The following is a 72089-nucleotide window of genomic DNA, read 5'->3' as shown; positions in this document are numbered from 1 at the left end:
TACACATGATATAACCGCTCTGATACCACTTGTAAACATAAACCTTGTACTTTGGAGCATTTACCATGTGTATTATCAAGAAAAGACCACAGTTTCCATGATTCGAAATTACTTCTCGAGCAATGACAGGAACCTGTGATTGGTCAAAAGTAGTAGTAACAAGTGGTATCAGAGCGGTTATATCATGTGTATTATCAGAATATATATGCTTTTATTCATCCTATTTAGTTTCTTGGAATCAAATTCTGTTTTTGTATTTCTGTTTTTCCCTCTACTGCAAATTCTGTTTTGTTTTCTGGAAATGGAACATAATTCGGATGGGCGGTTCATTTTTCAAATGGTGAACATCATGTATTTATATATATATATATATATATATATATATATGTATATAATTGGGATTGCTGCAGATTATATAACATATACGGGGTAACAAATTTAGAAATCTTTAAATTTAAAGTAATTTCATACAACGTCTACGGAAATTTAATTTTCTAATGTTCTAAATATAAGTCAATTCAAACAAGATGTCACAAAAGTGATCTCTCTTGTCTAGATTGTATTATATGGAATGTTTTGAAATTCATGTCTGTGTATCTCATGCGGGTATTTATCGGTCCAAAGACATGATTAAGACTTGGCAGAATTACACACACATTTTGTGGTGATAAACATGTGCCAATTGTCAAGGAAACCTAATGTGAATAATAAATCCATCAAAAGATAGATTTGTTATTTGACATAACTTATTGTCAATGTTTGATCATTACAACAAGAATACCACTTACAGTTAATATCACTACCCAAAGGCTTGGTATTAATGTTGTGCTAGGTATCTTGAGATGTTGTCATTAAATTAATTTATTTAGAGATTATCTGTTTGGTAACTTAATGTGAGTATAATTGTTTATTCCTTTTATTTTCTTTTCGATTCAGCTTTAATGTCGACAAATTCAATCTCTGCCAACATGAACAATGTTCCAATGTTAAATGGAACAAACTTTAAGGACTGGAAAGAGAACATATTGATTGTTCTCGGCTGCATGGACATAGACTTGGCATTAAGGATGCCAAAACCGAATGCTCTCACTACACAAAGTACTCCTGAGGAAACTGTGTACTTTGAAAAGTGGGATCGTTCTAACAGGCTAAGTCTTATGATCATGAAGCGTGGGATTCCAGAAGTTTTTCGGGGTGCAATAACAGAGGATGTTACCGTTGCCGGTGAATTTCTTTTAGAAATTCAAAAGCGTTTTGCTATACGGACATTTGTGGCCCATTCCCTATGGCGTCTTGGAATGGTCAACAATATTTTATCACATTCATAGACGATTATTCCAGATATGGGTATCTATTTCTTATCCATAAGAAATCACAGTCTTTGGACGTCTTCAAAAGATTTAAGGCCGAAGTTGAGTTACAACTCAACAAACGGATTAAAAGTGTCAGGTCTGACCGTGGTGGTGAATACTATGGCAGATATGATGGATCAAGTGAACAACGTCCAGGACCGTTTGCAAAATACCTGGAGGAATGTGGAATCGTCCCACAATACACCATGCCAGGATCACCTAGCATGAATGGTGTATCTGAGAGACGAAACCGGACTCTTAAGGATATGGTAAGAAGTATGATCAGTCATTCTACTTTACCAGAGTCCCTCTGGGGTGAGGCTCTAAAGACAGCAACTTATATCTTAAATCGGGTGCCAACTAAAGCAGCTGCAAAAACACCTTATGAGCTTTGGGTTGGGCGAAAGCCTAGTCTAAAACATTTGCATGTGTGGGGGTGTCCTGCTGAGGCGAGGCCTTATAAACCTCATGAACGAAAATTGGACTCTAAAACCATTAGCAGCTACTTTATTGGCTATGCCGAACGATCACGGGGTTACAAGTTTTATGATCTCACAAATAGGTCAATATTTGAGACGGGAAATGCAACATTTTTTGAGGATGTTGAGTTTGGGGGGAGAAATCCAGTTAGAGACATTGTCTTTGAGGAAGAAGCAGGAGTAATCCCACTTCCTACTACTACTTTTGACCAATCACAGGTTCCTATACCTGTCATTGCTCGAGAAGTAATTTCGAATCCTCAACCAGACAATGTTGTTCAAGATAATATAGTTCAAACCCCCATTCAAGATGAGGTAATTGTTCCTGAGGAACAAACTCTACAACCTCAACCTCAAGAATTTGTGCCATTAAGGCGATCCACCAGAGAAAGGAGATTTGCATTTTCAGATGATTATATTGTATATCTCCAGGAACATGAGGTAGAAAATGGAATGTCAAAAGATGATCCAATCAACTTTCGTCAAGCCATGGAAAGTTCCAACTCTCATAAGTGGATAGAAGCCATGAATGACGAATATAAGTCTATGCAAGACAATAAAGTTTGGAAACTTGTCTCATTACCAGTTGGTGCGAAGCCCGTAGGTTGTAAATGGATATTTAAAACCAAAAGGGATTCAAATGGTAATGTGGAGAGGTATAAGGCATGTCTTGTAGCCAAAGGCTTTACTCAAAAAGAAGGAATTGACTTTAAAGAAACTTTCTCTCCAGTTTCTTCGAAAGATTCTTTTAGGACAATTATGGCGCTTGTTGCATATTTTGATCTTGAGTTGCATCAGATGGATGTTAAAACAGCTTTTCTTAATGGTGACATTAAAGAAACAATTTATATGGTGCAACCAGAAAACTTTGTGTCAGGAGACCCAAAGAATATGGTTTGCAAATTGACTAAATCCATCTATGGACTCAAACAAGCTTTTCGTCAGTGGTACTTCAAATTTCATCAAGTTCTCACTTCGTATGGTTTTGAAAGTAACGTTGTTGATGAATGTGTGTATCACAAGTTCAGTGGGAGTAAACACATATTTTTGGTTTTATATGTTGACGACATATTGCTTGCCACAAACGATATAAACTTATTGCATGACACCAAGAGATTTCTATCTAAGAATTTTGAAATGAAAGATCTTGGTGATGTTTCCTTTGTATTAGGAATCGAAATACTCCGAGATCGTTCTCGGGGTATTCTGGGATTATCACAAAGGAGCTATATCGAAAAAATACTCATTAGATTTGGCATGCAAAATTGTAAATCAGGTGAAACCCCGGTTGCAAAGGGAGACAAATTTAGTCCCAGCCAATGCCCGAAGAACAGTCTTGAAATTCAAGAAATGCAGAAGATTCCTTATGCCTCAGCTGTAGGGAGTCTAATGTATGCTCAAGTATGTACGCGTCCGGATATTGCGTTTATAGTTGGCATGTTAGGCAGATATTTAAGTAATCCTAGCATGGATCATTGGAAAGCAGTCAAGCGTGTTATGCGATATTTACAGAGAACAAAGGAATATATGCTCACATATAGGAGATCGGATAAGTTAGAGGTCATTGGATATTCCGACTCCGATTTTTCTGGATGCCAAGACAGTAGGAAATCCACATCAGGCTATATTTATCTGTTAGCTGGCGGAGCAATTTCTTGGAGGTCTGCAAAGCAGACGCTCATAGCTTCATCCACCATGGCTGCAGAGTTTGTAGCATGTTATGAGGCATCAAACCAAGGGATATGGCTGCGGAATTTTGTCACTAGGTTGCGTATTTTGGAAGGCACTGAAAGACCATTTAAGATATATTGTGACAATAAGTCTGCTGTTTTATATTCCAATAACAATAGGAGCTCGACAAAATCAAAGCATATTGATATCAAGTTCCTAGTTGTAAAAGAAAGAGTGCAGAGTGGACAGATTTCCATAGAGCACATTGGGACAAACTCCATGATAGCAGATCCACTTACGAAGAAACTACCACCCAAGGTCTTTCATGAGCACACTACTCATATGGGTGTTGTTCTATTTGAGAACATTCTGGTTTAGTGGGAGTTTGTATTTATATTACTGCTTTATGTCAGCCTTGAGTTTTATCTATGTAATTAGATTAATTTCTGCAGAAATGAAGTATTCAGTTTATTACGCTCTGTTACGTATTGTGAAGTATTGATCTCAATAAAGTTAAGTATGACCAGTTGGACATAGACATGTATGGATCACATCACATGTAATTTCCGTGCTACGCATCCATGATTGATCTATGTCATTTAGCTATATTTGTATACGTGACCATTGGTGGGTCGAGCTACGATTGATGTAACAAAGACCGCTTTGATCCTATATTAATATAGTTAATGGACAAGATTGTTTGGATACCCTCAAGTTATGATAACAAATTTCTGAGCTCACTAAAGTTAAGCACATTTTTCAAGATACATATGTGATCCAGTGGGAGATTGTTAGATAATGTCTCAATGGGACCACATAATTAAATGTGGTGTTATCATTTATAAGAAGCCTACAATTTAAGTGATTCAATTTAGTTAATAGGCTTAAGGGTATATGTGTTGTGGACCTAATGTGTAGATACTAGTTGTATAATTTCTATTTCTATGAGGGGCAGAAATAGAAATTAAAACATATTGGTTAAAGTTGGTTTTCATTACCTTTCAGTTTTAAAACCAATAATGGTTAATTTATTAATGGTTAATTTACTGATTTTCATTACCTTTTAGTTATGAAAACCAATTACAACCTTTAAAAGGTTATGGTCCCTATTCCTTCCTAAGGTGAAGAAAAAAAATAAGAACACTGTTTTGTTTTTCTAAATCCTCCCAAGGAGAAACATAAGGCACCAAATGAAATCCAATAAATTAACCATTATTGGTTTTAAAACTGAAAGGTAATGAAAACCAATAAATTAACCATTATTGGTTTTAAAACTGAAAGTTAATGAAAACCAACTTTAACCAATATGTTTTAATTTCTATTTCTGCCCCTCATAGTAATAGAAATTATACAACAAGTATCTACACATTAGGTCCTTAACACATATACCATTAAGCCTATTAACTAAATTGAATCACTTAAATTGTAGGCTTCTTATAAATGATAACACCACATTTTATTATGTGGTCCCATTGAGACATTATCTAACAATCTCCCACTAGACCACATATGTATCTTGAAAAATGTGCTTAACTTTAGTGAGCTCAGAAATTTGTTATCATAACTTGAGGGTATCCAAACAATCTTATCCATTAACTATATTAATATAGGATCAAAGCGGTCTTCGTTACATCAATCGTAACTCGACCCACCAATGGTCACGTATACAAATATAGCTAAATGACATAGATCAATCATGGATGCGTAGCATGGAAATTACATGTGATGTGATCCATACATGCCTATGTCCAACTGGTCCTACTTAACTTTATTGAGATCAATACTTCACAATACATAACAGAGCATAATAAACTGAATACTTCATTTCTGCAGAAATTAATCTAATTACATAGATAAAACTCAAGGCTGACATAAAGCAGTAATATAAATACAATCTCCCACTAAACCAGAATGTTCTCAAATAGAACAACACCCATATGAGCAGTGTGGTCATGAAAGACCTTGGGTGGTAGTTTGTTCGTAAGTGGATCCGCTATCATGGAGTTTGTCCCAATGTGCTCTATGGAAATCTGTCCACTCTGCACTTTTTCTTTTACAACTAGGAACTTGATATCAATATGCTTTGATTTTGTCGAGCTCCTGTTGTTATTGGAATATAAAACTGCAGACTTATTGTCACAATATATCTTAAGTAGTCTTTCAGTGCCTTCCAAAATACGCAACCCAGTGACAAAATTCCGCAGCCATATCCCTTGGTTTGATGCCTCATAACATGCTACAAACTCTGCAGCCATGGTGGATGAAGCTATGAGCGTCTGCTTTGCAGACCTCCAAGAAATTGCTCCGCCAGCTAACAGATAAATATAGCTTGATGTGGATTTCCTACTGTCTTGGCATCCAGCAAAATCGGAGTCGGAATATCCAATGGCCTCTAACTTATCCGATCTCCTATATGTGAGCATATATTCCTCTGTTCTCTGTAAATATCGCATAACACGCTTGACTGCTTTCCAATGATATATGCCAGGATTACTTAAATATCTGCCTAACATGCCAACTATAAACGCAATATCCGGACGCGTACATACTTGAGCATACATTAGACTCCCTACAGCTGAGGCATAAGGAATCTTCTGCATTTCTTGAATTTCAAGACTGTTCTTCGGGCATTGGCTGAGATTGAAGTAGTCGACATTAAAGCCGAATCGAAAAGAAAATAAAAGGAATAAACAATTATATTCACATTAAGTTACCAAACAGATAATCTCTAAATAAATTAATTTAATGACAACATCTCAAGATACCTAGCACAACATTAATACCAAGCCTTTGGGTAGTGATATTAACTGTAAGTGGTATTCTTGTTGTAATGATCAAACATTGACAATAAGTTATGTCAAATAACAAATCTATCTTTTGATGGATTTATTATTCACATTAGGTTTCCTTGACAATTGGCACATGTTTATCACCACAAAATGTGTGTGTAATTCTGCCAAGTCTTAATCATGTCTTTGGACCGATAAATACCCGCATGAGATACACAGACATGAATTTCAAAACATTCCATATAAAACAATCTAGACAAGAGAGATCACTTTTGTGACATCTTGTTTGAATTGACTTATATTTAGAACATTAGAAAATTAAATTTCCGTAGACGTTGTATGAAATTACATTAAATTTAAAGATTTCTAAATTTCAGAACATGAAACTTTATGTTTCGGATCATCTACCATGTATATCATCAAGAAATCAAGACAAAATGACATACCTGAATCCATCGATGAACGGTTAAACGGAAGCGTCTGATTGTCAATAAAACCTTGATATTGACTATGTTATTGCCTTCTAATCCTTTCCCCTTCGGTGCCTTATGTTTCTCCTTGAGAGGATTTAGAAAAACAAAACAGTGTTCTTATTTTTCACCTTAGGAAGGAATAGGGACCATAACCTTTTAAAGGTTGTAATTGGTTTTCATAACTGAAAGGTAATGAAAACCAATAAATTAACCATTATTGGTTTTAAAACTGAAAGGTAATGAAAACCAATAAATTAACCATTATTGGTTTTAAAACTGAAAGTTAATGAAAACAACTTTAACCAATATGTTTTAATTTCTATTTTTGCCCCTCATAGAAATAGAAATTATACAACTAGTATCTACACATTAGGTCCATAACACATATACCCTTAAGCCTATTAACTAAATTGAATCACTTATATTGTAGGCTTCTTATAAATGATAACACCACATTTAATTATGTGGTCCCATTGAGACATTATCTAACAATCTCCCACTGGACCACATATGTATCCTGAAAAATGTGCTTAACTTTAGTGAGCTCAGAAATTTGTTATCATAACTTGAGGGTATCCAAACAATCTTGTCCCTTAACTATATTAATATAGGATCAAAGCGGTCTTCGTTACATCAATCGTAACTCGACCCACCAATGGTCACGTATACAAATATAGCTAAATGACATAGATCAATCATGGATGCGTAGCATGGAAATTACATGTGATGTGATCCATACATGCCTATGTCCAACTGGTCCTACTTAACTTTATTGAGATCAATACTTCACAATACGTAACAGAGCGTAATAAACTGAATATTTCATTTCTACAGAAATTAATCTAATTACATAAATAAAACTCAAGGCTGACATAAAGCAGTAATATAAATACAAACTCCCACTAAACCAGAATGTTCTCAAATAGAACAACACCCATATGAGCAGTGTGCTCATGAAAGACCTTGGGTGGTAGTTTCTTCGTAAGTGGATCCGCTATCATGGAGTTTGTCCCAATGTGCTCTATGGAAATCTGTCCACTCTGCACTCTTTCTTTTACAACTAGGAACTTGATATCAATATGCTTTGATTTTGTCGAGCTCCTGTTGTTATTGGAATATAAAACTGCAGACTTACTGTCACAATATATCTTCAGTGGTCTTTCAGTGCGTTCCAAAATACGCAACCCAGTGACAAAATTCCGCAGCCATATCCCTTGGTTTGATGCCTCATAACATGCTACAAACTCTGCAGCCATGGTGGATGAAGCTATGAGCGTCTGCTTTGCAGACCTCCAAGAAATTGCTCCGCCAGCTAACAAATAAATATAGCCTGATGTGGATTTCCTACTGTCTTGGCATCCAGCAAAATCGGAGTCGGAATATCCCATGACCTCTAACTTATCCGATCTCCTATATGTGAGCATATATTCCTTTGTTCTCTGTAAATATCGCATAACACGCTTGACTGCTTTCCAATGATCCATGCCAGGATTACTTAAATATCTGCCTAACATGCCAACTATAAACGCAATATCCGGACGCGTACATACTTGAGCATACATTAGACTCCCTACAGCTAAGGCATAAGGAATCTTCTGCATTTCTTGAATTTCAAGACTGTTCTTCGGGCATTGGCTGAGACTAAACTTGTCTCCCTTAGCAACCGGGGTTTCACCTGATTTACAATTTTGCATGCCAAATCTAATGAGTATTTTTTCGATATAGCTCCTTTGTGATAATCCCAGAATACCCCGAGAACGATCTCGGAGTATTTCGATTCCTAATACAAAGGAAGCATCACCAAGATCTTTCATTTCAAAATTCTTAGATAGAAATCTCTTGGTGTCATGCAATAAGTTTATATCGTTTGTGGCAAGCAATATGTCGTCAACATATAAAACCAAAAATATGTGTTTACTCCCACTGAACTTGTGATACACACATTCATCAACAACATTAGTTTCAAAACCATACGAAGTGAGAATTTGATGAAATTTGAAGTACCACTGATGAGAAGCTTGTTTGAGTCCATAGATGGATTTAGTCAATTTGCAAACCATATTCTTTGGGTCTCCTGACACAAAGTTTTCTGGCTGCACCATATAAATTGTTTCTTTAATGTCACCATTAAGAAAAGCTGTTTTGACATCCATCTGATGCAACTCAAGATCAAAATATGCAACAAGCGCCATAATTGTCCTAAAAAAATCTTTCGAAGAAACTGGAGAGAAAGTTTCTTAATTTATTTAGAGATTATCTGTTTGGTAACTTAATGTGAGTATAATTGTTTATTCCTTTTATTTTCTTTTCGATTCAGCTTTAACGTCGACTATTTCAATCTCTGCCAACATGAACAATGTTCCAATGTTAAATGGAACAAACTTTAAGGACTAGAAAGAGAACATATTGATTGTTCTCGGCTGCATGGACATAGACTTGGCATTAAGGATGCCAAAACCGAATGCTCTCACTACACAAAGTACTCCTGAGGAAACTGTGTACTTTGAAAAGTGGGATCGTTCTAACAGGCTAAGTCTTATGATCATGAAGCGTGGGATTCTAGAAGTTTTTCGGGGTGCAATAACAGAGGATGTTACCGTTGCCGGTGAATTTCTTTTAGAAATTCAAAAGCGTTTTGCTAAAAACGATAAGGCTGAAATAAGCACGCTTTTAGCAAGCTTGATTTCAATAAAGTATAAAGGCAAGGGTAATGTTCGCGAGTACATCATGGAAATGTCTCATCTTGCTTCAAAACTTAAGGCACTAAAGCTCGAGCTATCTGATGATTTGCTCGTGCATTTAGTTCTCATCTCTCTTCCTGCACAATTTAACCAATTTAAGGTCAGTTATAACTGCCAGAAGGAGAAATGGACTCTCAATGAGCTCATTTCATTTTGTGTGCAAGAGGAAGAGAGATTGAAGCAAGAAAGGACTGAAAGTGCTCATCTAGCAAGCACCTCCAAGCATATGGCCAAAAGAACGCATAAGGGAAAGGAAGTTGCTATTCCTCAGGGTCCGGAACCAAAGAAACAGAAAACGCAGGATAGTTGTTTCTTTTGTGGCAAGCCTGGACACAGAAAGAAGGATTGTGCCAAATACGTCGTCTGGCGTATAAAGAAAGGTCCATTTCATGTTTTGGTCTGTTCTGAAATAAATTTAGCTTCAGTACCAAGAAACACTTGGTGGGTAGATTCTGGTGCTACTACTCACATATGTGTTTCTATGCAGGGTTGCCTGAACTACCGAAAGCCAACTGATGCTGAAAGATACATCTTTGTGGGTGATGGCAAGTCAATAGAAGTGCAGGCAATAGCGCACTTTAGATTATTACTGAAAACGGGTTATTATTTGGATTTATTAGACACTTTTGTTGTACCGTCCTTTAGACGGAATTTAATTTCTGTTTCTGTATTGGACAAATTGGGATATTATTGTTCTTTTGGAAATATGAAGTTTAGTATGTCTATTAATTCCAATGTTATTGGTACTGGTTTACTTAATGTGTTTGATAATCTATATTTGCTCGAAACTATTGCATCTTATAATGCAACCTTGCACGTGGAATCACGAGGTACAAAGCGTAAATTAACTAAGGAAAATTCAGTCTCATTATGGCACAAACGCCTAGGTCACATCTCTAAATCTAGAGTTGAGCGCCTTGTGTCTGATGGAATTTTGGACTCTCTTGATTTTTCAGATTTTGATGTCTGTGTTGAGTGTATCAAGGGAAAACAGACAAAAATAAAGAAATATGGTGCCCATAGGACTACAGATGTCTTAGAACTAATTCATACGGACATTTGTGGCCCATTCCCTATGGCGTCTTGGAATGGTCAACAATATTTTATCACATTCATAGACGATTATTCCAGATATGGGTATCTATTTCTTATCCATGAGAAATCACAGTCTTTGGACGTCTTCAAAAGATTTAAGGCCGAAGTTGAGTTACAACTCAACAAACGGATTAAAAGTGTCATGTCTGACCGTGGTGGTGAATACTATGGCAGATATGATGGATCAGGTGAACAACGTCCAGGACCGTTTGCAAAATACCTGGAGGAATGTGGAATCGTCCCACAATACACCATGCCAGGATCACCTAGCATGAATGGTGTATCTGAGAGACGAAATCGGACTCTTAAGGATATGGTAGGAAGTATGATCAGTCATTCTACTTTACCAGAGTCCCTCTGGGGTGAGGCTCTAAAGACAGCAACTTATATCTTAAATCGGGTGCCAACTAAAGCAGCTGCAAAAACACCTTATGAGCTTTGGGTTGGGTGAAAGCCTAGTCTAAAACATTTGCATGTGTGGGGGTGTCCTGCTGAGGCGAGGCCTTATAAACCTCATGAACGAAAATTGGACTGTAAAACCATTAGCAGCTACTTTATTGGCTATGCCGAACGATCACGGGGTTACAAGTTTTATGATCCCACAAATAGGTCAATATTTGAGACGGGAATTGCAACATTTTTTGAGGATGTTGAGTTTGGGGGGAGAAATCCAGTTAGAGGCATTGTCTTTGAGGAGGAAGCAGGAATAATCCCACTTCCTACTACTACTTTTGACCAATCACAGGTTCCTATACCTGTCATTGCTCGAGAAGTAATTTTGAATCCTCAACCAGACAATGTTGTTCAAGATAATATAATTCAAACCCCCATTCAAGATGAGGTAATTGTTCCTGAGGAACAAACTCTACAACCTCAACCTCAAGAATCTGTGCCATTAAGGCGATCCACCAGAGAAAGGAGATTTGCATTTTCAGATGATTATATTGTATATCTCCAGGAACATGAGGTAGAAAATGGAATGTCGAAAGATGATCCAATCAACTTTCGTCAAGCCATGGAAAGTTCCAACTCTCATAAGTGGATAGAAGCCATGAATGAAGAATATAAGTCTATGCAAGACAATAAAGTTTGGGAACTTGTCTCATTACCAGTTGGTGCGAAGCCCGTAGGTTGTAAATGGATATTTAAAACCAAAAGGGATTCAAATGGTAATATGGAGAGGTATAAGGCACGTCTTGTAGCCAAAGGCTTTACTCAAAAAGAAGGAATTGACTTTAAAGAAACTTTCTCTCCATTTTCTTCGAAAGATTCTTTTAGGACAATTATGGCGCTTGTTGCATATTTTGATCTTGAGTTGTATCAGATGGATGTCAAAACAGCTTTTCTTAATGGTGACATTAAAGAAACAATTTATATGGTGCAGCCAGAAAACTTTGTGTCAGGAGACCCAAAGAATATGGTTTGCAAATTGACTAAATCCATCGATATCATCAACATGAAACTTTATTACCATGTATATTTGAGACGGGAATTGCAACATTTTTTGAGGATGTTGAGTTTGGGGGGAGAAATCCAGTTAGAGACATTGTCTTTGAGGAGGAAGCAGGAGTAATCCCACTTCCTACTACTACTTTTGACCAATCACAGGTTCCTGTCATTGCTCGAGAAGTAATTTCGAATCCTCAACCAGACAATGTTGTTCAAGATAATATAGTTCAAACCCCCATTCAAGATGAGGTAATTGTTCCTGAGGAACAAACTCTACAACCTCAACCTCAAGAATCTGTGCCATTAAGGCGATCCACCAGAGAAAGGAGATTTGTATTTTCAGATGATTATATTGTATATCTCCAGGAACATGAGGTAGAAAATGGAATGTCGAAAGATGATTCAATCAACTTTCGTCAAGCCATGGAAAGTTCCAACTTTCATAAGTGGATAGAAGCCATGAATGAAGAATATAAGTCTATGCAAGACAATAAAGTTTGGGAACTTGTCTCATTACCAGTTGGTGCGAAGCCCGTAGGTTGTAAATGGATATTTAAAACCAAAAGGGATTCAAATGGTAATGTGGAGAGGTATAAGGCACGTCTTGTAGCCAAAGGCTTTACTCAAAAAGAAGGAATTGACTTTAAAGAAACTTTCTCTCCAGTTTCTTCGAAAGATTCTTTTAGGACAATTATGGCGCTTGTTGCATATTTTGATCTTGAGTTGCATCAGATGGATGTCAAAATAGCTTTTCTTAATGGTGACATTAAAGAAACAATTTATATGGTGCAGCCAGAAAACTTTGTGTCAGGAGACCCAAAGAATATGGTTTGCAAATTGACTAAATCCATCTATGGACTCAAACAAGCTTCTCGTCAGTGGTACTTCAAATTTCATCAAATTCTCACTTCGTATGGTTTTGAAACTAATGTTGTTGATGAATGTGTGTATCACAAGTTCAGTGGGAGTAAACACATATTTTTGATTTTATATGTTGACGACATATTACTTGCCACAAACGATATAAACTTATTGCATGACACCAAGAGATTTCTATCTAAGAATTTTGAAATGAAAGATCTTGGTGATGCTTCCTTTGTATTAGGAATCGAAATACTTCGAGATCGTTCTCGGGGTATTCTGGGATTATCACAAAGGAGCTATATCGAAAAAATACTCATTAGATTTGGCATGCAAAATTGTAAATCAGGTGAAACCCCGGTTGCTAAGGGAGACAAATTTAGTCTCAGCCAATGCCTGAAGAACAGTCTTGAAATTCAAGAAATGCAGAAGATTCCTTATGCCTCAGCTGTAGGGAGTCTAATGTATGCTCAAGTATGTACGCGTCCGGATATTGCGTTTATAGTTGGCATGTTAGGCAGATATTTAAGTAATCCTGGCATGGATCATTGGAAAGCAGTCAAGCGTGTTATGCGATATTTACAGAGAACAAAGGAATATATGCTCACATATAGGAGATCGGATAAGTTAGAGGTCATGGGATATTCCGACTCCGATTTTGCTAGATGCCAAGACAGTAGGAAATCCACATCAGGCTATATTTATCTGTTAGCTGGCGGAGCAATTTCTTGGAGGTCTGCAAAGCAGACGCTCATAGCTTCATCCACCATGGCTGCAGAGTTTGTAGCATGTTATGAGGCATCAAACCAAGGGATATGGCTGCGGAATTTTGTCACTGGGTTGCGTATTTTGGAAGGCACTGAAAGACCACTGAAGATATATTGTGACAATAAGTCTGCAGTTTTATATTCCAATAACAACAGGAGCTCGACAAAATCAAAGCATATTGATATCAAGTTCCTAGTTGTAAAAGAAAGAGTGCAGAGTGGACAGATTTCCATAGAGCACATTGGGACAAACTCCATGATAGCGGATCCACTTACGAAGAAACTACCACCCAAGGTCTTTCATGAGCACACTGCTCATATGGGTGTTGTTCTATTTGAGAACATTCTGGTTTAGTGGGAGATTGTATTTATATTACTGCTTTATGTCAGCCTTGAGTTTTATCTATGTAATTAGATTAATTTCTGCAGAAATGAAGTATTCAGTTTATTACGCTCTGTTACGTATTGTGAAGTATTGATCTCAATAAAGTTAAGTAGGACCAGTTGGACATAGGCATGTATGGATCACATCACATGTAATTTCCATGCTACGCATCCATGATTGATCTATGTCATTTAGCTATATTTGTATACGTGACCATTGGTGGGTCGAGTTACGATTGATGTAACGAAGACCGCTTTGATCCTATATTAATATAGTTAATGGACAAGATTGTTTGGATACCCTCAAGTTATGATAACAAATTTCTGAGCTCACTAAAGTTAAGCACATTTTTCAAGATACATATGTGGTCCAATGGGAGATTGTTAGATAATGTCTCAATGGGACCACATAATTAAATGTGGTGTTATCATTTATAAGAAGCCTACAATTTAAGTGATTCAATTTAGTTAATAGGCTTAAGGGTATATGTGTTATGGACCTAATGTGTAGATACTAGTTGTATAATTTCTATTTCTATGAGGGGCAGAAATAGAAATTAAAACATATTGGTTAAAGTTGGTTTTCATTACCTTTCAGTTTTAAACCAATAATGGTTAATTTATTGGTTTTCATTACCTTTCTGTTATGAAAACCAATTACAACCTTTAAAAGGTTATGGTCCCTATTCTTTCCTAAGGTGAAAAAAATAAGAACATTGTTTTATTTTTCTAAATCCTCTCAAGGAGAAACATAAGGCACCAAAGGGGAAAGGATTAGAAGGCAATAACATAGTCAATATCAAGGTTTTATTGACAATCAGACGCTTCCGTTTAACCGTTCATCGATGGATTCAAGTATGTCATTTTGTCTTGATTTTTTGATGATATACATGGTAGATGATCCGACACATGAAGTTTCATGTTCTGAAATTTATGTTAACAAGACGTCCTCCCAGATGGCTAGGTGAAAACTTGTCTTCCGCGGATGTCACCTTTCTCGACCGCGGCTGTCAGCCTTCTCACCGGACGTCCACCCAGACGACCGGCAGGACATCCGCCTGGACAACCGGCAAAGTGAATTTCGAGCCAACTTCCTTTTCGGGCTATCAAGCATTGCTCAACTCAAGTTTAAAAGGTCATAGACTGATTAAATCACTCTAAATTAAACCATTTCAATCGGTTTGGTTCGGTTCGATACGATTTGATAGAGGGAGTGGTGTATATCGATGTTTAAAATAATAAAATCAATATTATCAGTTTGATAAAAAAATTTATCTAAATATTTACCGTACCAAACCAATTATATTCTTATTTACGAGGTAGCTAGTATCACAGTACAGTTTCTACATATTGATTGGGTCTCCAATCTTGGTGTGTGCACTCAGCTACCAGCTAATCCAAGCAATCAATGCGTCAAGTTTAGAGTGCAGCTCGGTTGTCTAAACTCAATTTGAATTCTGTTGGGAGTTGTTTAGATCCTCTCAAACTCGAATTGCACTCCGAAATTATTTGTCTACTTTTAGCCTGAATTTTTATTCAAAAAGAAAAAGAAAAAGACTAACCTGAATTAGGTTCAAATTGTCCAAGTTAGCCAAATCAAATCACACATAAAGCCATGCCACTTCTTCATTTGCCTCGGAGAGGGAAAATTATTTGGTGGGGTTTTAACTTGGTAGTTATTTATTACAATAGAAGATTTTAGTAATTTTTTTATATTATTTTTTTAAAAGATAAATTCACTAGTGTCAAGTGGGGGTGGACAAACCTGCGAAGTTGAGTTCAGCTTGCATTATAGTCATCCCAAGTCTAGTTCTAAAAAAACTTCAATTCCAAACTCTTCATTTAACCAATAAATATAAAGAGAATTTTTTTTAAGTTCTTTAATATTAAGATTTTATAAAATAAATGATATACAATATTTTCATAATAATTAAGGTCCCTCAATATTTTTACAGAGAAAATTCAACACAAAAAAATTTTGCCCGACTCAGAGAAATTTCGCTCAACTCAGAGAAATTTTGCTTGACTAAGAGAAATTTCAAAATTTCTCTGAGCCGGATAAAAAATCTTTGAGTCGAATTTTCTCTGTAAAAATATTGAGGGACCTTAGCTAATAAAAAAATATTTTGGATCTCTCCTACTACACAAAGTTAGAGAGGGATGTTTCACTAATTTTTTCTAAATATAAACTAATTTTTTTTTAAATTTAAAACGTTAACAAAATTCAATGGTAAAATAAATATAATTTTTAACAAATATTTTAATTTAAACCTTAGAAATAATATATCCATAATTTTTTTTTTTATATTTTTCCTGCTTTATTTTATTACTAAAATAATATAAAATTTTAATTAATATTTTTTAAATTGGCACACTGGGTTGGGTAGAAATTTTTATCCCAAATCAACCTCCAATATTAAATAGACACAAAATCTTAACTTTAGTTTAGTCTTATAGGCAAAATAATTTTTCTAAATCTTAAAAGAATAATGCTTGGGACCCCCTTTTGGGGGTCACCCCCTCATCCCCTTTGCCACGTGGCGGATGGTAATTGGAGGAGCAGGAAAAAAAAGAAAAAGAAAAAGAAAATGTAACCAATGAGAGAGAGAGGGGGGGTCAAAGGGGGTGGGAGGAAAAGGGGGAATGAATCATTGTTGTAAGGATAGAATAATGCTTGGGACCCCCTTTTGGAGGTCACCCCCTCACCCCCCTTTTGCCACGTGGCGGATGGTGATTGGAGGAGCAGGAAAAAAAAGAAAAAGAAAAAGAAAATGTAACCAATGAGAGAGAGGGGGGGTCAAAGGGGGTGGGAGGAAAAGGGGGAATGAATCATTGTTGTTAAGGATAATATCTAGATAATTCATAAAAAATAATTGATTCAATAATCATTACAGAAATTTATTTGGTGCTCTTATATTATAACAACGAATAACTTCTCATTTTTTTGTTCAAAATAAAATAAAATAAGGGTAAATTACATTTTACTCTAGTATATTTAGTGTTTGATAAAGTTAAAAATCAAGATTGAAAATTAAGTATTAAAAACTAAATGTTAAATTTTTTAAGCTAAAAAATTGTTTGATAAAAATTTATGGCCATTGTAACAAAATAAATCTTGAATTTTTAATTTTAGAACACACCGTCCATAAATCTAAATTTAAATTTTCTTTGACCAAAGATCCACACTCTAAAATACTTTGTCAATAAGGACAACCTACTACAAAATAACCAAACTACTGTTGTGCTTTAAGGCTAACTGTCCTGAACTACCAAAAATCAAACACACAATAATGAACATAAGATTTACGTGGTTCGGCCTCAATGTCTACGTCCACGGAGAGAACCAGAAATTTTCACTAAAAAAAATAGAGATTACACAGAGGAGGAGATTCTCTCACTCAACTCACACACTCTTTATTGCGTTACACTCTCTGGTTTTCCTCTCTCACTCTCACAAAGATATACACTCACTTGTATATCACTTGTTCTTCCATTCCTTGTGTATTCTTCCTCTTGCAAGTTAACTCAAATATATAGAGGGAGTTGAAGACAAAAACTCATACCTCTCCCACGTGAAGGTATGGCTTGCCACCTCCCTATGACTGCTTGTTTCCCTAGCTCTTCTCTCACCATTGTCAATTATCAATGGCTTCTCTACATTTGTGCCAACCAATGTCAACAATGGTTGTTACTTCTATCCACATGGGTGAACTCAACAAATCACCCCCTTCACCTATGTAGGGTGATCCACAATAGCATCTCTTGCCTGAAGTGCCCTGTACCCCCTCACTGGAGTGCCATGCAAAGCTTACTTTTGCAACCCGTTGTGATTGCATCTCTTTCTTCCATGCATTCTTGGAGAGATTGCAATATGTCTCTAATTCAGGAGCAAAAGAAACTCTTTTCTTCCTTGGGACGAGCTCTGTCATCTTGGCCTTTCTGCTCTGAGTTTGCTTCAAGATTGGCCGCAAATGGCTTTATTCTGTGCACCTTCAGACTACCTCCATGCGTTCCTGTACACTTTGGTTGAGCCCTACGTTCTTTCTGCACGCATCTTGTACTTCTTGCCTGGTGAGTGATAGTAGCTCTATCTATCACAACCTCTTCTACAAGCCTGTACAGATTTCCCTCTAGTCGTCCATGCAGCATCACCGTATCTCCATGGATAACTTTGAGATTTCCTTTACTAAATGAGAAGCCGTAACTCTTCAAGGCTAGCATACTTAAGGAAATTAGATTCTTCTTCAGTCTCGGCACGTGTCGGACTCTATCCAACATGAAAATTTTTCTATCTTCTATTCGGAGCTGTATTGTTCCCATGCCAACAATCTTATTCACAGTGTTGTTAGCTGCCCGAACAATAACTCCGTCATTTGCTTTGTAGGTGGAAAAAAGTCTCATGTCCATACATATATGGTATGTACTTCCAAAATCTAAATCCAATCAGGTTTCGTCATACTCGACGAAACTATGAATGCATACTCATCCTTAGTATTCACTATAATAGCGACATTTGATGAGCTCGCATGTTCCTTGTTTGCCTTGTCCTCCATGAGCTTTGCACAGTCTTTGATGAGGTGATCCTCCTAATCACAATAATAGCACTTTCTTGTGTAGCTTGGCCTTGATTGCGAACGCCCTCTTGATTTGGATCTACCCTGTTTCTGATTGGACCTACCTTTGCCCCAATCATCTTTTGATACAACCATGGCATTTCCTTTTGGGTGTTTACCAGTTTCCTTTTTCTTTATCGCCTTATGTGAAATAAGTGTAACAACCACCTCATCCAGTCCAAGAGTATCTTTCCCGTACATTAGAGTAATCCTAAGATGCTCATATGATGGAGGTAAGGAGACCAGCAAGATAATAGCCTTATCTTCCTCATCGGTCTTCACCCTAATAGTATTCAACTCCATTGTGAGCATGTTGAACTCGTCCAAATGTTCTGTAAGGTTCGCTTCTTCTGGCATTTGAATTGTGTGCAACTGTTTCTTCAAAGATAACTGATGCCGCATTTCTAACTTTGCCCATAGCTCTGCCGGATCTTCTTCATTGATGACTTCTCGGAGTGTGTTGTTCCCAAGATATAATTGGATCGTGCTGTTTGCCAGTTCTCTTAACTCCTCCCTCTTGTCATCTTCCATGTCTACCGATTTATTGGACTTTTTGTTGAGAGCTTTCACCAAGCCCTCTTGCGTTAAAATATTTTTTACCTTTCGCTGCCACAAGGTAAAGTCATTATTACCATTGAAAGGTTTTATCATGAAACTTGCACATTTTCCTACCATTTTGATGTCTTCAAAAGAACCATTTAGAATTTGACTATTCTGACCTCACGATTGTGATCGGAACAGTGTGCTTGCCTAGGAACACACTTCCTTCCTCTTCAGGGGCCTAATTGAAAATAACCCCCAAAACTAGGGACTAAATTGCAAATTTCCCAAACAACAGGGCCAAACCGTAATTTCACAAACTATAGGGGCCAAAATAAAAATTTCCAAAAATTCAATGACCAAATTATAATTTTTGAAAACTTCAGGGATTAGATTACAATTTACCAAACTTTCAAAGGCCAATATGCAATTTTTGAAACTCCCTGCTGTAAACGTGTTCGAACGTCCCGGGGAAAATCCTGTTTTGTCCATTGGGCTCACTACAGTTCGGACTCAATGTCACGGTTCTGAATCTGATCTCACAAAGTGCAATGCAAGATCGATAAATCACCAAAGAGTCTAAATCTGGCAAATCGTTTTGAAAAACTGATTTTTAGAAAGAAGTGCCAAACATGGACTGCTTTTTCAGATACAGAGTCGCCACCTAAATATTTTATTTTGGGGAAATTTAGAAACCATGACTCGTGCCTAAGGCCACGTGTCCGTCATCACCCAAGTTGCCTCGGCTCTAGAACTTGGGTACGATTGGGGAAGGTCATGCAATGAGCACCCCCGCTCGCCCGATCAAAGATCGGCCACTACTAAACATGATATCTTGTTTTTGAAAACACATGCGTTCTTATTCCAGTTTATTAGCCTAGAATTACTATGTGATGCGCACAGCATACAAGTATAGTCTAGATCACCTAAGTTGGAACAAAACATCTCATGTTTGTTTTTTAAAGCGGTTTGCTACTCACAAGTAGGCTAAAATGCGGATTTTGCCAACCTCAAGTGAGCTTAGAAAATATGGTGATTTGCCACTCTCAAGTGGGCTTAAAACTCGCAATCAATGAATTGTTCCAATTCAAATAATCCAACCTTCACCCACAGGCATTCAGGCAGTTATATCACATAAGCAGTTAGCCTCATGGCAAGCATGCTATCCTAGCAGTCACTCACACACATGCAAGGATGCTAAAGCATAAACACTCACCGAGTACTCCAAGTCAAAACAGAAACTAGTTAGTAATCAATGCATGATCCTAGTTCATGTTAAGATGGCTAATGTAACACATACAAAATGCAACTAAGATAGGCTCGGCTATTCTAAACATGGCATATGAAATGCAACAGATAACATGTATTCAACTGGGAATTGAAATACAATGCGGTTAGTATGATACGTCGAGCCCAGTGCATGCAAGAAAGATGAATGGATGCAAACATACGAGCATAAGGATGCTAATTGAAATGTGCCCTAAAACTAACCATCGAAAGTAAGTAAGTAAAAGGGAGAAAGAGGTGAGGTTGGAAGACATACATCACACACACGCACATTTATTACAAAATTCGCTCTCTCGACGGAGGGTCCGAATAAATAATACAGAACCAACTAGCTAATCTAAGTTAATCTAATTAAACTAATTATTATACGACGAAATGAATAACAAATCATAGCTAATTATTACACAACACTTAACTAATTAACAAATCAACTAAATTAGCAATTAAATAAGCATGCAAACTATGTGAAATGGGCTGCCTCAGCTCTGCTTTGAATGATAAGGGATGCATGCATGCTTGAGTTGCCTCGTCGGGAAATCCATCGCGATGCCTCGATTTGCCTCTGTTTGCAACTGGTCCCAGAATACTGTACAAAGCTCCAGAAGGCTGAAACTCTACCATGGGAACCTGTAAGGATACTGCCGACCAGTTTTTGCTGCTGGTTTCTGGTTTGCTGTAACAGAGAGCAAGAAAGGGGTATGGCAAAGTATTTTCAACATATGTGTGCATGACCACTCTCCCCATCATTGCATAAGCTCTAGGGAGGGTAGTCCTCGATCCTCGTGCCACCAATAATGCATCTCGATGCATGATGGCCGAGGAGTCGAATTGCACGACTTGATATGAAATGAATGCACATATGAACACAATAAGGCCTAAACTCCATCATGGGTAGTCAAGAGTATCGGCGACTGGGAATTGAAGCACGTTTCGTCACTTTGAGTACGAAACGTCCCTCGTTTCCCGTGTTTGGACTAACTCTTATTCCAAACACGATGCAACACACAATGCACGCACCAATGCAACTCTAGCATGCAACCTAAACGCAATGTGACTAAATGATGCAAACATGCAAGGGATGACATGCAAGGGTGCGACTAGCATAGGCAATGCTATGAACTAAGAATGACATACTCAATGCACATGACGCTACATGGCATACGCAATGCACATATGAAGACTACTAATGAGATGATCAAGGCATACACAATGCAATTGTCAATCATGCAACAACATGGACTATATGGCATATGCAATACAAGATGGACTTAAATCAAGATGGATGGACCTCAGCCACATTCAAATCAGTGGCCATACATGATGAAAATGAAGCAACAACACACATGCAAACATGCACAAATGCAAGGGACCAAACCTAAGGCACAAAGTGCAACTCCACCAAAGCATGGTAAGCATGAAATATGGCATACAATCACATATTTTCCAGCTCTAAAATGACATGCAAGATGGTCCTGAATCATGCAAACACCTCACATAATGCATGCTAGATGGCCCAAATACTGAATCTAGTGAAGTAGATTACACTATAGGCATGCAAAACAATACTCAAATGGCCAAACCAGCCCCAAACAGTCCCTATGTAGGCCAAAATAGTAGCAAATATGGACTAAAATGATGGCTCGCAAAGCATGGAAATGAAACTCATGCAATGGTCCAAAAATGAGGTATTCATGCATAACTCTCAAACACATTTAAAGAGTGGAAAACATGGGAATATGACATACATATAAGCTCTGAAATATGATTCATAATGATGCCAAAACATGGAAACACCTCAAAATACGCATGCAATAGGCTTCAATACTCAAAGCTAGGCAAGGGTATTGAACTACAACCATGCATAGCAAACATCATTCGATCATGAGGCCCAAAAATAGAGCTAAGGCAGTCCAAAACATGCACAAAATCGGTTCAAGGCATGGCCAAAAAGTGCTAGAATCAAAGGTCAAAATAGCATGCAATGTAAGCTAATAAAGAGGATTTGCACTACAAGCATGTGAGGCAATCAAGAGGCCAATAAACCAGCAAAATTTAGAGGTATGACATGCCAAATAAAGCCCCAAAACCCACTGAAATATGGTTAATGCATGCAAGAATGAGATGCTCCTTTGATATGCTATGAAGATGGTTATTCTACACATGCAAGATGGACATCCAATATGGCAAAACAAGCTCTGGATAGAGCCTATGCAGGTCCTAAAACTCATCAAAAATGGCTTGAAACATGGCTTGGAAGCCTGCAACTAAGGGCTCCTTTGTAAGGCCAAAAATGCTAAAAAATAAAATAAGGAGAGAGAGGGTCACCCTTCTCTGATTTTGGCACTCAAAATAGCATGCTAGCCACTGAAAATCCACTGGATTTCAGTGGCTAAAAGGCCAAACAAAGGCCAACACAAATGCTCTAAGGCATGGCTCAAAACAAGGTAAAATAAAGCATGCAAGGGGGTAGATAACCCCCAACGGAAAAATGAACTTAAACAAACATGTTAAGGGCCTCAAAATAAGGCTTTTTTCAGTTTACACCAAAGCTCAAATATGCTTTCAAGTATGGATAAAAGATGGAGCAAAATAAAGCTTAAAAGAGTGAATAGTGTGTTACCCTTGTAGTTTCAGCAAAACCAGCAGCTTCTTGGACCAAAAACCATCTCTTTGAGACCTCTCAAGACCCTTCAAGAACCTTAGATCAATGGTGGAGATGTGTGGCTACGAGGTGTGGTGTTAAAGGCCAAGAACAAACACCCTTTCTAAGCCTAGAATGTACAGATATAGTGAGATATATGTGCTTTTCCTTAGACAAATTTTTTTTTCAACCTCTCTAAAGAAGAGGGAGGCCCTCTCTTATAGAGAAACAAGAGGGTTCAAGCTTCTTGGAGAAGCTAGAGCAAAGGTTCAAGAGGTTCAAACTTACTCAAGAAGCTAAAACAAGGGTTCAAAAGGTTTAAGCTTCCTCAAGAAGGTAAAACAAAGGTTCAAAAGGTTCAACTTTCCTCAATAAGCTACAATAAGGCTTCAAAAGGTTCAAGCTTCATCAAGAAGCTAAAACGAAGGTTCAAAAGGTTCAAGCTTTCTCAAAAAGCTAAAACAAGGGTTCAAAAGGTTCAAGCTTCCTCAAGAAGCTAAAACGAAAGTCCAAAATGTTCAAGCTCTCCAAAAACCGTGCCAAATAGAGAAAGTTTAGCGGTCCCGAACCGAGGCGTACGGCCAACGGCTCCGAAAACCGAAAACTGGTCTCCAAACGGGAACAGTGGCCTACAACCACGAAAAGTAGCCTACGGCCACTGAGAGATGGTCTACGAGACCTCTCCCTCCCTTCGAAAAGAGAAAACAGAACCTGATTCGCAAATCGAGACAAAGCACAAAAGAGTCCCGAGGTCCGGAGGCAAGGCTCTCAGCCGAGACTTTGTAACCTCAGAACGAGCACAACATGCGTCATCACCGAGCGCTCAATCGATGACGTCTGAGTCTTAAGGTCGGTCAAAAATGGGGTGTCTACACCTACTGATGTGGCAAGTTCGCTAACATGGCTGGGACACGTGGTGCTGACTGGTTGATGACCTAGTAGTGAATTGGCGCTGATGTCAACTATACCCAAAAAGAAATAAAATTCTTCAAATACTGTTTATGGGACTTGAACTCCAAACCAAAGACTTAAGACCACAAGCCTTAACCATTGAGCCACACTCACCCTCGTGATATCATTTCCCCCGATAAAGATTTAAAGTATTTGGATTGGCTACAAAATTGTCGTCTTCAACCTCTAGTCGCGAGTGGGACTCTGGTTCAGAGTTGACTTTACGTGCCAAACTTTGACCGGCGTGTGTAGGCCACCCCAACCTCCGTTTTGCCTGTTCTTTCTAGGTCTGGACTCCTCTCGTTGAGACCTTTTTCCCGGTATGCTCAAAAGTGAATTTCGAGAAACTTGATTTGTGTCTATTTTGAAAAACAGAGTATCTGAGCCTCTGTTTTGCCTCATTGCTCAAGCTGAGCTCTGATACCAATTGTTGTGCTTTAAGGCTAACTGTCTTGAACTACCAGAAATCAAACATACAATAATGAACACAAGATTTACGTGGTTCGGCCTCAATGCCTTCGTCCACAAAGAGAACCAAAAATTTCCACTAAAACAAATAGAGATTGCACAGAGGAGGAGACTTTCTCACTCAACTCACACACTCTTTTCTGCCTTACACTCTTTGGTTTTCCTCTCTCACTTTCACAGAGATATACACTCACTTGTATATCACTTGTTTTTCCCTTCCTTGTGTATTCTTCCTCTTGCAAGTAAACTCAAATATATAGAGGGAGTTGAAGACAACAGCCCATACCTTTCCCATGTAAAGGTATGGCTTGCCACCTTCCTTACACAGCTTGTCTCCTTAGATCCTCTCTCACCATTGTTAACAATCGGTGGTTTTCTACATTTGTGCCAACCAATATCAACAATGATGGCTACTTCTATCCACATGGGTGAACTCAACAACTACCCTATATATAAATATATATGTTATACGGTGAAAATCAACCCAACCAAATCAAACCCTCTTTCTTCTCTCTGTTCTCTCTCTTTCTCTCTCTTCATTCTGACGCCACTACCGTCCTTTTCCCAAAATCGTCGTCACGGTCATCTATTCTAAGAATGAGTCGGAGCTTCATTTGTAGCGGTTTCAGTCTATAGATACAGATCGACGTATCGCTGTTGAATCCGACCACAAATCACCGACCATCGCTCTTTAACAATTGAGCAGGACTCTGACGGCGGTGCTAGGTCTAGTTCCAAGAAGTCTAGCACTGCCATCGAACCCACCGCCAAGGCCACTAGCTAGCGTAGTTTCATTGAGAGAGAGAAAGAACACCAAACCAAAGCTTCATCCAGATCCGTCACCAATTTTTCAGATCTGCCGCTTTCTCTTTTTCTCCATTCTGTTCTCCCTCTATATGTATATATATATATCACTCATTCATACAGATTGCACTATATTAGTTAAGCAACTTCGAACGAGATTTGCAATAGAATGTTAGCTGAAGCATATAATCATGGATATATGTAACATATGTAAGCATTTTGATTGTGTGTGTATTTGTAAAGTGCCTTGGTCAATGGTTAAAGCTGCTCATGATGCAGTTAAGGTGGCTGCTTCTTCTTTTTCTATATAATCTTTGTAGACTTTCATATTCATTTCTTGAGATTTGTATCAGAAATGTGTCTAGTGTTAGACAGATTCTTGTAGATTTGTATTTTCAAATTTATGATTATCGTTTATTAATTTGTTCTTTTCGATTTTTTGTTTTGAATTTGCATATTTTGACGTGATTTCTCTTTCTCTCTCTCTCTCTCTCTCTCTCTCTGTGTGTGTGTGTTTTTTTTTAATCTATTTATTGGATTTGTGAAGTTTAACTTTTCTGCTAGTCATATAACATATTGAAGATCTAAATTTACAGTTTGCTAATATGGTTGTTGTCGATGCATATGATGATGATTTGTTATTGTTCGTTCTTCCATTAGAACAATTGAGGTTTAAAGTTTTGAAGTTCTAGATTTTTCTTCAAGAAAAACACAGATTAATGTCGTTACTTAAGTTTGATTATTAATAAATATAGAATTGAACTATCAAAGTAGGTTGGCTAGAGTGGAGAAGTGTTTTTTTTTTTTTTTTGAATAGATAGATATATAATTGAACAGTTAAATAGAATTTAGGGGAAAAAATGAACAATTAAATAGAATTTAGGAAAAAAATTGAACAGATAGATAGAATTTAGGAGAAAAATTGAACAGATAGTCAAAAAAATTGAATAGATAGACAAAAAATTAGAACATATAGATATAAATTTGAACAGATAGTCAACAAAAAGTTAAATAGATAAAAAAAAGTCACGAGCTAAAATTGAAAACAAAATGTCTTCTAGGATTTTTCACCAAATTATTTCACAAAGTGTGGACTTCTCACCAACAAAAAATATTCACTAGACCCAATGTCTTACACCCTTCTTAAATTGGATTTATCATTAATTTTCTCTTAATTTTGTTATTTTAAACCCTAATCTTTTGATTTATTTTTAATCTAAACCATTTGCTTATTTTCATTAAGTAAAATCGACAAAAAAAAAAAAAATTAGTATTTTAGTCATTAAACCAAATGCAAGTGTATATAAAATGTTTAAAATATCATTTTCATTAAGTTTAATGATTAAAACACACTTCTTCTTCTTCTTTTTTGTCAATTTTATTTAATAAAAATAGGCAAATGATTTAGATTGAAAACAAATCAAAATATTAGAATTTAAATAGATAAAATTAAAAGCTCGGGGTTTATTTTGTTACAATGGTCAAACCTTAAGATTTTGTTTTTGTTTTTGTTTTTGTGTTAATTACCTCAAATTTAAGTTCTTAGCTAAAAATAAATTATTTGATAGGTATAAAATCAAATTTGAAATTTATTATTTGCAAATGGTATATTTTAATTTTTATATTGTGATGGTGATAATGATATAGTATGATGGTGGTGGCGGTGGTAGCGGTAGTGGTAACGGTAATGGTAGCGGTAGTGATGGTGGTGGTAATAAAATGATAATAGTATGTATAACAACAACGACAATGATGATAAAGATAGTGGTAGTGGTAGAGGTAGCGGCGGTGGCAATGGCGGTGATAGTAGTAGTAAAATGATAGTGGTGCTTATGGCAACGATCACAATGATGATAAAGGTAGTGATTTGTAGTGATAGTGATAGTGATAGCATGGCAGTGGTGGTCAGTGGCAGAGCCAGGATTTGGTGATTAGGGAGGGGGGCAAAAGCAACGTATTGGGCAAGTTCAAGTGGTTAGGTTAAGAAAAATTTAAAAAGTTTTAATAATTATTAAAATGAATAAATTATTATTAAAAATAAATTAATAAATAATGAAAACACTCTGCAAATGTGTTCTAAGGATTTGAATTTCAATCACTCACCATTAAAATAAAATACAAATTGGCTTTAGTATCACATAATTCATCTAATATTTGAATGTTAATAAGTTACAGATTGCACTTTATACATGAAATTTTAATTTGCATGCCAAAGGTGCATACATTATATCTTTTCATAACTATACAATAATGATTTCTAACAAAATTACAATGGTTCATAACTTTTCTAACTTCATAACATTTTAATGTTCATGATATAATTACAATAATTTTATAACTAAGTCTTTCTTATGAAGCACCCCTTTATAACATAATCACAATAGTTTGCTACTAGTACTATAAAATATCATAACTTTTCTTATGACAAAGGCATGTACCATAATTTTCCTTCAAGTAAAAGAGAGAAATGAAAAAAAATAAAAATAAAAAATTAAGAGAAATTGAAATGATGGGGGGAACTACATATAGATGGGAGAATGGGGTGTAAATAAAAATTTGTGGAGGTGCAAATGTATATATTGGTAATTTTTTTTTTTCTTTTTTCCACCTGTATGTAATTCACCATTGAAATGAATGGAAGAAAAAAAGTGGCCATATGTATTTAAAAAATACATGAATAGAAATATATGACATTGGGGAGGCCAAGTATAATTAAACTAACTAAGTTTTATATACATAATACATATATTCATACAATTTTGTAGCAACTAGGAGGGGCTAGGCCACTGACCCCCCTTGCCTCCGTTCCTGGTGGTGGTGGCTATAGCGTTTAAACCCGACCCATTTGACTTTTGGATTCAGATTTCTTTTCCTTATGTAGTTGTTCTTGCCTTATTTTTCCACTACTTCTTCTTAAGTTTGGCTTTTGGGATGTGTTGATTGCGTATGAAACAGGTTGGTAGCTTATTTTTTTAAACTTTTGTTGTCCAGATTTTTGTTCCTTCGCTCGAGTGGTCTTTGTGAACCTCCAATACTTTTGCAGGTCTGTAAAACTACTAGGAGTTTGTATTCTTTGCTTGAGCGAAGCTTCTTGCACTCGAGCGATGGTGTTCTGTCTTGAGCGATGGTCTACTAGGAGTTTGTATTCTTTGCTTGAGCGAAGCTTCTTGCGCTCGAACGATTGTCTTCTGTCTATAAAACTACTAGGAGTTTGTATTCTGCGCTTGAGCGACACTTATTGCGCTCGAGTAGAACAACTTATTGTGTCTGGTCACTCGAGCGATACATCTTGTGCTCGAGTGAACTATGTGTATATCAGTTCATAAAATCACTTTTCTGAGTCACTTTTTCACCTCTCTCTCTCTCTCTCTAAACATTTCAAAATCCTATTTCCTTTCACTCTCTCTCTAAAACTCACATATTTCTCTCAAATACACCTAGATTCGTCGATCTTTTCACCCATGTGCCTTTGTTAAAAAGGTAGAGCTCGACACGGGCTTCGTTCTAATCGGAGCAAAGTTGGTTTTTGGCATCTATGGGTTTCCCTTACTCTCTCTCTTTCATGTTCTAGCTTGAGGTAGGAATACTTTCCACACTTTTTATGGGTTTTAACTTAGCTATTTGCTATTTCTAAGCCATGTTGAGATTTTTGGAAGATTTGGAATAATCTAGGGTTTTGGGTAAAAATCAAAAGAGGGGTTTTTCAAATGGATCCTTGAGAATGATTTTTATATGGAAAATAATGTTGAATGTTGGGATTGATTTCGGGAGAAAAAGGGGTTTTGCCCTAAATGCCTCAATTATTGATTTTGTATAAATTTTGAGATTTATATTGGAATTGTGAAATTGGGATGATGTTGATGAGTATGGTGGAGTTAGATATGTATTATCACTCACCATTTGAATATTTGGAAAATTTATTTTTATTGATAATTGTTTATCTGTTTAGAAATATCTGTTTTGGGTTATTGGTAGAGGATAGCTATGAGTGTTGTAGAAAATTGGATGTGAATTAGAAGAATTGAAACTATTTTCTCATTCATTGCATTGAACATTATCTCACACTTATACATTGGAAATGTTACCGTTTTGAGAAAATGGGTGAATCTGGGAAAGAAATTATTGTTACATCAAATAAGTTAGCCTATATATCCTGGGTGAAAGTCCCGAAAATCATGTGTATACATGGGTGTCTATCTCGCGGACGAAATTTTCATGAAATGACAATAGTAGTGTTTGTATAGCTTATGTTTACATGGGTCCTAACTTACGATTTTCTTTGGACGAAATTTTCGAAAAAGGTTGTATTGTTTTGAAACTTCTAGAGTTTATGTGATTCACTGCCCAATTTTCTGTTGTAATGGAAATGATTTATGAATTGATATAAATTCTTGGCATTGCATAGTTTTGGAAAGAAGTATAAAAACGTTTTGGTACGAGCATTGCATATGCATTCACCTTATAGTTTTGTTAAGGTTCATATACTGTGATGGATTATTTCTACTGGGCTTTGGCTCACCCTACGTGGGAAAAATATTTCAGGTGCTGATGATATATCTCCGTCAATGCAATAGCTTGAAGGACTTAGAGCGAGGGCTTCTTTTTATGTATTTATTTTGTACAAGCCAAGGGCTTTAACTGTATTGGACTTAAGTCCACTTTTGTTGTAACCAAGCATCGTCTTGGAAAGTTATAAGCCCTTAGGGCATTTCTTATCTGTTTAACTTCTATTCTTTTTCTTTTGTTCGCAACATATGCTATGGATTCAGGGCCAGACATTATGAATGTATATCGCATATTTTTCCCTTTTCTAAACTCAATTGGATTTAATGGAAGATAGTTACTTTATCGTTGTTGTCATTCATTGATATTGTGGATGGATTATTGTATATATATTTTGGAGCGCTACAGTGGTAGTGGTAGCGATGATGGTAGTGGTAGTGATAATAGTAGTAGTAATGATGATGGTGGTGGTAGTGATAGTAGCGGTAGCGATAAATGGTGGTGGTGGTTGTAGTAGTGGCAGTGGCATAATAGTTGTGGTTGTGGCGGTGGTAGCCGTGGCATGATGGTGGCGGTGGTAGTAGCAATAGCAATCATGGTGGTGGCAGTGGTATCAATGGTAACGGTGGCATGATGGTGGTAGTAGTGGTAGTGGTGGTGGTAGTAGTGGTGATGGTGGTGAGTTTATAATAGTTCATATTGATACTTATATTTAGTATTTATAAATTCAGTCATAATTAAGTAGGTTTCATATAATTTAAAATTTTCTTAAGTTTTAACTTACATTTTAAGAGGCACATAAAATTTTAATTGATATCAATTGTAATTTTCAAATGGGTTTAATTGATTATTACTTAACACATTCAGTTTCAAGTGTTTAATTAGGTTATCAAACACCCTCTTAGATGGTGTTTGGTAAAATTGAAAAATGAAAAATGGAGACTGAAAATTAAGTATTAAAAATTAAATGCTGAAAATTTTAAGTTGAAAAATTGTTCGATAAAAATTTAAAAGCTAAATTAAAAATAAGTTATTTTCAAATAGTATATTTCAATTTTTATATTGTGATAGTGGTGGTGGTGATGGTATGATGGTGATGGTGATGGTGATGGTGATGGTGATGGTGATGGCAATGGTGATAGTGGTTGTGGTAGTGGCCATAGTGGCATGGTTGGTGGTGCTAGCAGTAGCGTTGACCGTGGTGGTGGTGGTGGTGGCGGCATTGGCATGGTGGTAGTGATAGTAACAGTAACGATGGTCGTAACGATGCTAGTGATAGTAAATTTATGGTAGTGACAATGAAATTATAATGATGAAGATAGTGGTAATAGTGGTGGTGGCGGTGGTGGTGGCGACAGTGACATGATGGTTGTGGTTGTGATGGTGTTTATAATAGTATATATCTATACTTATGTTTAATATTTATAAATCCAGTTAGATTTGAGTAAGTTTCATATGACTTAAAATTTTCTTAAGTATTAATCTAGATTTTAAAAAATATTTAAAATTTTAATTGACATCAATTGTGATTATCAAATAGATTTAATTCAATTTGAAGTGCTGAATTAGCTTATCATGCACTCCCTTATGTTAACCTTTAAAATTTTCTTTTGCAGAAATTTCAAGACATGGGGTGTCTTGAAAGGGATTTGACTTCTCAAGTTGATATCTTAAATTAAAAGAATGTTTGGACTTGATAGGTTCATTTTGGAATCAATTCCAATAATCTTAACCGTTCTCTTTTTTAAATTCATTGAGCACAATTTTTATGCAAAAAACAAGATGATTGGATATCGGTAATTATATATTTTAATCATATTTGTTTTAAAAAAATGGACGACAAATATAATTTCAAGAATAATCATTCATGTTTTGTAATATAAATTTGATTCAACCATATAGCTAGTGATGTCCGATCATCATCTTTATTTATTTTTGCATTAATATTCTAATCAACGAGTTCTAGATAGTAAACAGTTCAAATTATCAAAACGGAACTTATGATGAGCTCCATGGATTCCTCGAGTTCTCAATGTTGATATCCCAACATAAGAAAAACCCAACTCTTTTAAAAATGTGACAAAGTTTATAAATATTGATAATTGAAATTATAAATTTCTCCATAAATATGTAATAATTTTATACATTTTTCATTGAATAGTAATTTTCCCTTTTTTTGTTTTTCAATTTAGCTCTTCATCTTTCAAGTTTTCTTAATTTATTTTAAAAATTAACTTATATCTTAAACAAAAAATATTATATTGACAGTCATATAACATAAAAATATTTTATTATATATAATATAACTCACTCATCTCTAATACAAGCCTAAAATCTTAATATAATAATATATTGTTATATCATGTGATAGATAATGTGATATTTCTATGTAAGTTTGAACAAAAACTAATTTTAAAAATAAATTAAGAAAAATTTAAAAGATGAAGAATCAAAATAAAATAAAATAAAATAAATTTCAAGAGTTGATGAAATGTGTATCCATAAAATAACTTCCCCTTTGACCAACAGATAATGTTTAACCGTCGGGTGACACACCCTTTTCTTTCTCTTTCTTTCTTTCTTCACTCACCAAGAAAACTACATCACTCCTTTGTTGTGTTTTCTGTTGGGAACTCTCTTGCATGACCCAGAATGGTAGCTACAAATCTCTGAAAATGACCCAACTCAAACCCTAACCAAAACCAAAACCAATGCATATACAAATACAATTCACATATACACTCAAATATATTAATAAATTGAAAGCATCAATCCACTGATTATAAACGTGTGTATATCAGAGTTTTTCATACTCATTCTTCACTACAAGTTACAACTGCTCCTTTTCAACTGGGTTTTTTTAATTTTTTTTAATATTTTTTTCTTCTTTAAAAAAATAAATAAAATAATTTTGGGTTTCAGAGGAGAAGCCATGAACATCATCTGGTGGAGAAACAATGAAGGCATGTTGCGGATGTTGTATGTCCTGTTTCTGGGTCAGGTGGTTTCTTTCATAATGGTGCTTGCAAGCTTCACTTCTTCTCTAGTGGCCAATCTTGGTACTACTCTCTGTTCTTCTCCTCCTACCTCTTTGTCTTTGATTTTATTCATTGGGTTACTTACACAAACACCTCGTTTACTGTCATTCTATACCATTTAACTCTCTTCAACTAACAATTTAGATCCTCTCAACTACAAAAAAATATATATATATATATATAAATAAAAAAAAATGCAATTTTGTCATTCAGCGTGTCCACATGCACGATTTGGGTGTTTTCAATTTGTCGTTTTATGGTTTTTTTGAGTTATTTATCATAATATGTGCTTTTTAAAGCCTTTTAAACTAAAATATTGAGTTTGCTTCATTTTGGTTGCCTTTGATAGAGTTTTGTAAATATGATTTGAGAGTATGAGTTGAATTTTGAGTTTGTGAGTTGTGGAATTATGATTTAAGTGTAGAAAATATGTTTGGTTATGATTTTTGAATAGAGTGTTGAATTGAGTTTTGAATTGTATGTGGAATTGAGTTTTGAAAGTTTGATTTGACATGTGAAGTAAGAAAATTTGTTTAGTGATGAGTTTTGTAAAGAGTTTTCAAAACTTAATTCAAATTGTTATAACTCATAACAAAACACACTACTTTCACACTATTGAAAATTCTGATCGACACTCATAACCAAACTTTTTTTAAAATTCAATTAAAAAAATTTATTATTAACAGAAAATAACATTTTTTTTAATTGAAAATACTACAAAAGAAATAATTTTTTTCAAAATAAATATTCTAAAAATTTAAATCATAAATATTTAAATAATTTAAATAATCTAACAAATTTAATAAGTAAAAAATTAAAATAAATATTCGAAAAATTTGAATCGTAAAAATTTAAATAATTTAAAATTTTAATATTTTAAATTTAAAAACAACTCTACACTCAAATTGTAACAAAACACATAAAACAAAATTCAATTAAAAAATTATTTTTAAAACTCATAACCAAACACATAACTTGAAACTCCATACTACTTTCACAACTCTACACTCAAATCGTAACCAAATACATAAAAAAAATTAAAATATTTAAAAATATTTTTATAAAATAGAGTTTGAATTTATTTTTATAAAATATTTTAAAATTTAAAAAATTAAAATCGCAATATTTTAAAATTAAAATATTTAGAAATATTCAAAAAATTAAAAAAATTGTAACATATTTAAATATTTAAATATTTAAAATCTTAACAAAATTAAAATATTTTTAAAATATTTAAATATTTAAAATATTTAAAATATTAAAATATTGATTTGAATTGAGTTTTAAATTATGTATTTGGTTATGAATTTTGAAAAGTAATGATTATGTTTTAAATTGAGTTTTGAGAAATAGGTGTAGAATTATGATATGAAAGCTCAAAATAAACATCACACTCAAATCAATGAGTGAAACTATAATTTGAGAGGCTTACCAAACGGAGCCTTTGTTTTTTGGTTGGGTTCTTGAACAACCATTAATTGAGTTTCTTGGGGTTTTTGGGTTCATCTCTTTTCTTTAATCATTTTCTTAAATTTGAGGAATTTTCCATAACTAATAAGCTCTCTATGTATATGTATGGGTATTGAGGGGTGTCTGTTTAGTTAATTCTATTTCGTTGTGTTGTTTCTTGGTTTTTTTTGGAGTTATTTTATTGGTTATGTTTGTGTGGATAATATGTGTTTCATAAAGATTTTTTAATTACTTATATTGGGTTTGCTTTATTTTGTTTTTTGGTTGGGTTCTTGAACCAGCATTAATTGAGTTTCTTGGGATTTTTAAATTTTTTGGGTTCTCATTTTTTTATTTATTTTAAATTTGAAGAATTTTCCTATACTAATCAAGTCTCTCTATGTATATAGGTGTAGATACGCCACTTACTTTGTCATTCTTCGGATACTTATCTTTGGCTTTGGTGTATGGAAACATCTTGCTGTACCAGCGTCAGCAATTACTGGTAAAATTGTCGGTTGATTATTTAGTATTTTCGGAGTATGGACATGTGGTGTTCTATAAGGTTCTGATTGGTAGAGAAGAATAGAAGCTCATAATTTATGGTGAGATGGAAAACGTGGGGTTCAGTAATTGATAATTGACTTGGAGTATGACCACATAATATTTCGGGATTATTAATAACTTCCCTAAAATTGTCTTTCTCACTATCACAAAATCTAACACCCGGAAACAGGTCTGTTTTTTATTGTGTTTCATTTTTATTTTTGCTTTTCCTATTTTTAAAAATGAAGACAATGAAGACTTTAAAAACACATGTTTTTTTTTTTTTTTTTTTTTTTTTTTTTTTTTTTTTTTGGTGTGTGTGTGTGTGAAAACAGTTTTTAAAATTTTAAAACAACTTTTTAATGTGTCCTAAAAAATGGATTATTTACCAATAAATCCTACCTTACAAACAAGTATACTAATCAATCCCCAATTTAAACTGTTGAACTGATAAGTCCTATTACTAGACAGATTTGTTCCATTTGATCCCTTTTTCCATTTTTGGTATTGATTTGTGGACGATTGTGCCCTCAGTCTGTTGAGTGGGACGTGTTTCATGGGAGGACGTTTTTTTTTTGGGAATGTTCGACACCATATTTGGTAAGTTGAATGTTACTTCAAAGGATGGGTCAGCCACTTCTTTGTTAGGGTTTGTGGTGTGCTGTCGTAGTGTTTGTGCTGTGACGCCCATGTGTTTCGGTGGCATATGCAGCAGTTCAGACCTCGACAATGTCCGTTGGTTTGCAGCTATGTCATGCTTTTTTTGCGATGTTGATTTATGCGTTTTGTTGATTTGTTTTGTGGACTACATTTCACCAGTACATTGATGTCATGTTACATAACGTTTTGGGCATGTGTATGAATTGGTGTTTGTGGGGTATGGTCAATGCGGGTGCCTGTGGTGGTGCATTAGCAGGGAGATAGGATAGTGGGTTTCGTTTGGGGGGTGGTTTGTCTTTGTGTGGATGTGTTTACAAGGTTTGTATATTGACTGGGATGTAGGCTGTGTGTTGTTGGGGGACTGGGATGGTAGTGATTTCATATGGGTGTTTTGTGTATGTGTACCTGATTGTGTGTTTTGTATTGTCACCATTATTAATTTGTGGGTGAGGTTGTGTGACTTTGTCTTTTTTATTGAATTTCATCTTCTGAATGTGTTGACTTATTTTCTGTTACAGCGGATGGATACACATGTAATGTTGATCTGTTGTTACGGTAATACAAATGCCGCTGTCAATTTAGAAGCCCCATTCCAATTTCAGGACTCGGTGAATCATGTGTACGAAAAATTTCCCGGAGTCACACCTGCCAATATGTGTTTTTTCTTCAAAATGCCAGGTTACAATAACTTCACATTACAGAATGATGTCGATATGCAGAACATGATCTCTCTTGCTCAATCTTTCCGGTTGCAATGCATTGATGTTATCATTAAGGTACCACGTGCGGGATATTTAGAAAATGTTCACTATCCACACGATAATGTACAGATTGGTCCATGTGTGTCGGACATGTTGTCTGACGAGTCGAATATGGATGACGAACAAGATTGTTTGGACAAATATTGTTCCCACGTCGAAAAGGTTTTTTTGTCTGCTCCATAGGCGAACGGGATTCGAAATGTTGGCCAAAGTTTTGAAGGGCGAGCTGCTGAATTTCGAACATTTCTTCGCAAGTATGTGGTGGAGTGCGGATTTCGGTTCAAATATATTAAGAATGATTTTGTTCGGATTACAGCAATATGCATGATGCGCGAATTGAAAGGATGTATGTGGTCCGTACATGCACGTGTGTTACATGCCAATGGATTTTTTTATATATGTAAGTGGAATGGCATGCACACTTGTGGTGTTTCGGTTCGGACACCCAAAAACCCAAGGGTTGGTTCTGACTTAGTGTCTGATGTCATTTCTGAATGGGTGCGTGACAAACCCCTCACACGTCCCATTGATGTTGTGTATGACTTGAAAAAAGATTATGGTTTGGAGGTTAGCTATCGGGTTGCCTGGTTAGATGTCGAAAAAGTCTGTGGTGAAATGTTCGGTGCACACTCAATCTTGTTTGACCAATTACGTTGGCACAGCAATGTAGTTATGACTAACAACCCAGGTAGTTATATCAACATTGAATACGATGAACAACACAATCGTTTTTTAAGGTATTTCATATCATTCAAAGCATGTATTGATGGTTTCGTCCATTGTCGACCAATGCTTTTTTTGGATGGGACGTTTCTAAAGGGGAATTTAATGGGAACTTGCTAGCCGCCATAGCGAAAGATGGCAACCAAGGTATGACGTTTTTTTCTTACCATGCGCAACATGTTTCGCCACATTCGATCATGTCTGTTTATATTAATGTACATAGTATTCTACAAGAAAATACTCGACTGACCTTTTGACAAATTAATTGCATCCAGGTCTATTCCCTTTAGCCATAGCGATCGTTGACTCCGAAAACACAACAAATTGGGCTTGGTTTTTGGGACACCTCGCAAACGTTGTAAATAGCCAAAGAACACTAACATTTTTATCCGACCGACACACAGGCCTGCTGGAATCAATCCCAGTCATATTTCCCACAGCACATCACGCATTTTGCTTAGAATATTTGCAACGTAACTTGCAAGACAAATTACGCTACGTCAATAGTTCATACCGCGCGTGTTTGTTGTCGAAATTCCTATCTTGTGCGTATGCACCAACAGTTGCTGCATTCAACCAAAAATTGGAGGAGTTCATGAAGGCTGGTCCCAAGGTGGCCAGCTTTCTTAAAAGATTTACCGCTACAGTACTGGGCAAATGCGTATTTCTGGTACACAATCACTACTTTTAATTTTACCAAATTTGTATTGTGTCATGATCGCAATATCACCATGTATATTTCTGTCTAACAAAGTCACTGTATATATCCCACCAGCGGTGCGCATTATGGTGAAATGAGTTCCAATGCCGTCAAGTCATTCAACTCATGGATACGGGAAGCACGCCACCTCCCAATTACTCAATTGGTTGACAGTATTCGGACCAAGATTATGCGACAGATGTCCAAACGCCGACTCAAGGCACAATCATGGCCTGGTGTTGTTTGCCCGAAGATGGAAGATCGGTTAGTTAAAGCATACAACAAAGGCAGATCATGGCTTCTAAGTCAGTCCAATAATGAGATTTTTGAGGTCCACTCTTTCCCATCAGTAATGGTTGATGTGGGAAGGCGTACATGCTCATGTTTCAAGTGGCAAATCAAAGGGTTCCCTTGTGCTCATGCTGTTTTTGCTATTCGCAACAGCGGACTTGACCTTTATGATTTAGTCGATCCGTATTACCATGTGTCGGAGTACGGGTATTCTTACACTTGCAACATAAACCCCATACCCACTGTTGAGAAACCACCATTTGGCATTGAAGATTTCATCATACAACCACCAGCTGTCAAACGACCACGGGAAGGCCCAAAAAAAAACGAATGCTTTCAAGGGGGGAAGAAGTTCAACAAATTCGATGCAGCCGTTGCCAACGTTTGGGGAACCACAACAGGAAGACGTGCAAAGAACCAATTTAGCATTATATGCAGCCACATATATTTCAAATACAACATTTTTATAGTCATTATGTTTTAATCAGAATAATCCGATTTGCCACACACCATGACCCGTGAAACTTTTGATGTTTTCACCATGTTTTCAGCTTTGACAACATTTTCTATTGTTATTTTAAGATACGTAACATGCAACGCATAAACCTTATTATTATCCTTTTTCTTCGTTTTACAAGTTGACGTCTAATTGATTCGCAACATTATGGCACATTCACAATTCAAACCACATTACATAACCATAACACTTCCAACATCTTTTTCAAAACAGGCCTTACACCACTCAGATATACAACATTTGTTTCCTACGAGTCCGTCTCACATGTACCATGTACAAATAAACAACCCATCAAACATTACAGACATGCACGTAAAAATCCACACAAACACTGTCCAAACCCATGGTCTCCCACAGATTGCCCACCATGCATTAACACAATCACCACACCTAAAGTCAACAAATAAACGCGCACCCAACAAAACCGACATGCCAACCCGCCCAATAATACCCTGTCGTTTTCATATTATACCATCAAAGATACAAGATCACCACATACATGACTTAAGCCACCTAAAAGCAGTCACACAATAACGCACCACTCAACACAATCAAACTTCACGTACTAATTTCGCTACGTTTCCAAAGAAACTTGGCTACATTCGTCGATATTTTTCCTAAGTCTCATGCACATAACAATGACCGTCAACATACATACATAGCAAAAAACACACAAAATTATTTGTCCAACCAAAAACTTATTTCATTCAAAACTTGTGATAAGTACTGCACAACGAATGTATGTCAACACCAAAAAAAACTGACGTGCAACAACTGCAAAAACCAACAACCAAAACTACCGTTTGTACGCTACTAAATATATGTTTCAAAACTAAATAACTACACGGGAATAAAAACCTTCCTAACAAAAATTTGTCATATGAACATTTGGCACAAATTTTTAATTTAATGATAATGACATCAGCCAAATAAAGCACCAACAGACATATATACTATATCAACCCCCGCACCGGATCATTGACGAAAGGCTTCACCATATTTGCACGCAACACGCTATAGTTAGAACCTTGTAGTGTCCGTTCCACATCGCAATGGTGCACGTACTGTCGCATTATAGCACACACAATTATCCCACAGTCAAGCCTTCATTGAACAACATTTACGTTAAATCACTAAACTGTGCGAAGTTCACAAAACTACTCACCTACACAATAGGTCACCACATTCATAACTACCACACTTACGAGTCTGCTTTTTGCTGTGGGCACCTACTCACAGCCTCCAGCACATGGTCGAAACCACCCTCGATGCTAAGAACATCCATTCCCAACTTAATCAGCGACTATTTTATGACGTTTGTCACCCGTTCCTTCTGCCACACATACAAAACACATACAAGCATGAACACATAAATCCCAGCCACACATCAACAAGCATTACTTACAACTTACCAATAAAAGCGCTTCCGTGTAATGCACGTCTACCCTCTCCATACGCTGCCGCATCGAATTGTAATGCTTCTACTCACTGCTCTCAGTATCGTATACGACAAGTGTCCAATGTCCATTATGGCACATTGGGAAATGAATGAACCGACATATGGTACCGGTAGAAATATTCTTCCGCACAAACTTATCCACGCCTCCCACATCTGCACTTCTTACCATATCCTGCACACATACAACAACCACTCCACGTTATAAATAACCACAACATAATCACTTACCACTCATCCACACCAACTCACCAGGCAAACATTACTGAAAAAATATGATTTGTCTGCCTAATCATCATTTCCAAATAGCTTCAACTGCTCAGTTTTCAACAGCTCTGTATATGCATCAATCATCTGTGTTGCACAAAACAACTGCGCCTCATAAAAAGAAAAAAACCCAAAAAAACCACCACCTCGCATGCTACCACAATTTGCTACATTCATACTCTACAACTAACAAACGCTAAATATAACTCATTTAAGAGAAATTTAAACGTACATTGCCCCGTACACTACTTTGTTTAACTAGTCCCTTCAAATCTGTAAAGTCCACCGTCACGTCGGTCGAATCGTCTGCCCACACAATAGCCCTACAAACAAATTGTTTAAAATCCATACAAAACGGTGATGTACACACAACAACATAATAAAGGGAAAAAAAAAAAAAACTTACTCATCGTCGTTACGATCATATGCTTGTTTGATCTTCGTCTTCTTTTCAAATGTCATCATCTTCCACACCCCTAACTGGTTGTTGATATAAAATCCAGACCATTTTTTTCCTGCTACCTCAACTGCATCCACATCTATAACGGCATTACCACTCACACAGTCCTTCTCTCCTCCAACATTATCACTTTCTGATCCCATCCTTCTATTATGCACCCCCAACAACAGGTACTCATAGTCTGCCAACTTCCGTTCCTTCCTCACTTTGCCTTTAATGTTACGTACCAACGAATTTTGCACGCCCAACCGCGGTACTCCTTCACCCACATATGGCCACACTTCTACTTCCGCATCACACTACTGGACATCCATTGGATCATGCACCTCCACCTCATTCGATTCATTGCCTGCATCCCATGCACAATTGTTGACTACACGTAACGGTGATACATCGTATAAAAAAGACCCACCATACCCACTACACCCCGTGCCACATCCACCAACAACTGCCTTATCTCCAGCGTCACGGAATGCTTGCGTGACAACATGCACGTCACGGTCCTCCAGTTGGTCTTCTAATAATGAAATTTTTTTCTGCATTTCCCCATTTTCCTTCCTCAACTTTTCAAGCTCCTCATCTTTCATCTTCAAAACACACCCAAAACCGCCAACTATGTTCACAGCCTGCAAGTCACTCCTACTCTTCAACTTAGTAATCTCTTCTTCAAGAAGTGATATCATATTGTCATTGTTTTTGTTCTGCAGCTGAAGTGTTGTGATTGCAGTTAACGCTTCTTCTAGTTTAGAATCTACCTGCCTGTAATTTTCATGTGCACTAATCGATTCACAATGTATATCCATCCCAGCGCCGAACACACCCACTGAATGATCACGTACATTACCCGCATGACTCTTGCCAATTTTGTTGTTCCCACGTGCCTCAACCCTCCCATCCCGCGTTCCAACATCAACTGTCTCTTTCATTACATTAACTTAGTCAATAAAATCATCATCACCACCAACATTGTTTGCGCCAATGTCAACAATGTCGGCCACATCTCTATCAACCGCTTCGACATCTAATCCCATTATTTCCCGTTCATGCTCAAGAGATCTCAGACGATCAGTCTTCACCTGTTTACATCACAAACACAATGACATTTTCAAATTACAAAGGTCATTATTAGACTATAACTGACAAACTTCCACAACAACCAGATTGAGAACCAACATCGTGCATACCTGAAACGTGACAGAACTAGCAAAATCTATCCCTTGCGCTTTAGTCAGCAGTGTTCCAATGCCCCACTTAAGAAACCTTGGAAACATGTTTTCGGTTTCAGGCTCCACTATTGTAGAATGTTCACACAACCAATACCGTGACACACACATCACAAAATTCAATAATCCAATTAAACTTACAAAAAAACCCAACCACGCATACAAGACAATAACAACAATGAATTCCGTCACACACTTACCAACAACGCAACCACGTAATCAGTCACCTTCCCCGGCGTTCTGTGAAAATCCTTGACTGACCCCATCAATGTTGCCAATATTGCGCTTGTCCAGTCATACATCCGTACGGTATTCAGATTGTTCAAGTACTGAACAAATGACCAACTTATTGTCTCCCCAGAGTTGGCGAAAAAAAGCTTCCCACAAATGTACAGCGCTAATAGCTTCGCAGCGTCTTCCTCATCTTGTTTGGTATGACCACTAACAGCCTCTAAAAATAACGTCTTCACTAGTTTTGATGTTATGCGTGAAGTTTTAGAACACCTACGTTGAATGAAGTCCGACGCTGGTCTTTGTCTAGGTGACAAGTCCATGCACCTTTTCCCACATTGTAATCCGAAGATTAACCTAATGTCACTGCTACCAAGTTTCACCATTGAACCTCCAATGCTAAATGCATTATCCCGCTCATTGTATGCCCTTATAATTTTACATATTAACTCATCACACTTTCTGAATTCGTTATGGTTCAACTTGTTGATGTGTATCGCCTCTATCATAACCTAGAATGGTGTTCTTTTCAACTAATTCAAGTGTCCCTCCTGCAGGTTTGCCAAACTCACAAGCTTTACTATCCCTGCAATGTTTGAACGGAAGTTCATTCTCGTGTGGTGTTTAGGTTGGCCCACTGTTACAATTTTACCCACAGACCACGCATTTTCACCCTTTCTTATTTTAGCTTGCTTAAATAGAATTTGTCCCTGCATTTTCACTCCAAGGTTGTTCGCATTTGAACCAGTTGGCCCCTTAACACCTTTACGTTCACGTGAACGTTTCCACGGACTCCTTACCCTATCACCATTTGCGAGACAAAACCACAGACATAGTTAGCGTGACACTCATATCACATACATGCCCCACAACCACACACAAAACTCATAACTAAAAATAAACACACAAAAAACCATAACACCCTCCATTTTATGTGACCTGTGGAACACGAACCATTCAGACTCAACAACACACTAACTCACACAACCACATCCAACACCTAACAACAATACCAACAAAAACGCAAACTCATCACAACTTACCACACCCTATGTAACACATTCAAACACTGTCCAGTTAACCCAACACCCTCACGTACACTGTTTCGTTACACACATTCGAAACTCATCTTCCCCTTTAGCCAAAAAACAACACATCCATCTGCACATAATACTCGTACGTTGTATACTTGGTGCTGTTGGTGGCTTCTACGTACACTTCCCCACGCCAACACATTGTACCAAGTACACAAAAGACATCAAAATAATGGCTTCCCTTCTATGTTGTCCCAACTTATGTTCGTCAATTTACGCTACTATTTTGACCCACAACTGTCTGACACAACACCATCCATAACAAACACACAAACCCGTATCCACACAACAACCACCCCACCTCATACAACCCCGATACAAAACAAAACTCCCCATACCAACTCAGACACATAGTAACAACAACACAAAACCAACCAACTACCCAAACCTAATTCCAAAACCGCAAATAAAAATTACAAGGTCACACAATCCACACCTGCGTACCAGAAACACAACATATCCCATTTACTCTATGCAGCACCAAAAAAACTTGAAGACCCCACCCATACATATGCAGAACAAATCATTAAAAAAGTATACATTTTCCTGTGGTCTCAACTGTTGTTCTACAATATATAACATTGACCACAACTGTCAGCCACACAACCATCCAAAACAAAACACACATCATCAAAAAAACAAACCCACAAACCGACGCCCTTCAAAGCCAACATACACTACACACTATCCCAAAGCAAACAAACTACGCATAAAAACAAAACCCACAACCACACTATCCCACCACACACCCAAGACCACACGCCCAACACCCACACACCCCAACACGACATCCACATCGTAAATACCCCTAAAACAAAACACACACCCCAAAAACTGCACGATTGAACATAAAAACAAACGACCACACCGGTAATCGGAACGAAGACAACAAATACCAAAGTAAGACATTACCACACAAGGAATTCAAAAACAATATTAGGTGACATACCCTTTTCGGCCATTGCAGACGTCTGACAAACCAACAAACACAGAAGAGTGAGACTAGGGTCTCAAAATGTTGAACGCCCTACAATGTCACACAAATCTTAAATCAACGTAACACTGCAATCAATCTTCAATATCGCTCCTCCCTCCCCCAAATCACGCAACAGAATATACGGTCAATCGAAATCTACAAATATACGAAATCGCTATATTAGGGTTTCTGCCAAATATCACAGGGGGGTTTGGGATTGTTGCAATACAAATCGGGTCACCATTTCATGATTGTGGGAAATACGAATCGGGTTAGCATTTTATACATGTGGGCATGTGGATGTGTAAAACGGGTTGTATTTCGGTCATGTGGGTAACCCGAATGTGTAACATGTGGCACCACCAAAATCTCTATTACAATTATAAAACCCCTTAGTACGCTTTGCTATTTTGTGACACGCCATTATGTGTCACGTGGCACAACTCAATCAACTTCCCACACCTTACACCCCGCATTGCCCCACGCGCCAACAACACAACCATTTCCATCCACCAACAACGGAAACATTAATATGTCCTTTCACGCAAGACAGGACCAAACGGAACATTAGAATAAAACTTGAGACCAAGTGGATCATAAGATCAACTTATGGGATTTATTGGTAGTTTTCCCCTAAAAAATTGGATGTTTTCAAAAAATATATATACATATATATATGAAATTTGTTTGGTGGGTTTTGCAGGTTCCATGGTATTGGTATGTACTCTTAAGCTTTATTGATGTCCAAGGCAATTACCTTTGTAAGTATCATGATAATTGAGCGCTCTCTCTCTTGTTTCTTGCCCACAGACACACATACCCTTGCACACATACCCCTATTTTAGCTTTGAGCATCTACAAAACTAGAAACAAACTAACCATGTTGATATTTTGTTTGATGTTTCTGCAAAATGACATTATGGAAACATGAGAATGCATCTGGCCTGATGCTTGCTATGTGTAAGAGCATTCTATCTATTCTTAAATTTTGTCAAGAAAAGTCTGAAACCAAAGGAAATGATAATAGTCAGCAATAATATTTGTAGTCTGAAGAATGGAGAAAGAGATGCATATATGAAGAAAAGGGGAAAAACAATTTAGATGAGTTCATTTTGGCTAGTTTGCAAAATTAGTACATTTGTTTCAGCTAAGATGGCCCATCCCTTCGTGCTTGGGGGCAACAGACTTCTAGGTCATGACCAGTGATCAATTCCCAAAGGAGCTCAGGACTCGAACCTGATCTGACTCAATGAATCGCCTCAATTTAGGTGAGCAAACCAGGTCAGCAAGTGCAATGAGGCACATCACGGGTTGGAGTCACATGAGAGGGAACTTCACAAATGCTTGTGTTAAGCACATATTTCATTGGTCTAGTTGATTCTGTCGAGTCTGAGGTCTCTAGTAATAAGATCTACTTAGAGCATTTGTTTAGATTGTGGCATGTCTTGTAGATGTGGCATTGTTCATGGAAACTTGTCAATTCATTAAATTAAAAGAGATGAATATTAGGTCCCCCAAAGAAAAAAGAAAAAAGAGGACGGGATTATTAAGATTTTTCTGAAAATATGGGGATTTTTTGTTTCATTGTCCAACCCCTTGCATGGAAAACACGAACACAAGCAGGAAATTCATATATCCTAAATTTGTTATACTGAACTGTTCTTGATAGTATTTGATCTGCAGTTAATAAAGCATACGAGTACTCATCAATTACAAGTGTGACATTGTTGGATTGTTGGACAATACCATGGGTCATAGTCCTTACTGGGTTCATCATGGCCACAAGATATTCCCTTTGGCAGCTCTTTGGTGCTGCCATATGTGTGACAGGCCTTTGTTTAGTGCTTCTCTCTGACGCTGGGGTGGGTGGTGGAGGTGACATTTTCTTTTCCACCTTCAACATCTGTTCTCTTTGATTTTCTTGGCATGATTGTGAAACTATAATAATCAAGCCCAAACAGAAACACAAGAAGTACATGTTCCCTTGAACTAACAATTTGTGCTTAATTTTGACATTTCAAAATTATGTCTTTTAGGTGGTTCAAAACCGCTTCTGGGTGATCTACTTGTCATTGCAGCTACACTTTTCTATGCAATGAGCAATGTTGGTGAGGTTAGTGAATTTGTTTGAATTTGTTAAATTACTCTCTCTCTCTCTCTCTCTCTCTCTCTCAAGGTTTTAAATAGTGATATCAGGAGACAGGTGTAACAGGGTATTGGAAATTGGGTGATGTGGTCGTGAATTTTTAAAATCATCGATCACAAAAAAGAGCTTTAATTCCAACTGCCAAATTGACTGTATTAGCTGTGAGCTGGCCATATCAGTTGTGAATTGGTTGGTGAATCTGCTATGAATATATATCGCAAACCAGCTGATACACGTGTGATTTTTATTTTCCCACTGGCATACCAAGGTGTATTGGTATATGGAGGCAATAAACCTATACTTACCCGTCTCTAGACGCTTTAAGTTCTCTACTCTGGTGAAGCAGTGGTGATGCTAAAGCTCACCCTCATAAAAAGATTTTGCATATATATTTACTTCAGAGGCATAGAAACAGAATATTTATGTCACAGAAAGTTTATTTACTAGGAGTTTTGTGTTAAGAAGAAAGATCTTGTTGAAGTAATTTCAATGATTGGTGTCTTCGGAACACTAGTGACTGTTTGTGAGGTGTATCCTTTTCATTAGAAAATACAATTAGAGAGATGGAATTGCGATTGCTTAAGGAAAAACGTCTATTGTTATGTTTATTTTTTCTTGAAAGACATGTAAATTATCCTTTAGGTTTACTTTCCAATGACATTATAACATATGAGAGTTTTAGAGATTAAATTTTTTTTTTCTCTAAAAGTGAAAATTTTATTACAAAAGACATTTAGGGACCAATTTCTATCGTTGTAAGGATAGTCGCTAAATGTCGCCCCAAAAAGTAAAAAATAAGACTTTTAGCGACAAAATTTTGACAATGTTACTAATAAATAGACTTTTAGGGACAAAATAATTTGGTCTCAAAATAGTTTAATTTTTGAGACAAAAAATTTGATCCTAAAAAAATAATAATTCATCACTAATGTCCAATTTTCGTTGCTAAAAATATAATTACTACACTTTTCGCAACAAAAATATTTGATCCTTAAAAAATAATTTTGTTCTTAAATTTTGGTATTTAAAACCTTAATTTTTTATAGTGTGACTTGAAGAATAATGTTGCTCCCATCCCATAACCTTCACTTAGAGCTATACTGGAGAGGAAAAGCCCGAAATCGGTGAAGTGGTCTGCAGAAATTGTGAGTAATGAATTTTTTAGTACTTCCATTTAGCCTCCGTTTGGGAAGTGGGTTGGCTTTTTGGCTTTTTTGGCTATTTTAGCCTGGGCTAAAAAGCTTGGTTTGGGAAGAGCTTTTTGGCTTTTTTGACTTTTTTTGTGAGAGAAGAGTGTAATGATTATGGGTTGGATGTGATGTTTTGTTTATTATGGCTAAAATAGCCTATTTTGTCTTTTGTGACTATTTTAGCCCCAATCTTGCTTGCCAAACGGACCCTTAGTGCATTTACCTCTGGCTACTGGCTCATTTAAACAAGCATAGTTTGTGTAGTTCTGTGTAGACCTGTGAGATTTTTATATAGTAATTGGACTTTCATCTGGACAGAATCCTCATAATTACATATCTTTATTCTTTACATGGTGTTTTAGGCATTCTAATTTTAATGTAATTAAAAACGATGCCATTTAGAATGTAATTATCGGGCTAGTTGTCATGTTTGCACTGTCTTATTAGAATAAATGCTGCCGGCAGCTTCTACCGGGAAATTATTCATTATTTCCGGAATATTACGTGTCTGTACTCCTTAATCAATCATCAATGTCACCTCATATTTCCCAATCACCCAACACAATACCTACCTACCCACTCTCTCCACCAATCACAATGCTACGGATTATTGAATAATTACCCGCTTCTATAACTGTGGACAAACAAGAAAAACAAATGTAATCTTAATTGTAGAATAGTTTAGGAAAAATTTCTGTTACAGTTGACGAGAACCATGGTATTTTGTACCCTGATTAGAACTAGGAATAATTTTTTTGATCTGTTCAAAACCACAGGCTTTAGGGTTTATTATGCATTATTATTTGTAATAATTACGGACCCAATAACGTGTAATTTCTCACAGTAATGGTTGCTACCTAACTCCAAAATACATAAATTATTCCTGGTATTCATGTGAAAAAAAAGTTAAAGATCTGTGGCCGACCTTAATGGATGACATAATGAACTAAACTGATTGAATTCAGAGAAATAGATTATATGATTGTGCATTTAAAACTATGTAAGCATTGGATAGTGGAATTGAATAGCATTAACAAGGTAATGACTGGAGTCTCGATGTGTACTAATTTATTATATTAGTGAAATTACCGGCTGTGATATAGGAGGTCTGATTTCTTTCAAAAATTGGAAAGAAAGGAGAAAGAGAAAAGACTATAAACTATCCATTCACTATTCCTCCCTTTTCTACTCTCCAAAGATTTTTTTAATATATACATTATTTTACACATTTTCGGTTTCCTAAATGGACTTTAAATGTGTTCAGTCAGCATGATATATTTTAAGTGTAACTTTATTTTGTTTTCAGATATCAGTTTTCGCGGGCTATGGGCTGTCATTCTTTATGTTCTATAGCTTTGTTCCTTTTGTTCTAAAGGTCAGTTGCTCTTTCATTTACCATTATAGATAAATGGCTTTCATATAGATGAAAATTCATTTCTTTTCAGTTGAATTCATGCAAGAGTTCAATTCAATTCACTCCACTTGGGAAAAATTAGTTGAAGTTTTGCTGCATATGGCTTTTTCTGATTGAAAGAGTAGAGTATGAAATGAATTTCCTTGGTTGTTTTGGTCTAGCAAACGCCTCAATTAATGTAAAATTCTGATCATTCAGTGCCCATTATGATCTTCTAACTTGTGCATTAATTGATCATTCCCAAGAGGGTAAATTTAACTTTACAACCATATACTTTACCTTGAATCCCACTACCTGACTTTTTAATTGTCTCAATCAACCCTCCAAACACAATTGGGCCAATTTATATAACGCTAATTTGAAATTAACCAGAAAACAACTACGTGATAATATTTATTACACTTAGCACTCCTGTGCTTTTATCAAAATCTTATTTTAGTCCTTATCACCTTTATACTTTTATCAAAATCTCACTTTAGTCTTTTTATCAATTTCTTAAACAACATTATATAACTGAGCTCAATTATAACTTGATTCAAAGTCAAGGGGGTGACTGAGACAATTAAAAGGTCAGGAACAAAATGAGAATGAGTCTACAGTATATGGGTACAGGACCTTATCCACCATAGAAAGCAGTGAATCATATTACTCCTTATATTGAAATTGTTCTATTGGAAGGATCAACTCTCTCTAATTGGAGTGTAAATTGCAAACAGATGAGTGGTGCAACGATGTTCAACCTCTCCATTCTAACGTCTGACATGTGGGCAGTTGTCATTCGTATCTTTTTCTACCACCAGCAGGTTCTCTTCTATCATTAGCTACAAGTCGACCACTTCACTATGTAATTGTAGAACAATAGTTGGCTGGCACTTGCTGTTCCTTTGTTATCAGTATCTTCCATAACAAAGCTGACCTTATGTTATCTCCAACTGCAGGTTGACTGGTTGTACTATCTATCATTTTCAATTGAAGTAGTTGGACTCGTTATATATTCAAAAACGTATGTTCTGTCATTTGCAATTGTAGTGGTTGGACATGGCTCAATTTTATATTTCTTAGATACTTGCTATTTTATTTCTTTTAGGGTAAAATGGTATTTACAAACTAAGAATATTTTATGCATAGAAGGGTAGCCTTGTGCATAGTTATATAACAAACTCGGTTACATACATACTTTGTTTAGTACGTGTCCAACTAGATATGTTGGAGACAACTTATACGCCTATCTGAATGTCAAGTGTCCAAAACGGGTATAAATTTCAAAGTCCAAATAACATAGTTTACAGGGATGGGAGTGTGAAGGTTGGTCATGGTTCGTTGGATTATATGTAGTAATGAAGGCATTGCATCTTGTAGGCTCGTCAAGACTAGTATTGTCAACAAAGGATGGGCTGTGGCCAGGGGCGGAGGCAGCATGTGACCAGGGGGTCACGTGCCCCCCCTAGATTTTGGGAAATTTTTTTTTTTTGCAAACATAAAAAAAAAATTAAATAAAAAATTACAAAAATATTATTAGAGTGAAATGTCAATGAGATTTTAAAAATTATGAAAACAATAACGGTTGTTTTGATTGAAAATGAAGAGATTATTATAAATAAACCATATTAGTTATGAAATTTTTTGAATGTAACGACGATGTCATTATTAATGATATGCAAATATAAGTAATCTCCCTATAAAGATATGAAATTTATTAGATTGTTAGTTACATTTGACATGTGAGGTTCATTATTTATGCGTTTATTTACCATTAGTGGGTGATGTTACATACCAGTGATGACGTGGTATTATCATTATATTGAATTTTTAATCAAATTTTGTATCAAAAAATAATTTATCATTACATAATTTATTTTAAGGCTTATATCCATATTTTTTTTTATATTGTCCATGATACACTAGTTACAAATAATTTTTTTCTTGATGTTTCCTGAAATCAATTGTAAAAAATTTACGTGAAATATTTTTGTAAAAATTATTATAATTAGTAAGTGCCCTCTCTAAATTAATTTTCTGGCTCCGCCACTGGCTGTGGCTTAACATCTTTCCTACCGCTGATTCGAATTACTTCATGAAAATGACTACAATTTGAGCCAAAATGGCATTTTGATTGTTTTGACATGTTAAAATGTGTTAGAAAGATTTGTACCTCACTTGTTACTTACCCTTCTTTTGGCTTTGTTTAACAGTGAGAAGGATCCCATTCCTGCACAAGCTCTCGTAGATGGAAATCTCGATGCACAATACCAAGTGCTAGGTGAAGAAAGTGCAGAGTCTACAAATGAGGTCATAGCCTCCTGAAGGCAAATAATTCATGGTAGTGCAGAGGGCACTTCTTGGCTTCACATGCTAAGAATACAGTGGTAATTATTATTTGAACCTACACATTATTACTGGATTTCATAATTTCCTTCGACCTTTAGTCATGCATAAAAGCCTGCATTTTGTCTCAGAATTAAATCCAATAACACATGCATAAAATATTAATATATGTTCTCCATGTATTTCAATGTGTTTAACAAGCCGGGGCAGCTGTTGGTTCTTGGGCAAAAAGAGTAGTCTCCTTCATTGTTAAATATCTGATGTTGAATGTTTTCCTCATTGTTTCATGTCCATTTTAATGTTTCAAGTATATTAGTACAAGTGTATAGCACCTACTCACAAGTCTAGTTCTATATTTCTGAGCTTATGTAATACAGGATTTTCATCGAAATGGTGGGAATTTTCTGACAACCCCCACTTTTTAAAAAACACCAAAAAGTTATTTTTGAATTTTTTAAAGCTGATTTTCACACAAAATTGAAAACAATGGAAGTTTCTGAACGTTTTATCTTCTTTTTATTTTATTTTTTTTTGAAAAATTCCAAAAAGAAAAAAAAAATGGTAATACAAACCAAACAGGCATCCATTTATTTCCACTGCTGTTCTATGCAGTCAATAGGATCTGCTATTCCTTATTAATATTGGCTTGGCAACTCTACACTATATTAACTTCATTACATGATTAGACAGTTATGATGGGATTAGGAAGTTTGTAAATTGTTTGGGATTTTTATTTCCTCTGGTAAAATGGGCAAGGAATTTGATTGGCTATATAATCACCACTGAATTTTGTAACTGAGAATTGGCAAATTGTTTTGGTCATCATTAGAAGAACAGGGCAATAATGTTGTTGTCCAATTGTTTGCTCAATATAATTTGCAGGTTAATGATGTGAGAATATATTGTGTATATATGGCATTGTGTGTATATATGGTACGTATTAGGCAAGATTGTTTTATTTCCTTTTTCAGTCATTGATTTAGGGCTCTATAAATTGATGAACTCTTTGTAAACAAATACAATTTGGAATACACAGAAATATTCAGAAACTTATATGGTATTAGAGCTCAATTCGAAACCCTAGGTGCTTCAATTTTCACCATCGTGGTTCGTCTTCGCTCACAGAAATATTCAGAAACTTATATGGTATTAGAGCTCAATTCGAAACCCTAGGTGCTTCAATTTTCACCATCGTGGTTCGTCTTCGCTAGTCGAGGGGTCATCTATCTTGACCTATCTTTGGTTCTTTTGGTTTGTGACCATCATCAACCCTGAGTCACGACTTCTCTAGTTCCTATCAGCCCTCTCTAGTTCGTCTGGTTCGTCACCATTAGAATCGCAACTTCTCTCTCTCTCCAGACTCCTATTCGTGGTCGCGAAGCCTCTCTCTCTATCTTGCGAAGCCTCCATCTCTGGTCTGTGGTTGTGAAGTCTCTCTCTCGTGATCTCTGTCTGACCCCTCCTCGGTTTGGGCTTGGGCTTCAGACTCTCTCTCTTGGGTTTTCCTCAAACTCTGGCTTATATGACTGAGTCATTCAAATTCTAATATTTGTGGGTGTTAGGGTAAAAAAAAAAAAAAATCTGAGTGGTATATTTGGACTACACTTGGTTATTATTTCATTTGTGGGTTTGTTGGATAACTTTTTTTGCTTATTACAGTTTGATCCCTCTGGTTTTGATTTTGGGTTATTACACTTGAACCCCTGAGCTTTCTGGTTATTACAATATCTCTGGCTTTTAATGAATGTGACTTCTGTCATCGGAGGGGTCATTGGAAGTATCACTGTCTGGCTCATCTTCTCAGCAGTCTCGAACCTAGTTTTGCCCTTCTTCTCTAAGTATTTTTCAGGCTTCTGCTGGTTCTACTACATCTACTCCAACTCCTGATCCTGATTTGGCTTCCTTGAGTGTTCAGATTAATTAGTTTCAGCATACACTGTCTACCTCCTAGCCATCCCCATCTGTCTCCATTGTTTCTTCTCTTCATTTAGGTTTGCTTAGGTCTTGTTCAGGTATCTCTTCGTCTATCTAACTTTTTGACTCTGTTGCCTCTCATTATATGACTCATCATCTCTTCTTACTTCAGAATTGTACTCCCCCTCCCTTTCCTATTACTGTTAATGCTGCTAATGGGTCTGGTATGTCAGTTATATCTAGTAGGTCTGTTCTACCGCCTACTATGTCTGCAGTCTCTATTTCATCTATCTTATATGTTCATCAGTTATCTGTCAGTTTATTATCTATTAGTCAACTTGATGTCTCTGGTTTTGATGTTATCTTTTCTTCTTCTATCTGTTTTGTGCAAGATCGGATGTCCAAGCAGCAAATTGGGACGGGCCATAAAGTTGGAGACCTTTATGTGGTGGAAAGCTTGCATCTGCCTATGACTACCTCTCCGACTGTCTTTTATTCTTTTCAGTTAGATTCTCTGTCAAGTCCTTTCTATTTATGGCATTCTAGATTAGGGCATTTGTCTGCTGACCGCTTACGGTCTTTAGCTCAGTCAGGTATATTGGGTAAAGTTTCTCAGTCAAATAATCGAGTGTCAAGGGTGTAAACTTGCCAAAATGACAGCTTTACCTTTCCATAAAAGTATTTCTATATCTGCTACACCGTTTTCTTTAGTTCATACTGATGTTTGGGGCCTTTCTCCTATTCTTACCAAAGGTGGTTCTGTATACTATGTATCATTTGTTGATGACTGCATCCGTTACACTTGGGTTTATCTTATGACTCATAAGCCCGATTTTTATTACATATACCATACCTTTCAATCTATGATTAGTACTTAGTTTGGGTTTACAATTAAAGTGTTATGGTTTGACTTGGGTGGGAAATATTTAAAAATGAGTTCTGTGATTATTTGGCCAATTTGGGTACCATTCACCAAACGTCCTGTACAGATACACTTGCCCAAAATGGTCGAGTCGAGCGTAAACACCGTCATCTCCTTGAGACAGCTAGGTCTCTTCTTCTCTCTGTTTCAATTCCGGCTCCATTCTGGAGGGAGGCAGTTCTTATTGCTGCTTTTCTTCTCAAGCACATGCCTACTCCTCTTCTTTCTAGTCGGTCTCCTTATGAGGCTTTGTTCTCCTAAATTCCTAACTACTCCCTTCTTCGTGTGTTGGGGTCTGCCTATTTTGTCCTTTTTCCCCACAAAGATAGGACTAAACTTAGTGCCCGGTCTGTCCTCTGTGTCTTTTTGGGTTATAGTCCTACTTAGAAAGGCTATTGGTGTTAAGACCCTATTTCCCGTCGTCTTTATGTCTCCCGTTATGTTTCTTTTCTTGAACGTCTACCTTACTTTTAGATTCCTCCTCTCAACGCCCCAATTTCTAAAGAGGATTTGGTTCATATTGATCTGTTTCCTTCCGAGGTCTTGTCTGATTAGTATATCTCGACAGTTTCTCCTGAGCTTGTTCCATCTTCTCCTCCTGCTTCACCTTTAGTTGTTACTCCTCCTTCGGTTTATTCTCATTGCAAGGCTCCTCTTCCAAATGTTGTCTCTACCCCTGTTGTTGATCCTCTTGCCGCTACCGACTCTAATCCTGCTGCACACCGATATCCTACTTAAGTACGTCATCCTCCAAACAAGTTGGGTTGGTCTAATACATATTTTTCTACTTCCTATCGTACTTTTTTGTTTGCTATTCACTCTTTTTCAGAACCTCAGTCTTACACGGAGACTTGTCAGAATCCTCATTAGGTTCAAGCTATGAATGATGAGTTGTCTGCTTTATAGAAAACTAGTACTTGGGAGTTAGTTCCTTTGCCTGCTGGTAAGAATCTGGTTGGTTACAAATGGGTCTATAAAGTCAAGACTCATTTTGATTGTTCTCTTGAGCGCTACAAAGCTCGTCTGGTTGCCAAAGGTTTCTCACAAGAGTATGGTATTGATTATGAGGAGACCTTTGCTCCTGTTATCAAGATAACTACCGTCCGTAATTTGATCTCCGTCGCTACTGTTCATTCTTGGCCTCTTTATTAGATGAATGTTAATAATGCTTTTCTTAATGGCCATCTCACTGAGGAGGTTTACATGTGTCTTTCCCCTGGCCTTCACCATTCCTTTGGACAGGTTTGTCACCTTTGGCGTGCTTTGTATGGTCTGAAGCAGTCTCCTTATGCTTGGTATGATCGCTTTCAGACTGCTGTTACTGAGCTTGGGTTTTATCCTTATGCCCAGGACTCTACTTTATTTCTTCTCCACACCTCTGTTAGATTTGTTACGTTATTACTGTATGTGGATGATATGATCATCACTGGTTCTGACTCTTCACCAAGACTCACACTACCGCTCGATTTCAATTTCTTCTTAGCAAACTCTCAGTGTTTTCTGCTAAAACATCTTGAGTTTGAGTTTGAGTGGGAGTGTGAGAATATATTGTGTATATGTGGTATTGTGTATATTAGGAATTAGACATGTATTAGGAAAGATTGTTGTATTTCCTTTTTTAGTCACAAATTTAGGGCTATATAAAATGATGGACTCTTTGTAAACAAATACAATTTGGAATATACAGAAATATTCAGAAACTTGCAGTTCAAACTTGGTTTGGTCTTCTCATTACTGTAAAGTTTATCTTACTTAAACATATAAAAATAAAAATCACTTAACTATGAGGGACAATCTATAATGTAATGGAAAACTTTAGAGAATGGAATAACATGGCATTGGTGTTTTTGTAGATAAAATACATGTGGATGATTTTTAGGTTTATAGTGCAACGGAAAACTTTAGAGAATGGAATAACATGACATTCGTATTTTTTAAGATAAAATACATGTAGATGATTTTTAGGTTTTGAAATGATAAGCTCGTAACTCAATACATTATTATGTATATATTTTGTTAAAAAAACATGTCGAAAGTACACATTTCTAATGAAACTAGCAGTATATATTTTGTTAAAAAAACAGGTTGAAAGTACACATTTCTAATGAAACTAGCAGTTTAAAAAATAAAAGTAAAAACTGTCCAATTAAAAAATCATGTTGAAAGTTTTACTCACCTGCATCATTTTTAGCAAAAAAGTTAGGGTCCTAAAATTTGGAACTCAGAATTACCCATAAATAGGTATGTGTGGTGGGGATTTGGGGTGTCTGTGTGTAGACACTTCATTTTTGACCGCCCTTAAGACTTGGGCGTAACTGATAGTTTACTTGGTGATGAAAGATGTACAGGGCAAATGTTCGATTTCTTCGGCAAGAGGGGAGTCAAATCCTAACCTCACACCCCATTTTGGACCAAAGCTATTTTGGATGGTTTTTAGACCTTAAAACCCTCTTTTTCAAAATATTTTTGAAATAAAGTTCCTACGATGTTCTGAGGCTCGCATTTTGTTAAATGTTGCGCTTTTCGATAAACCGAGCAAGGACAAAGTGGAAATGAATGAAAGAGAGATGAAATCTTTGAAAAATCTTTCAAAACACCTTGTTTAGGGGTTTGGAGTTGAAGAAAAGAGGAGTGGAGGGAAGAAACCTAGTTGAGGAAGAAGTTGGCCATGAATCACTAAGAGAGAGTCGAGCAGTCCTCGCTAAATCAAGCCTATCTGTCTATACACTTGGATTTAAGCTATGAGGCCACCACCATTGGAAAGAAGACTTATGGGGATTCATTTTACACTCAAGAATCTCCTAAAGCCGAGTCGGGATAGGGGAGATATGATTGGTTGAAGTTGGGCATCATTCCGGTTGAGCTGAAACTAAGTAGTCTTCACTAAAAGAGGCATAACTTTTTTCACACTTGGAATTTTGATTCAAGGCTGCCACCATTGGAAATATTACTTCCAAGGCTTCAATTTGGACACAAGAATGACCTGCAAAGGAGTCCAGATGAAGGAGTCATACCCATTTGAAGTTGGGTTTGAAAAGAAGATTTTTGTGGCCGATCGGCCAAAAACAGTAGCAGATCGACCATCACAAGTAGCAGATCGGCACTAAAGATGGCCGATCGGCCAAGAGTGACCCAAATTCATTTTTTTTGAAGATATTTCTCCTCCAGCTGTTTCCAGCAAGCTCCAGCTGTCCCAACTCAGATATTTTCGACCAAAAGCTCTTGAATTGTTATTTATGAACCTATATCTCCCATTTTTGCAAGGACAGAACTTCTTAAGCAAGTTTTGAGAGCTTCTCTCACTAAAACTCCCTCTCTCTCTACAATTTTCAGAGCTTGATCTCTGCCTCTCTCTCTAATGCCTCTCCCTCTTGCCTTTTGTACATGCAAGTAGAGAAATACCTCTCTTTTGCCTAGACATCCTTGATGAAAGTGGTCCATCTATGGGTTAAGGTTGCTTGAAGCTTACTTGGAGCCTTGTTTAAGCTCTAAAAGGAGGATTAAAGCTTGGTTTAGTGCCTCTTTTGTGCCTAGGGTGTGCTTTGCTTCAAAGGTATACAACTTACCCCATTTAAGCTTGTCTTGCACTATTGTTTTGCCATCTTTCTACACTATTTTTGGGGTGGTTTTGAACTGAGAAAATATCTATTTTTTAGTCCTAAAAATGATGGTTTAAGCCTTGTTTGGCTAGGGGGTTGTCTCTCCCTTTTGTTCCTTAGCTTGTATAGCTTTTGAGCCATCTTCCAAGGCCTTTCAAAACAAATTTTTGTGCCCTTTTAACCACTGAAATCCAGTGGATTTTCAGTGGTAAAAATCTTATTTTGAGGTCCCAAATAGGAGGGGGTTGTCCCCCTCCTCTTCTCTCCATGCCATGCCTTGTTAGCACTATAAAGTAGCATCTTTTTGTGGCTTATGTTAGCTCTTTTTAAGCATGATTTTGTGACTTTTAGGACATGATATAACTCTGTTTTGGGCTGGTTTGATCACCTCTTGCATGCTTCATGTACTTGTAGTGCAAATCTTGCTTACTAGCCTTGTATGCATGATGTTTTGGCTCATTATTCTAGCATATTTGGCTATGCTCCAGCATGATTTTATTCATATTTTGGGCTGTTTTAGGACTGTTTTGGGCTACCATGGTCATATGACTCATGTTTTGTATAGCTATAGTGCAAATGCCTTGACTAGTCTTGAGTTTTGAAGCCCCTACCATGCTATACTTGTGATGTTTGCATGTCTTGGCATCATTTGGAATGATATTTCAGAGCATATAATGTTGTTACACTTCCATATTTTTCACTCTTTAAGTGCTCTTGAGAGTTGTACCTTTATGCCTTATTTGTGAGCCATTGCATGAGTCTCATTTTCTTGCCTTTCTAGCCATCATCTCAATCCATTTTGGCTATTGTTTTGGCCTGCATAAGGTCTGTTCGGGGCTGGTTTGGCCATTTGAGCATTGTCTTGCGTGCCTCTAGTGTAATACACTTCACTAGCTTTGATGCTTAAGCCTTGCAACATGCATCACATGAGTTGTTTGCATGATTTTAAGTCATTTAGCATGACATTTTAGTGCTGGAACATATGCCATTGTACTCCACGTTTCATCCTTTCAATGCCTTTGGAGAGTTGTGTCTTGTGCCTTAATCTTGCATTAACATGTATGCATGCTTGGCTAGTCCTTGGAGTCTCCATTTCAGCATGTTTTGCCACTGTTTTGGGTATGATGTAACTCTGTTTTGAGTTGGTTTTGATGTTTGAGCATTGTGATGCATGCTTATAGTGTTATCTTCTTCACTAGCCTTGGTGTTCTTGGCCCCTTAACATGTTGTGTATGAATGTTTGCATGATAGAGTCTTGCATACCATCTTAACATGTCAAGATTAGCATGAGTGTTTTGCATGTCATGTTGTATGTGTGCATTGCATTGTGTTCAACACGGTGTTGTGTTTGAACACAAGGTGAATTAGCTCATTTCATACTTGAAGTGATGAAATGAGCCAATCCCCCTTTGTCTCCATTGCCTTTGATTATCCATGATAAGGTGATGGTCCAAATGTCTTGTTTGTCATGCATTTATTGAGTTTGTGCAAGCTTGACTCTTTGGCCATCATGCATCGAGATGCGTGATTGATGGCTCGAGAGTCGAGCACTACACTCCTTTGAGCTTTAGACATGATAAGGAGTGTGGTTGCACACACATTTTCTTGCAAATACATTGCCATGCCTTTGTTAGTGTTCTGTTGCAGCAAAAGGAGAAGTTTGCAGGAAGAAGTGGCCGATCGGCTATAAAGTGTGCCGACCGGCTATCAAAATTGGCCGATAGCCTTAAAATTTGGCCGATGACTATTACACATGGCCGATGGCCATTCCTCTTGGCCGAGCATCTCTCAGTTTGTTCCTAAGGTGGGTCAGAAGCACTATGGAAGTTGGCATAATTTTCAGAGATACAGAAGAGTGCAAACAGAAGGAACACGAGGCACGGCAGTGGATTTCCGAGCGAAGCCGACCGAGCATGCATGCATCTCTCGTCATGAGGCCATTTCAGTGCTTTTGATAACTTAGAATAGTTATTTGTTTCGATTTGGTTGTGTAACAATTAATTAGCTTGTTAGTTAGTTAATTTTGGTTTGTAATTAATTAGCTTAGCGTAGCTAGTTAGTTGATTTATTCGAACCCTCCGTCGAGAGGGCGAATTTTGTAATAAGTGTGCATGTGTGTGATGCATCTCTTCCAACCCCCATTTCTTTCTCCTTTTTATTTAACCACTTTCGATGGTTAGTTTAGGGTCATATTTCAATTTGCATCCTTATGCTATACATGCGTGCACCCATTCATCTGTATTGCATGCATCGGGCTCGGCGCATCATACTAACTGCATTGTATTTCAATTCCAATTTGAATACATGTATGAATTGTCACATCCATATGCCATCCTACGTAGCCGAGCCTATCTCAGTCGCATTTTGCCTGTGTTGCATTAGCCATCTTAACATAGCTAGGATCATGCATGATTACTAACTAGCTTCTGTCTTGGTTCGAAGTACTCGGCGAGTGTTTATGCTTTAGCATCCTTGCATGTGTGTGAGTGACTGCCATGATAGCATGCTTGCCATGAGGCTATTTGCTTATGTGATATAACTGTTTGAATGCCTGTGGGTGGAGGTTTGATTTCCTGAATTGGAACAACTGAATGATTGTGAGTCTTTAAGCCCACTCGAAGTGGCAAAATCATGTTTTCTAAGCCCACTTGAGGGTGGCAAATCCACGTCTTAGCTTACTTGCGAGTAGCATCTTCAAACCATTTTTGAAAACAAACATGAGTTGTTTTGTTCCAATCTGCGTGATTGAGTCTATACTTGTATGCTATGCACATCACATAGTAAGCTAGCTAATAAAACTAGAATAAGAACGCATGTGTTTTCAAAAACAACATATCATGTTAGTAGAGGCCGATCCTTTGATCGGGCGAGCGGGGGTGCTCATTGCATGACCTTCCCCTCTCGTACCCAAGTTCCCGAGCCGAGGCAACTTTGGTGATTACAGACACGTGGCCTTAGGCACGAGTCAGGGTTTCCTAAATTTCTAAAAATAAAATATTTAGGTGGCGACTCTGTATCTGGCAAAGCAGTCCATGTTTGGCACTTCTTTATTAAAAATCAGTTTTCCAAAACGATTTTCCGGATATGGACTCTTTGGTGATTTATCGGTCTTGCATTGCACTTTGCAAGATTAGATTCAGAACCGTGACATTGAGTTCGAACTGTAGTAGCTTAAGAACAACGATTTCGCGTCCTCGCGCGCAGAGCGGAGTTCCGGGCGGTCTACACTGTGCCCTAAACACAATAGTAGGAGGCACTGCTATGCTATTTTATGGCCTCATTTCGGGATTCATTTTGATAATTTGAACCGTTCACATTTTAGAGTACATCGAGTAGAACATACCTGCAAACAATCAAGTTAATCGGATATCGTTAACCCTTTCATCCAATCACATTTGTATCTACAAAAATAAATAATATTGTCATTTAGAGTATAAAAATGACTACAAATGTGAGTGGATGAAAGGGTTAATGATATCCAATTAAGTTGATTTTGTATAGGTATATTCTACTCGATGTACTCTAAAATGTGAACGGTTCATATCATCAAGACAGACTCCGAAATAAGCCCATAGGGCAGCACAACAGCACCCGAGATCCGTGTGGTGGAGAATGAATTGATGAAGTATGGGGTCTACATATGAAATGAATCTGAGCCAATAATGTGAAATTCTGAGTAATTTTTAGATTTTTATGTTTGGGTTCGTAGCATTACTATATTTTAAAACAATAAGTGGAGTTGTTGAATAGAGAATTTTACAAATAGTTTAAAATTGACTTATTTATCTTTCGAATTCATTTTAAATAAATTTTAATTGAGTCAATCACGAGTTGAATTTGAATAGTTTGAATTTTTTATAATGCATAGAATTAAGGTCATAGCTTCTTTCCAATCCGAAATCGGACTGAACGGTGCTGTTGGGTTGTGGTGGGCCCAAATAATCCAAATTGTTCAATGTATAGAGCTTGTCGATTACATCATTCCTACAAAAAATCACGTTGATCGGATTTCGATAGCTATTTGATTAGTTTGCATTTGTTTCAACAGTAATTATATTTTTAAAAATAAATTGCAGACACAAATATATACTGATCAAGTGGCTATAGATATTTGATTAATGCGATTTTTTTCATATTTATTGTCACAGCCCGAATATACAAGGTCTGGCCCACATGAACAAACCCATAATCGATAAATAAAAACGACGATAAGAAATAATAAAATAATATCTCTCATGTGAATGAACACAATAATGTCATACAGTAAGTGCATTTTTCCAATTTCATACATCCTAGATACACCGATTAAGTGGAATGGATGCTTTTTAAATAAAACATACAAGGATATTACATCATATACAAAGGATGTAACCTTTACAGGAATGGCACACGGCCTAATAAATTAAACAAATGGCCCAAGGCCTACAGATAAGGGAGCACTCATACTCAACTCCAATATATCCACTGTTTCATTCCATAGTCATGCACGCAACACACCTGAAAAATATTTTCAGCCATGTAGGGTGAGCATAAAGCCCAGTAGAGAATATTTCAAAAATTAAATATGTTCTACTAGCATAAATGATCATGAATGTTATGCATATATACAATATGCTCCAATGCTTTTTCAAAATCTATTTGATTTCTCAACAAAAATCATTTCTTTCCAATCATCCAAACCTTTCCATTTATTCAAAACATTATTTCTGAAATCAAAACATTTGTTTGATAAAACTCATTTCCAAAATAAGTTCGTAAATCACAATATCAATTAGCAAATACATTATTTATTTCCAAATCAAGAATCATTATTCTTTAAAAAAAAAACAGAAGGACATGGCGGCAAATATAGACACTGGAATCTCTAGGCAAGTGTATCAAACTATCGTTTCACAGATATTTTGTCCCCAGGAAATCGGAAATCGACACCCATGTAAACGTAGGCTATACAAGCACTACTATTTTCATTTTACAGATATTTCGTCCGCAGAATCGGCATCCATGTATACATGCGGATTTTTAGACTTTCACCATGGACACACATGCCAACTTAATTTAAACATAACCATACCCCTTACCCAGATTTCACCCGCTATTTACCCGGTTAAACAAAACAATATAAATGTTTTCAATACAATCTTTCCAAAACACTTGATTTTGAGTTCAAAATCCATGACATGCATAATGATATATATGATTTCATAAATATTCCAGTTTACCTAGTCCACATGTAATTTCTAATACACGACAATGCTATTCTCTACCGATAGCCAAAACAGTTATCTTTAATGCAATAATTAAAAGATAACAAATGAATATACAATTTAGTACTGGAAATAATCCATATTCCACATTTCAAAGAAAACTCCCAAAATCTAATACAATTTTCCAACCAATTTCTTTATGTGGAGAAGTGGTTTAGAAATACTCTTCTAATCCTGGGGGACGCTCGTGATCCTCAGCTAGTCACCTGAAAAGGAATAAACACTCTGGTCGGGGATGCCGGAATTAGCACTCCGACGGACAAGTTAGTCTATGCACTCAAGATTACTTGCATTCTAAGTTAAGCATAGCAGTTCTCACTCACCTTTTCTTTGACTGTCGTTCCTTTATTTGTACTCGTTTCCAGGGCCTCGGGGCCTGGTCCACTTTTCGCTCACAATCTGCTTACTTATTCGGCCCCATAGTTCAATAGTTACTCGGCCTATTTATTATACTCGGCCTCTTAATTGTGCAGGTTAGAGCCGAGTAACGTCTTCCTTCCGGAAGCGTACGCTTTCGATTCTGCTCAAAATTCGGCTCCCACAATTGCCCCCCAAACTCCCCGTTGACGGCAGTTAATTGGTGTGTTTGGTTTCGAATTTGAGAAGTCAAGAGAAATATAAATTAGGTGGCCTCACCTATCCCAATGTGAATGTCAGAATACACACGCCTTTCAGTCATCATTATTCGTTCCCGCCTCATTCGTGCATCTTTTGCATTTATTGCGATTTGAAGCGCCAGTCTCTTCGAATGCATACTTTTTGAATATTAGAACCTCCTAGATTGCTAACCGGCTTCACTCCTCTAACCCGCGTCTTCTGCAACTTCTTTGCCTCTCGTAATTTTTCTTATCTTCTCGTTGTAATCCTATTTTTCGTGTTCATTTTTGATTTAGAATACCCGAATCCTTACTAAAATGGTTAAGCATTTGAAAGACCTCCTTTCCGAGGGTTGTATTTTTGGGTTTCAGAAACATTTTTCTATCCCTGAAGATGTCCATATATCTTTAGTGACAGACAATACCCTTGATATGGAGAGGGAGGACCAAAATACCATCGTTTTCCTCTCCTATCCATTGCGGAGGGCGGGGTTCGCTTTTCCTTACACCCATTTCTTAGGGCCGTCCTCCGCTATTGGGCCTGATTCCTTCCCAACCCAATGTGAATTTCTTTCGAATCATAATGGGAATCATAGAACTGAACCGGCGCCTTAGGATCAACCTTGGTATTCCGGCGATTCAGCACTGCTACGCTTTAGCCAAATCCTCCGGTCGACTCGGGCGCTACTTTCTCAGGGCTAAGGACACCGACCATCATTTGATAACCATGCTTGCCAGTTCTGGAAAACGAGTTGACGATGTAATGGTCAATGTCCGAGGCAACTGGGAATTTGGCGAGGGCGAAGATCGCCTAGACCCTGTTCCCAGAAACAGGGTTGAACCAGGTTGCCGTGTAACTCCTTGTGTTTATTCATCTTGCTTTTATTCGGCTTTTTTTTCAAGTCTAATCATTTGTTTTTGCAGGCAATAAGTTGAAGAAGATTTTGACCTCGGCTGACAACGAAGTCCTTGCGGAAATTAAGACCTCACTTAAGTATTTTGGCCGTCCAAACGTACAGAAGCAAGGGAGATCCGCCCATATTCTCTTGCGGTACGAGCCTACTTACACTACGTTCTCGACCGCGAACGATATTCCGATCCCATCCGGCGAACAACACCTTACGGCCCTTATCTTCCCCAGCTTTAAGACCCTTAGGTAAATTGGTTTCAAAGCTTCTGATTCGGAACAAGACTTAGAATCGGTGGTCGAGGAAATTGTCGAATCCACGAAAGAGTTTGCTACAGAGGTCGAAGAGGTCGACGAGGCTCTAAACTTGGCGTTTGAGGCGGTCGGTCTTAACCAACCTAACTCACCGTCCACTTCAGGTCGGGCGGAATTTTCCTTCAGAGATATTTTTACAAATTTGGAAGACCTACCTGGCGATTTTTCTGAAGGTATGATTGGGGAAAATCTCACGCAGATGGTGCGAAAGAGAAACGCCGAACGAATGGCCGCCCGGAAAAAAGCCAAGGCCGCCCGTTCTGTACCTGATCCCAAAAAAAGCCGAGAAGAAACGACTCAAGTTGTTGTGACCGAGACAGGGAAGGAAGTTGAACAGCAGATTATAAAAGAACAGCTGATTCCAGAAGAGCGGGGCGAAAAACGTACCGTCGAAGGAGCGGTCGGCTCGGGGGAGAGCCTTGCTAACAAAAGGCCTCGCTTAGAGGAGTCGGATGTGGTTGTTCCTTTCGTTGTTCAACCAAGGATAAAAAACACGCCGATTTCCTCTGAGGCGTCCGCCATGAAGGATCCAGCTATAGCGTTGAGCTTGGCCACCTCAGTCTCGCTGTTGACTGACAAGGACACCTTTCGATCAGAGCCGGATTTGGTAGCTATTGCGTTAGCTGCCCAGTCGGCCCTTCTGGTATGATTTGATATTTTTCTCGTTTGGTTCGGTTTGCATACGATATTTCTTGGTATGTGATGCTCCCGACTATTTGTTTTGCAGACGGTTGGAAGGATAGCCGAAGTAGGCCACCGCCAGCATGATGCCATTGAAAGAATTGGTCGTTTGAAGTTTGAAGCTGAAGGTGAGAGGAGCAGGGCCGAGTTTGAGGCGATGAGAGCCGCAATGGAAAGTGCTCGAGCCAAAGCTAAGAAAGAGAGGGCTCGGACTGCTGACCAGCTTGGATCCGATGCCGAGGATAAGGTGAACGCGAGCGAGGAATCGCTCAATTTAGCCAAGGAGGCGCTTGCCAAGGCGGAGGCCGAGTTAGAAGAGTTGAAGAAGGCCAAGGAAAAGGCCGACTCTGAGGCTTCTACGACGTTTGAGGCTGGAAGGAGCGCCGCCTTTAAGGAATACGTAGATGAAGTCCCCAAATTTGAGAATCAGGGATTCAAACATGGATGGCTCAAAGCCCTTGTTGCCGCTGGAGTTACATTGGCCTTGCCAATTCCATACGAGCAAGTGGACGTTGAGCCACTTAAGTTTGATCCCGAGGATTGATTTGGGAGACACTCTAGTTTTATTAAGTATTTTCAATTTCGATGTACGCTTTTGTTTAGTGGATTTTTGTTAGTTCAAGGTAATTTTCATGTATAAATTAGCTACTATCTGCATCCAATTTATTAATGAAAATTTCCTTTTCATTTTACTATTACTTGTACGCAGTTTTTGATATTAATGAAGAGTTTTGCCTTTCACTGCTTTAGGTAAAATGATTATTGTCTGTTGTGCTTTCTAACTATCGATCCGATAAGAAGTAGGATCATAAGATGAGTAGATTGAATATCCCATTGCATAGCTACCGATTGGATAACAATGTAATCTTGGCAATTACATTAACCTTAATTTATTCGAACAAGTAAATCGGATTAGTTCATGGGTGTTGTACTAGTAAATCGATTCATGGAGCGGCTGGGGCATACATGCCGAATAGATTGATGAATCTGCCTTTGCCCCAGCTGGTTCATGAACATAAGATACCGAATATCAAGAGCTTATGAAGTACTGATGAATCAATTCATGAAGGGGATGGGGCACTCAAGCCGAATAGATTGATAAATCTAACCTTGCCCCAGCCAATGTATGAACTCTTGGTGCCGAATAGGACTAGTTCCTGGGTATTGTACTAGTAAATCAATTCATGAAGCGGCTGGGGCACTCATGCCGAATAGATTGATAAATCTGCCCTTGCCCCAACTGGTTCATGAACATAAGATACCGAATATCAAGAGCTTATGAAGTACTGATGAATCGATTCATGAAGGGGCTGGGGCACTCAAGCCGAATAGATTGATGAATCTGACCTTGCCCCGGCCAATGTATGAACTCTTGGTGTCGAATAGGACTAGTTCCTGGGTATTGTACTAGTAAATCGATTCATGGAGCGGCTGGGTCACTCATGCTGAATAGATTGATGAATCTGCCCTTGCCCCAGCTGGTTCATGAATATAAGCTACCGAATATCAAGAGCTTGATAGGGCAATTGGGGCATTTGACCGAATCGGCGCCGGGCTGTTCAGGTTTTGGTATTAATGAAATGCTGCCTCGTAGATATTGCCCTCGTAGGGAATAAATGAGCGAGTACGTTGTGAACGAAGGGCCTATTTATATGCTCAATTAGCAACTCAGTCCAACTCTTTGTGGAAAGTTAAACAAGTGCGAATGTCAAATAGACTTTTCTTCAACAGCAAGAGAAAAGCGCGGACACTAGCTGAGCTGGGAGGAACTATGAGTCGAACTGGTGAACCGTCGCGCACGGGAAGTAGGACTTCGAGGGATCGGGAGATACACCAATCTCCTCATCGTCGAAGTAGATCGCCCAAGAGGGATAAGCAGCCTCAGGGTAGAGCTCCTCAACCTAGTTCTGGAAGGGAGTCCAACACGACTCCGTGCCCATTGAGTTTTGCGGTCTTCGTGGGGAATAAACCAACGACAGAGGCAGACTCGATCGTTCGAGATCCAAATGTGGCAATCAAGTTCACCCGATAGATTTTTCTATCCGAAGTCCAGCAGTCGATGGTAAGTCGGCAGGACTTCGAAGTGTTTCACGAAGGCGTTCATGGGGTGGTGAAGAGGCTGTACACAGCTTATGAAATCGGCATGCATCTTTCCGCCGCTCGGCGTGATATAGAGCAAAGAGATGAACGCATTCGGAAGTTAGAAACTCATGTGGAGAAGGCCGAGCGCCAGCTAAGGAAAATCAAATTTGCCGAGCCTCAATCAGCTAGTCAACCCAATCCGGTTGTTAAAGAGAGGGTGACTCAATGGTTGATTAGTGATGCTATTGCCGATCGAAACACGGTTAGCATGTTCGCGATTGAGACTGCGAGGGGCGCGGCCTATCAAAAAGGTTTCCAGGACGGCCGAAAGGTCGGTATTCAGAAGACCAAGGAGAAATTCACCGAAGAGGTTTGCCGATGTGAAAGTCGTGGCTTTAAGCACGGTTGGATCAAGGCATCTCAAGCCGCGGAAGCTCTCCAAACGTCGGGCATTGATTCGGCATTGCCACTCTACCAACGTAATCATTTTTCGTTTTCTGCCTTTGAAGTCGAGAAGAGTGAGGATGAGGGCGATGCCGTATAAAAATACTATGTAATTATGTAATTATTGCCTGATTGAATAAAACGTCCTATTTTAAATGTTTCATTGTAATTTGCATTCGGCACACACGTGTTTGCATGTTTTGTGTTTCATTGTATAAACATTGACCGGCCCGAGTCAACTAGGCATTTAATTCCGAACGGTTATATGCTGGCTTGTCATGAGCATTCTTCATTAAATATATATTTGGCATACGTGTCACGCACGGTCAATGTGCCGATGAGGCTCTGAATTCGGAAGCTTTTATCGGCCCAAAGGCATCATGCGTCGATGAGGTTCCGAATTCAGAGGCTTAATCGGCCCAAAGGTGTCATGCACCAGAGGGGCTCCAAATCCGGAGACTGTCAGCCCATCTATAATTGCCGTTTAGATAATTAGGCCATTATCAATTGGCGTCCGTCTTTTGGAGTTCAGTGTTAATGAAATCGCCTCGGGGTCGTTGCAAGGATTAGAAATAAATCGCCTCGGACTCTTTGCACCAGTAACTTCACTTACTATGTTCAGACTCGATTTAAAACAATTTTGTTGCGTGGTGTTAGATAAGTGTGAATGTCAAATGGAGTTTTCTTCAACAGCAGAGGAGAAGCTTGAACTTTAGCTGAGCTTGATACTGCAATGAATTGCAGCAGAGAACCCACCCATGCGAGAGGTAGGGCGTTCAAAGAACGGGAAAAACGTTAGCCTCCAAGTCGTCAAAGCAGATCACCCCGAAGGGAGAAACAGCAACGGGAAAGTTCTCCGCAACCGCGACCGGGAAATGAGGTCGATATAGCGCCACCACCGTTGAGTTTTACTATTTTCATGGGGAATTCCTTTCTTGTCTTGGATCTTGGCCTTGACATTGTCTATGGTGTCAGAGCTCTCCACCTCGAGGGTGATTATCTCGCCGATGTGAACATCGTGGATTCAAGCGCGGTCAGATCAAAGCATTTCAAGCTGCGGATGCTCTCCGCGCAGCGGGCATTGATTCGGCACTGCCACTGTACCAACGCGATCACTTCCCCTTTTTCGCCTTCGAAGTTGAGAAGGGTGAGGATGAAGGTGACACCGTATGAAAATAGATATTGTAATGCTCGAACGCGGATTGCGTTTTTGTAATTACTATTTAATCAAATAAAATGTTTTATTTTAAATGTTTGTATCTCATTTTGAATTTTTATATGCTTAATTAAGCATCTTATTTCGAATGTTGGCCCGTTTTGTTTTGTTCATGCGGTTGTGCCGGCTCAACTTACATGTCCCTGCTTTGATGTGTAAATGCTTTTTCATTCTGGAGGGCGCTCCGAATTCGGAATATTACTTGGCTCTTGAGCGTCGCCCGGTGGGACACTATTTGGTCAGCCGAATTTAGAGGCTTTATCGGCCAAAGACGTCATGTGCCGATGGGGCTCCGAATCCGGAGTTTATTTGGCCAATCGTGATATCCACGAAGGGGCCTCCGAATCCGAAGGCTATTTAGCCAATCGTGATATCCACGAAGGGCGCTCCGAATCCGAAGACTTTTTCAGCCCAAAGACGTCATGCACCGATGAGGCTCCGAATCCGGAGGCTTTTTCGGGCCAAAGACGTCATGCGCCGATAGGGCTCCGAATCCAGAGACTTTTTGGCCAATCGTGATATCCACGAAGGGCGCTCCGAATCCGGAGGCTTTTATCGGCTCAAAGATGTCATGCGCCGATGGGGCTCCGAATCTGGAGACTTTTTGGCCAATCGTGATATCCACGAAGGGCGCTCCGAATCCGGAGGCTTTTTCGGCCCAAAGACGTCATGCGCCAATACGGCTCCGAATCCGAAGGCTTTTTTCGGCCCAAAGACGTCATGCGCCGATGGGGCTCCGAATCTGGAGACTTTTTGGCCAACCGTGATATCCACGAAGGGCGCTCCGAATCCGGAGGCTTTTTCGGCCCAAAGACGTCATGCGTTGGTGGGGCCTGAATCCGAAGGCCTTTTTCGGCCCAAAGACGTCATGCGCTGATGGGGCTCCGAATCCAGAGACTTTTTGGCCAATCGTGATATCCACGAAGGGCGCTCCGAATACGAAAGTGGTTTAGAAATACTCTTCTGATCCTGGGGAACGCTCGTGATCCTCAGCTAGTCACCTGAAAAGGAATAAACACTCTGGTCGGGGATGCCGGAATTAGCACTCCGACGGACAAGTTAGTCTATGCACTCAAGATTACTTGTATTCTAAGTTAAGCATAGCAGTTCTCACTCAACTTTTCTCAGACTATTGTTCCTTTATTTATACTCATTTCCAGGGCCTCGGGGCCTGGTCCACTTTTCGCTCACAATCTGCTTACTTATTCGGCCCCATAGTTCAATAGTTATTCGGCCTATTTATTATACTCGGCCTCTTAATCGTGCAGGTTAGAGCCGAGTAATGTCTTCTTTCCGGAAGCGTAGGCTTCCGATTCTGCTCAAAATTCGGCTACACTTTATTTTCCAAAACAAATCATTTTCCGAAAATCCATCCAACACCCAAAACAATATCATTTAGGGTTTTTCACAAATTCGGGCTTTTCCACTTTTAGAAACCCACATGCAATTTTATATACTAAAAATAAATTTAATAGCAAAATTATAACCAAACAACCCCCAATTTAAACAAACCCTCAACGCATAAATCATAATTTCAAAACCAACCCACAACTACACAATATATATATATCAAAATAGACTACAAATATACCACCGAACTCACATCGAGATTAAGAAATATACCATACCTCTTGAAACGAAGAGGAGACAAGCCGAAAAAACTGTCGATGATGAAAAAATGATCCGCTCAGATTAAAAATGAAACCCTCGCTGAGCTCTACATCTTGGTTTATGGAACTAGGGTCTAAAAACCACTCAAACTAGATGAAACCCATGGGTAAAGAGCTTGGAAGCTTGGCTATGGCAGACAGGAGAGAGAAAGGAGAGAAAATATCTCAAAAAGTGACTTTTTCAGCGCACTAATGATTTATATAGAAGAACCATCGCGACCACAGTCTAAAACCTTACAGGCGCGGACTTGCCAACTCACTAAGTTGCAGGCGCGACCTTTCCTATCCTGGGCGCAACTTGCTAGCATGCCTGGTTGCGAGCGCTACCACTCTTTTGTGGGCGCGACCGCCCTATTCGTGGCCTGACACCGCGGCCCCTTGCGGCCTACACACTCCTCCTCTCAGCCATCCCACCTGAAGGCCACATTTGGTTATGGCCTGGCCGCAACCAACCACGGGCGCGACCTCCGCTTCACCAAATAGCGAGTGTGACCGGCTTGACCCAGCAACACTATGTTACTGCCGAACAGCTAGCCCGAAGCCCTCCCACAGTCAAATCTACCCAGAATGGTCCACGTTACTTGCGACCACCCTGTGTCCCACCCAAAAATGAAAATGGGTCAGGTTAAACTGACCTAGCCTACTACAATCTCCCACACTTAGGAAATTTTGTTCCTTAAATTGAAGAAACGCCAAAACCAAAAAGGCCACCCAACCATACTGGAGAACATAACACCAACCGATGCTTAGATCCATTTTGGGATAAGTTCCTGGATTCTAGTCCAATACCTTGCGACCCCAAATGCACCCGAACACTAAGAAAAGAGCATGAATGCCTCTTCGACCTACAAAACTCGTTGGGATCTATGAGACAAGAAACCATAACCATAACAACACGACCACCTGGACTTAAAGACGTCAACCATGCCTCAATCACCAACAATACCCAATACTACCACCGAGTGCTTAACACTCGAATATAGAGGACAAGAAAACCACTCGCACACAAAGCTCTTGGTCAATCTCACAAAAGAGAAGCCCCAACACACAACACGATCACGGGACAACAAATACAACATAACAACCCCGACAATTCTAAGTTCATTGCAAAATAAACATATAGCACATAACTAGCTACTTAGGC

General features: G+C 37.7%; 3 protein-coding genes across 3 annotated transcripts; all 3 read left to right on the top strand.

Moving 5' to 3' along the window:
* Nucleotides 1-32505: 32505 nt before the first annotated feature.
* LOC145788922 (uncharacterized) lies at nt 32506-36505 on the top strand. Its single transcript, XM_082890246.1, has 3 exons — nt 32506-32927; nt 34766-34860; nt 36080-36505. The coding sequence occupies exons 1-3, from the start codon at nt 32801-32803 to the stop codon at nt 36503-36505; spliced, it is 648 nt and encodes a 215-aa protein (XP_082746372.1). The 5' UTR covers nt 32506-32800.
* Nucleotides 36506-37839: 1334 nt separating this feature from the next.
* On the top strand, nt 37840-38520 carry LOC145800550 (uncharacterized). Its single transcript, XM_082890245.1, has one exon. It carries the CDS (start codon nt 37840-37842, stop codon nt 38518-38520), a length of 681 nt encoding a protein of 226 aa, XP_082746371.1.
* Nucleotides 38521-42663: 4143 nt separating this feature from the next.
* On the top strand, nt 42664-51667 carry LOC114276746 (uncharacterized). The gene is made up of 8 exons (XM_082890244.1): nt 42664-42747; nt 44964-45021; nt 45944-46135; nt 46297-46373; nt 48903-48971; nt 49727-49813; nt 49949-50013; nt 51203-51667. Exons 1-8 carry the CDS (start codon nt 42664-42666, stop codon nt 51312-51314), a joined length of 744 nt encoding a protein of 247 aa, XP_082746370.1. The 3' UTR covers nt 51315-51667.
* Nucleotides 51668-72089: the final 20422 nt, after the last annotated feature.

Source organism: Camellia sinensis, chromosome 10 (assembly GCF_055761805.1).
Source record: "Camellia sinensis isolate YWXY chromosome 10, ASM5576180v1, whole genome shotgun sequence".
NCBI classification, from domain to species: domain Eukaryota; kingdom Viridiplantae; phylum Streptophyta; class Magnoliopsida; order Ericales; family Theaceae; genus Camellia; species Camellia sinensis.
This window is presented reverse-complemented; position numbering and strand designations above follow the sequence as displayed.

Excerpts from the sequence above, each read along its gene's own strand:
- LOC145788922 (XM_082890246.1), top strand. The coding sequence starts at position 32,801 with ATGAACATCATCTGGTGGAGAAACAATGAAGGCATGTTGCGGATGTTG. Across the intron at positions 32,928-34,765 it reads TTCTCTAGTGGCCAATCTTG|GTGTAGATACGCCACTTACT; the intron begins GTACTACTCTCT and ends CTATGTATATAG. Across the intron at positions 34,861-36,079 it reads ACCAGCGTCAGCAATTACTG|CGGATGGATACACATGTAAT; the intron begins GTAAAATTGTCG and ends TTTCTGTTACAG.
- LOC145800550 (XM_082890245.1), top strand. The coding sequence starts at position 37,840 with ATGAGTTCCAATGCCGTCAAGTCATTCAACTCATGGATACGGGAAGCA.
- LOC114276746 (XM_082890244.1), top strand. The coding sequence starts at position 42,664 with ATGGTTCAACTTGTTGATGTGTATCGCCTCTATCATAACCTAGAATGG. Across the intron at positions 45,022-45,943 it reads TGTCCAAGGCAATTACCTTT|TTAATAAAGCATACGAGTAC; the intron begins GTAAGTATCATG and ends TTTGATCTGCAG. Across the intron at positions 46,374-48,902 it reads CAATGAGCAATGTTGGTGAG|ATATCAGTTTTCGCGGGCTA; the intron begins GTTAGTGAATTT and ends TTTTGTTTTCAG.